This window comes from Dromaius novaehollandiae, chromosome Z (genome assembly GCF_036370855.1).
Source record: "Dromaius novaehollandiae isolate bDroNov1 chromosome Z, bDroNov1.hap1, whole genome shotgun sequence".
Lineage (NCBI taxonomy): Eukaryota > Metazoa > Chordata > Aves > Casuariiformes > Dromaiidae > Dromaius > Dromaius novaehollandiae.
In genome coordinates, this window is record NC_088132.1 from 67,060,334 (window position 1) to 67,132,422 (window position 72,089).

Genomic DNA, 72,089 nt, shown 5'->3' on the forward strand with positions numbered 1-72,089 from the left:
TTCCTCTAGCACACAGGAGGGCTTAATGAACCAATTCTGTTCCCAGTCCTTTGCCATTAATTATATTTCTTGGGATGTTTTATAATGGAAAATTTTAATCTGAAGGAGACTATTCTGGTATTGGAGGACATGGATGGCAGCATGAACATGTATGATGCTGAAAAATCAAAATGCAGGGCACCTGACTTATTCCTGCTCTGCATAAACCCCTAGAGCTCTGCCAGCAAGGGAGCACTAAGATGATTTAAAGGCTTAGTCACAGTGACCTTTTTGCATTATTGATGCAAACCTTATGCAGGAATCAACCCTTGCATCAGCTGAAGAAACTCTACCTTGACAAAAAGAAAGAAGCAGCAAATTCGACCCTCTTCGGGAGACTCTGTCAGAGAATGCCACTTTGCCAGATTTTGTACTGCAAAATCCAAGTTCAGCTATTTGTCAAGTATATATATAGATACTGTTACCATATATATGCACATGTGAGCGTGTGTATACACACACACGTAGAAATATTCTGAGTAATTGAGATGTGAAAGGCTCCACCTACTAGTTAAAGCCTTGAGAAATGTTTGTTAGAAATGGTGCTCCCTGGGCATTGCTGCCCATGCCAGATTTAGAAGAGAGAGCCGCAAAGCCCTAACTCTCATACCGTGTAACCCAGCCACCTTACAGCCGCTGACCCTCAGGGCTTGGCTTTCCAGATCATCAGACAAAGGGCAGAAAAAGACTATGTTTTTCCCTGGATAATCTTCTCTAAGGAAACCCCGTCAGACTCAAACGTCTCAGAAGTTTGCTCAGAGACAGTTCTGCAGCAACAGCCATTGTCAGCCAAAACCAGAAAACAAAAGAAGACAAAACCCTTTATGCACTTTGTCAGCCTCTGACTAGCTCCATCGAGGCTCTAACTGGAGCTCTGTTGCAAGGCGCCCTACCCGATGAACCACAGCGCTCACCTACTCACTTCCTTCCACTTCACAGCTTTCAGTAACGCTAGCACAGCAGCAGCAGGCACCTCGGAACCGCCAGCCCTGCCTCGCACCCCGCCCGCAGGGACTGCCCCACCGCGAGGGGGAGGACACGGCCCGGCGTGCCTGCCAGGCCCTCCCCGCCCGCCGCGGCCTGACACCGACACGCTCGGCCCCCGCCCCATTTTGACCCCTCCTGCGGGCAGCCCCCCGCGCCGCGCCGGCAGAGCCACAGCCGGGCCCGCGCCGGCCCCGTGAAGGCTCCCCGCCGGCTCTGCGGCGCCGCTGCCCGCAGTGCTGCCCTGCCGCGCCGGGTGCCTGCGCGCCGCGGGGCTGCGGCACGGCGCCGGGGCGGCCCCGGGGGCGCGGCTGGAGGCGGCGGGGCGCGGCCGGAGCGGAGCGCGGCTGCCCGCAGTGAGGCGGCGGCGGCGGCACCATGCCTGGCTTCTCCGGGGAGCGCTTCGTGCGGCTGCTGCTGCTCTCGCTGTGCCTCCCGGGCGGCAGCCCCGCAGGTAAAGCTTCTCGCAGGAGGGCTCCGCTCCCCCGGCCCGGGGGGCGCTGGGGGGGCAGCGCAGGGCCGGGCCGGGGCGGCGGCATGGCGCCGCGGTGCCCTCCGCGCTGGGCAGGGTGGGCCGGCGGGGCGGGGGGAGAGGGCCGGGCCTGGGGGCGCCGCCTGGGAGCTGCGGCTGAGCCAAGGTCCTCCCTGCCCCAGAGCGGCCCCCGGGGGCTTCGGGGTGGCTTCTCTCCACCCAGGACACAACTGGTTTTACCGCGAGACTGTCGACCCTGCTTATGCGAAGGAGTGAGGCGACCCCGACCCTCCCAGGCGGTGCAGCAGCCCGTGAAGCGCCCAAGCACTTCCTTCCCCTCTGTGCTGGCTTCTGCCCTGGTACCAAAATGCCGGCGCAGCACCTGCCGCCTCGCCTCGCCCCGTCTGCGGGAGCGCGGGGGATCTCCCGGGGCGGCTGGGCGGCGAGAGCCGCTCTCTGCGTTGGCCCCGATGAGCGGGACCTCGGTGCCTCTCAGCGCTTGGTAGCGTTGTCTCACGGCGCGTCGCAGTCGGCAGCCAACAGTCCCGCTCCGATGCTGGACTAGCTCTAGCGATACTGAAATCCTGCAATCTAGGAGTTCATGCCTTCCATCTCACAGATGGGAAGGTTTGTTAGTTCACAGGTGTAGGACTTGGAGGTCAAGGCACAGTATTCAATTGTTGCTTTATCAAATAATGTGTTATTAAGTCTTTAAAAAAAAATCCCCAATCCTGTAAGTTCTACTGATATTTTACTTAAGTAATTTATTAGTGTATGCCTAGTGCGTTTTGAAGAATGCTTTTTGGAGGATTTTATATTGCATTTTTAAGTTCAACAGTTCAAATATTCATGAAGGAAACTAGACTCAAGCGTTCTGGCCTGTATTCTGCCTCTAATGGTTTTCTGTAGTTTGAGAGCGGGCCAGCCACTTCTAAGGAGACATGAAGTAATTTATAAAATTAGTGGATTTCCATTGTTAATCATTGTTTTTGATGTGTGGTAACGGAAGGAATATCAGGTTGCCATGCAAGATGCAAGTAATGGAGCGTGTTTTGCTAACACCAGAAGTTCTGCCCACTATGTGTACGTGACCATTAATGTTGTGAGTTTAATTAACCATCAGTGACTTAGCTCCATTTTCAGTGTGCAGTATGCAGCTAGGCAGTTACACGTTTCTTGGTGCCTCTGTTCCCCTTCCCGAATACTGTTCCCTCCTTGATGATAACATAACTTCCATAAAACTTAGAGAAATTTTATATGAAAATGTGAAAAGGCAGAAAAACTGTTTTGCAGGTCTCAAGCTTGTTGAAACTACTATATCTATAATAATATATGTAGCGTGTATATATAAAATATATGTAGTATGTATGTGTGTATATGTACATGAGAGAGATTTACTTAGAAGTCCTTTCTAACAGTTTCTTCCATCAGTGAAAAAGTTTTGTTACTGTAAGTGGACTGATATTTGTAGGAACCTGTTAGTCACATCATGACAAGCAAGCCATAATGATTTTTTTTGCTGATGACTACTACTACCAAAAATTATACCCAATGGTCACGGAAGCAATTCTGAATTTCAGAGTGCACTTATGCAAAATCATCAGGGAAATTGTATCCTTTTCTGCCATAAAATTCCTGTTTGGGGAGTGATTTCCCCAAATCTACCATATTTCTAAAGTGATGGATATCATATCTAGTTTTGATCAGATATCAGTAACTGGGGTCACCTGTATTAGTACCCTTTACCTGTATAAAGTAAGGCTATTGGTTTTCATATTTACATTAAATGTTTTCATATTCATGTGAAATAGGTGCATTAAGTAGAAAGGCTTCATGCTGCAATTTTCATGCTGTCTTAAATGTGGGGAAGTGTATTTTATTCTTCCCTCAGTTAATAACTTACAAAAACTCGGTCAGGAATTAGCACAGGAACTAGGTGAACACCCCATCAAAGGGAAGCTAACATTACCTTGGAGGGAGATGTACTAAAACTGCCTTCTAGTGAAGTCCAGAAACAAGATGTATTCTGGAGGTGTGAGGATTCAAATTTAAGTGAACCTGCAAACCAGCATGTTTCTTCAAACGGAATTAATGTTTGCGGTTAAATGCAACCTAAGGAAGTACCATGTGCGAAAGGATGATACCACTGATAGGTGGGTTAGATATCCTGCAGCTGGTCCGGCAGATACCAAAAGAGAAAAGGCTTTCTAGTTTTCATTTGGGGATAAATAGCTTGCTTAGTTTTGTGTTCTATCAACTCTGTCCTTTAAATCTTCATAATTGTTTGCTGGATTTTTCAAAATAATTAAATAACCAATCACTTCTATTCTACATTGAGTTGAGGATAACTTCAGGTAAATATTAAATGCCAAGACACATTCTTCAGAGCTTGTTGCTTCCTTTAGTTGCCCAGTTCAGTTTTCTGGATTAGTTGTACTGTATGCTGCCAGATTCCTTTAACAAAAGCAAACCTACTACATCCAATCTTCTAACTTCTGCCTCTGAAAACTCACCGAGTTAGGCGAGCAGAGGAAATGCCTCGTTTCCTATAGACTTTGCTTCATTGTTGGCTTTCTCTGGTTTGTCCTGAAGGAAGGACTTTAATCGAGGTGTTTCAGGCTCCCTCATTTGGGTTCTCTGGTGCCTAATGAGAGCTCACGCTGCAGCTGTTCCCATAACAGGGGCACTATGAAGTTCTCCAGCCTGGCAGCCAGTTTCAGATGTTACTGAATGCTTTGTGCACTTGCAGAGAGTATAACTGATACTAAATTAATTGACATTAAATTAAACATTAATGATGTTAAATTAAACCGAGTTGTATCTCAGACTTCTCCTATTCAGCCACTTTTCTCCATTGCACTCTTGTGAAGATAGTAAAGTGGGCCAGGCTGTTTGTAGGACTCTAAAGCAAGAGCAAAAAAATTAAAAGCCTGAAATTGCTCCGATTATAAGTACAGCAGACCCCCTCTTTATCTCTAAAATATTGGCTGTAGTAGGGAGCAGAAGAAGGGCAGAAAAATAAATTAATGACTGCATGCTCTCATCTACTCCTTTCTCTGTAAAGATCAGGGCAACAAGAACCCAGCAATCCACCACTTAGATTAGATTTAATCAATAGGCTAAGGCATTCAGCCCTGAGCCAGTAGTTTCTGAGAAGTTACTGTACTTTACTTACATCACACTGTCTGGCTTGATGACACTGGGCATCCAGTGGTGGTTTGTCTTGATCTATGCTGTTCAGCAGGATGCATATGAGAGGACAGGACAGAGACGCAGTGTTACTTCTGTGCTACATAGGTCTACATATAGACAGGTATGAGCTAAGATATAGAAGCAACTCTGACTAGAAATGACATTACTTGACTGTTTTCAGTTGGTAAATTCAGTATGTGAATCAAGATGAGAACTCTATTAGTATGCAACCCATGTTGCAGGTTATCTGGCTTCTTTGCAGAGAGATAACAGAGCTGCTGCACAGCTTGGTACTGACACCTTCTAAATTTATCATCCTGGAAGATTTTTAATTACTATGCAGATGATGCATCTACTAAGCTGACACAAAGTCAGGTGATCCGTGCGAACCTTCGAATGTCTCAAGACACTGCACAGATGTAAAATTCATGGACTTTTCTTCAACCTTATCCTTAATATCAGAAGTATAATAGCCTTCCCTGCTCTAATCACCTCTGTCAAGCAGAGAATAAGACCTACTGTCCTAACCAACTGCATGACAAGCTAGCAGATATTCAGGCTAAGCAAATTTCATAAGTTCTTTGCTCGAGGGGAAAAAAACAAAATGGGGGAAAAAATTGACTATGGGACCAATGGACTGATTAACTGTGAGGAAAGAAAGTGCCTGTTGTTAAGAACCACTGATGCTTTTTTTTTTTTTTTTTTTTTAAATTTTGCTCCTTGGCATCTTATTTCACTCTTAATCCAAGTGCATGATGGGCAGTTTATGAGAGAGCATATGGTGCAAGTGAGACATGAATCTGACATGGTGTAGAGTACCTGCACACTGGAGACACCTATGGGAGATTCTGTGGATCGTCTATGCATACAGTGCTGAAATGGGATAGGAGTATGGTTAGTGTTGTTCACTTGAAGGAGCTGGCAGTGTGCTCACTACCTTCTGCTGAAGGAACATGGTTTCTCAGCATGTCTGAACGTACTCAAAAAAACCTGTGGTGTAGCTTTTCACTTTTCACCCTATGCTTGCTACTATTGAATATTTAGCAGAGCTTGCTGACCCCTTCCTGGTTTTAATTATGACTGCATATGTTTTAAAACTTTTTTCTTTTTTGGCTACACATACAGCTTTGTAAACATTGGTCAAATCATTTAAAAGTTACTGATGTGAGAGTGCTCTGCGTCTGAGGAACAGCACATCCCACTGCAAGTTCTAGAGCAGTAGACTATGTCCTGGAATATCTAAGCATATAGGGATATAACGTTTATTCTGAGCTAATTTTACCACCCAAATGTGGGAAGGGAAAGGAAGCCAAAAGAATCTTCATCTTCATAAATCACATAGGGACCAGGAATCCTTAGTGCAAGAGAGAGACAGCAGCATACTCAGAAACTAAACAAATCCTGTCCCTTTTCCCCTACTGTCCTTTCTGCAGTCAGGAACATAAAGCAAAACCCAGGAGCTTTGCCTGGCTGTTACAAAAATTGTTTTATAGGAACAAAATTAGATTTGTGATGATGGTAAGGAAGCTGGAGCCTGGTAACAGTGATTAGCATTGCTTGGTGAAATCCATGTTCCATGCCAGTTAGGCCTTTTGCTTTGTTCGTCAGAGTGATAATGGAAGGTAAGGAGGTTGTTCGTTACGTCAAAAAACAGGATAGGCAGGTGTCGTGCTGTAATGGAGTCCTTACGCTATTACTGAATCTGCCAGTCTATGTTTAAAAGTAATAAATTAGGGCTGATGTTAAGCTGTGATGGTCTAAGCCCACAGACAAGACAGGATTTGAGTAGATTGCAATTTTATTAGGCTACTGAAATAACCTGAAGAAGAGCATTGCCTAACAATAGACTTGCTACAGGAAAAGAGGGGCTTGTCTTTTTATAGAGCAGATCTGAACAAAGAAGCTCTCTTTCAGGTTATTACAGAGGTCAAATAAAAGATACTACCTCTGTTCTCAAATCTTCTGTTGCCTAAAATAAACTAAACTGGCTGATATTCAACTGGTGAAAAGTAATTCTTTAGTATTTTGGCTGTACATACTTAGAATTTAGGAGAAAAAAATACAGGTAGTAGGCTGAGGTGAGGGGTTTCTGTTAAAATTATTTTCAGGAACTAGATATTTCTAACTTGGCTCCACTGAGAAGGAATAAAGTTTCTTTAAACACTTCTTTTTTTCTTTCTTTTTCTCTTTAGATTTACCCATGACAACACAAGATGCCAGCCAAACTCAGGGGAACTTGTTGACTCAAATGCCAACTGGACTTAATGAATCATCTCCTGGTAATCATTTTATTTCAGTACACCTAAAGCGATAATATTTTTCCCAGTGCTCCTGAGTGGAGGATGGATACATCCTAAGTATCACCTGGAATTTACAATTTCATACTAATTAAATCTTTTGAATCTTCTTCAGAAGAAACAGAAGTAAATGCCTTTTAAAGCCTCTGCGACAGTTTGTGTCATAAGAATCTTCAGGCCTGTGGGAAAAAGCTATCGGACTGCCACTTGCATGGTCCGCTCCCGTTAGGCATACATGCCATCATAGCAGACAGTGATTCTAGAGAATGGACCGTTCCCAAACTAGAACAGGAGGTTCTGTTCTAGTGTATATTCCTGAAATTTATGTGAGGACTCCTTTTGCCTCTGTGTTAGTACAATGTGCAATGATGTCTTCATGTCACTGAGCCTGCTAGCTTCAGCTGTCTATTCCTTTTGAAAATTAGGGATGTGTCCCAACCTTCTGCTGTCCCTGCACTTTATTCACCATACTCCAGATAATTCTGGTTGAGATAGGGAGCAGGGAATAAGTTCCAGATAAGAGAAGAAATTGGTGATTGTTGATCCCACCTCTGTTTTCTTTGTAAAGATCAGGACTGCAGGAATTCAGCCATGCACTAAAGGTCATGCCGATTAATCCAAATCCAACATGGACTAAGTTACATATAAACATGTGGCAAGTTCTGACAAGTTACTCCAACCACACTGTCTTTGAAGATGCTATTTATCTCGTGTTCATCTTAATCTTCTGAGCTTTCTAGCACACTGTGTGTGAGAGAAACGGAGGGAGTACAATAGCTAATAGATGCAATAACCATATATATGTACATACACACACATTATATGTATGCATGACCTAAAATACACAAGGTATTTTGTATAATATGACCTCACCTAACTTTTTTCATTTGGTATGTGAATCGAGGAAGAAAGCCAATATGAGAATCATACTGGTGTGCAAGCCCCTCTACAGGTTGTTTAGGTTTTTTGCAGATAGATAACAGAACTACCATACAACCTGGCACTAGTGTCTTTTAAATTTACCATCTTGGGGAATTTCAGTTACTAACCAGGTGAGGCATGTACTAGGCTGACATAAACTCTGGTGATCCATTTGACAACCTTGTAATGCTCTCAAAGTGTTTGCACACACACACAGAGGAGCAATTCCAGACCTTCAGCAGCCTTCCCGTTTAATTTCAGGGGAAAACATTTGGGCCAGTTTGTTTCTCCATCAGATGGAAATAGAGGCTTACTCGCACTTCTGTCTAGAGAAACAGCATTTACTGTCTAGGACTGGGAGACAGTTTCATAATTTGGTTGCTTAAAAAAAGCCATGTGGGACCAGTGGGTGGGACTGACAATAATGCTCTACTATCAGAAACTACCAAATGCACTAGCCTGAAGCTCTGTTCTTCCACATCATCCACCTCAATATACAGGTTTACTGTTAGTTACACTGGCTGAAGCACAAGGCAAGGTATGAAAGCACAGATGGTACAAGCCAGGCATAATGCTGATTGCCTGTAGCATAGCATACCTAGTGTCATGCGCTGACATGTCGAGAAGGAAAAAACTTGCTTTACAGAACTGGCAGGCAGTTTGAGAGGCATGTGGCACCTCTGCTTAAGCTTGCTCAGAGATGCCTTTAATGCAGCCCCCTAGCAGGGACCTCCTTTAGCATAACTAGATTTTGGCAACAATTGTAGCTGGGAGGCACTTTTTTTTTTTAAGAACTTTGCGGTAAACTTCAGTATTTTATGCAAGAAAAGGGAAGAAGAAATATTTGGAGATTGTCTAGGCTTTCAGAGATACTGCTTCCACTGCGCAGTGATCAACTCTGTCACCAAGTGCTTAGAGAGGACTGAAGCCATAGCCCTGCTTTTCTCTATTTTTCTCTCCTGCTTTGGGACCTTTGCACTCCTTGGGCAGGAGTGATCAAGATCCCCTTTCCTTCTGCAAAAACTGGAATTATTTTCTCTGTCTTACTGCTTATATAATTTCTGAGATGTATTCTAAAATAACTGACAAAATTATTTTGCAAGCAGGTGAACCACATATGGTTGTGTGGTTTCTATTTCTGTCTCATCACTTTAGTTGAAAGAAAATTAAATTTGTTTAGAACAGCTTTATTTTTCACCTTTCAGAGCCCATGATGACTACACGAGTTGTCAACCGGCAAACTCGGGAGAGCGTTTCAGATCACTCACCAGTTGGACATAGTGTATCTACACCTGGTAAAAACAAGCATATGTCATCTTAAACTTGAATTGTTAAATTTTGTTTTTTATTCATCATGTGGTTATGAAAGATTTATTTTAGTTGACATTACCAGGACATATAGTTTGATAAAATCAAGGTCATTTAAGTCCTGCTTAAAGCTGTATAGAAAATAATCATAGAAAGTGGAAAAAGTGAAAATTGCTGTAATTGTACTGAATTGTCCTTTCCTTTAAGTATAGTTTCTACTGTCTTCTCATAGGGATGTGCTTCAGTTTACTTGTAACTTTTATACAGATAGTATAATACTAGTGAAACAGTTATTTGTGTAGATTTGGACAGATGATATTTTCTTAGCTGGCCTAAATGTTTTGTTAAAGCTGTAGTTTATTCATTTGCTTTCCTGCTCTATTTTTGAAATGCAGACAGCATGAGAGCAAGTCTAGTGGTAGGAACAAACTGTGTCTTATGCTCACTATTGGCTACCTGACAGCTGTATCAAGCTTTTTAGAGCTTTATAAAGGTAGTTTCTGAATAGTATGCTGTCCATAGTGCTACAGAAATGGGATTTCGCTGGCCATCCTAGTCCTTTTAAATGTCATTTCCTTTCCTGAAAGGAAGTGAGTATCTTTCAGTCAGGCATATGATGGTGTTTATCAATATTCTTTATGTAGGGAAGGAAATTCCCCTCAGTATAGAAGGAGTTTTGTGGAGCAGTGAGAAACTCTGACCAGGTTCCAGTGTAGCCCAGGGCATTCAGTGGAGCTGCCTCTGGAGTAGATAATCTACCTCTAGCTTTCTGGCTGTGTTAACTTGTAGTGGTTTTGAAAATAACCATGGTCTGTCCTCCCATTTTTTTCTCCTTGTATTTTTTTTTTCATTTTTATTTTTTATTTAATTTTCTGAGTCTTACTTAAACATTGATTTAGTCGCATACGGTTCAAGAGACGAACCAGTAGGCTTCAGGAAAAGAATATGTATAGGTGACTCTTTGAATCAGTCTGTAAAATAGGTAGCTATTCCTTTCCTACAGTATTTTTTGACATTCATAATTACTTTATTATATCAAAAAGCCAACAGCTATCTTCTTAAAATGGCAGGATTACTAGAACAGTGGCCACAAAACACTGCTACTTTTAAAATTCTGACTATTAACACATAAGGTGTATGTAAAGAGTCTCCATAGGAATCAGCCTTTGGAAAGGTCTCTGCTTTCAAAAAAAAAAAATTACCGTAAAAAAACAATAACAATATCATAGTGACACTCTACTTCATGATTACCACTATAGGATCATAATGTATCACTTCACTTCCCCTACAACCTTATTAGGTCCAGATCTGACCACACAAGACTTTAAGCAGGCAGTTGAGGAGAAGGCATCTAACTTCACTGATTTGGTGTATGAGGTACTCCTATCTGGTAAGTATGCTATTTTATTTTTCAGTTAAACCGAATGCCTACAGTTGCACACAATCTTTTGTTTTGAGTTGCCATGTAAGAAGTTATAACGAGCTTCCTGGACAACTAAAAGAGTGATCTCACTGGGAAGTACTTAAAATTCGTGGAGGTCAGTTGGAAGTCCTTTACAAAGTATTGGAATGATATTTTAAGGACATAATAGCACAGCGTTTGTCCTGTATTTTCTTCTGGTAGAAATAAACAAATAGTGAGGTAATGTCTGTTTCTTGTTCTGATACAGGTATTCTTGGTATATGGTTCTCTGCTTATAGAGATGCCGCAGATATCAGCCTTTCTAATGGCTAGTCTCTAACAACGTAGCAGTTTCATTTTTCATTCTTTTAGAGTGCAGTTTTTTTAAAAATGATGGATCTCAAATGGCACCCATTCTATTTTTTAGCCACTTTTTAATCTGACTGTAAAAACTTCCACTATTGTGAAACTAATTCCATTCGCAAAATCACTTTGATCAGAAACAACCAAAGTGAGTTACGTTTGGCTCAATTATTAGATCCATTTATTAAACTCAGTAAGTGAGTTGCCGTGATTACGACTTTGCTTTGCTGTGAAAGACCGAGGTGTTGTACCTCTAAGCTTAACTACAGGTCAATGGATTCTGTAATATTTCAGATAAGACTTGGAGTTCAAGGTGTGGTGTTCCATAAACTTCAAATGTCTCTGCCAGACCCAAATAAAGCTTAAAACATTTTAAATGAGTAGTTTGTGCTTTTTCACTTCAACCAGATTCTGCTTTTTTTTTTTTTTTTTGACATGAATTTCATTAGTAAGTCAGCAAGCTATACTTTAAAACTTCCTTTCCTCTTGGAAAGGATTTCAGCTGTGAAAAACAGCCTGGTTTTGTACCCATCAAGGATATGCCTGGGGTTGAGGTGGGGCCCAGAATAATTTCTTATAGAGTATTTAGGTGGACTAACCACAGTTGTATCTAGAAGGTATAAAAGGAAAGTCCAATTATGAAATAAAATGTTAGTGTCTGAGAGTACAAAGTAGGTTATTTTTGCTTCGTTTTGTTTTTTTTTCCATAAAAGTTCATAGAGATCAGAGAGCCTGACTGTTTGCTGTTGAAACCTACTATCCATTTATGCACATATTGTATACTCAAGCTGGTTAAAAGACATAAAAGGGTCAGTTTTCCTACTGTTTGGGAATCTTTTCACGTTGCTATATGTAATGCTATTGGTATGCTAATAAGAAGGCAAAGGCCTTATAAATAAGTGGGTTTGAAGATTATGGTTTCAAGATGACTATTTCACTGGCAACAAGGCAGTACCTGTAAGTTCAAGGTATCAGGAAAATTTGCAACTGGCTGAAAACTAGATGCTTACAGATATTTACAAGTCTACCTCTTTTTGATATTAGTAATTTTTTTTTATTTCATACTCATTCCATTACTGCTAAATTTTGCTTTTTAATAGCAGTGCAGTCAAAAAAGAGGTTTAGATAGTGAGCATAGTAAGAAGATACTGATTTTTCTGATGAGAACTATACTTAATATATTTTGGGTTGGATTAAATGACACAGAAGCATAGGCCTGTCTTGCTTTCAGTGAAATGGATATCTGTGTTTCTATATTTGAGCCCATTAGCAAGTTTATCTATAGAATAAAGTGACTACATCTGTTTTGGTAATGCATAAGTTTCCGTCTTTCACTTAGACATGTTTTATAAACCTATTGTGAAAGGCTGATGGTCTAGCATTGTAGTTTTGCTAACATCAGAAAGTATAAGAATCACAGATCGTAACCACCTGTAATCAAGCACATCTCAAACACAATCTTTCAAACTTTTCTTCCCCTAAAATGAAGAAATATGATGCTTCTTTCATATAATCACTTTTTTTTTCTTGTTAGGTGTTTCTGGTACTCCTGTGGAAAAAAATATCACTTTGGACAGTCCAGCTAAAGTTGAGCTTTCATGCAGCCTGGCCAATAAATATCCTCATTTGAAAATTGTTCAAGTGGCTTGGAAGAAGGGAAATGAAACAATCAAGCACATCAATAAAACTGAAAATAGCTGGAGCATCCAGTAAGTAGCATTCTTGGCAGTTTGACTTGCAGGTTCTGGTGAATTACATCACATGTATATACACAGCCCAAAACTAATGATGTTTTGTATATCAGAAAAGAGTACAAACCAAATGTATTTGATAAATTAATGGCTGTAATCAACATATTGAAACTGAAGGAAAAGAAAAAAGACTGCAGTTATCCTAAGCCTGGAGGAAGAGCTCCTGCTTTCTTCTAGTGCTGGAGAAAAAAGCATTCTTCCAGACAGGAGTATAGGATAAGAACCTGGTTCTTCCAGGTTGTAATTCTGTTCAGTAGTTGAAATAGTGATCTCGGTTTGCTGCGCTGCTAACTCCCCCATTTTCCACCATTCTCCCCGCCACCCCTCCCCAAGCTATGCCATTCAGAAGACAGTCTGAAAGGCATCAGTGGTCAGTTTTTCTTCGTAGTCAAAAAAATGAAAAGAGAAGAAGGAATCAGCTTTACAGAAAAGAATATTTAAATTGTTGTAAAGCTCTTCTTAACTCTTCTTGTATTTCACCACTCTGTGGAGACTCTAGGAATCTTCTTCGTCTAGAAAATCTTCTTCATTTATACATTTTACTATTGGCCTTTGAAAATCTATAAATGGGCTAGTTTTAACCAGGTAGTCTCATGTTGATTTCTGTGTATATTCAGTTTCTTAACCTCAGTAATGTCCATATAAAATTTCTGTGATAAAAAACATGATGAGAACATTCTAGCACTTTTCTACTATTCCATATGCACAACCACAATCTATGTAAATTTTCTTCAAAGTGCCTGTGAAGTAGATGGAGTCCAGCATTTTCTCTGCAGTCAAACTGTTAGGTGACAGTTCTTTTAAAATTCTTCTGTTTTGGAGCTACATTAACCCATTGACTGGCAGGCTTTAAGAAAGCACAGACTGTTTTAATTATCCGGTCCGATGTCCTGCATAGCTCATGCTATAAATTTCACATGGTAAACCCACTTCTAACTCAATAATTTTTTGTTCAATTGGATCATATTGCTTAAAAGACACTTCGCCTTTGCTGGGTACCTGTGAGCAATAAGGATGGAAATGGTGTTCACATTCCTTAGCAACCATGTGCTTTTCTTTCTTGTTTTCCTAAAAATGTCATGCTCTTTCTACATTGCACTAAACCTGAATCCTAGCGTTTCAACAATGTATGTTCTGTGCTCCACTGCTAATCTCTTCTGGCTTCTTTATAACTGCTACTGATGGCTAACTAACATTGTAAGACAACAAAGAAATATAAGCAAAAGAGCAAAACAGTGAAACTTTTTTTTATTTTAGATTGACAGTCACAGATGAAAATGAACTGGGAAGTTACAGTTGTACTCTTAAAGGGGAAGAAGAGTTCAAAGCTGTGTTCCATTTACAAGGCAAGTTCTGTTAAATTTTATTGCTTCACTTTACCATTGAAATCTTGCATTAGTAGGGTTTCTGGATAGTACAGAAACTGCAATTTAGTTTGATAAGCAGTGGCTAATGTAGTCAAGCTAAATGGGAATCTATCAGATGCCATTTCTATAACGTGGAGAGAGGGAGGAAAAACATCAAAAGAAAAACTCAAAAGCATTTTTTAAAAAATTTGGTAACAATCATAGGAGCAGGTAAGCCTACATTTTTCTAAAGGAATAACTGATTTCCCCTTCCTCCCCATCCCTCCAGCAGAAGTGAATACTCATCACTTTCTGGGGGCAAAGGAGGGCGAACAGCCAAGAACAAAAACCCTTTAATGGAGTCTCAAATCAGTTATTCAAAAAGCAGAGCCAATGACATGTAATTTCTGAAAATTTGGACTGAGAAGAAGTGGTGTTATGAGAAGATCAGTGATGACTGGTAGAATGGAGGCACATTTTTGGCAAAAAAATTCAGTTATTTCTGAATCAACGAATTATTGCTCAAGTGCATCTTTAAATAGCATGTAAGAACATCCCTTATATACAGTTAGAATGTGCTTTCCTGGGCAGTATGAGTGAAGGGCTGAGCACCTGGATCTTTCTTCTGTTTTATGTTCTCCACACCCCCCCCCCAACCCCTTTCTCCCCCACTAATTTCACCATGGATAGTAATAAGTGAAATCCAGTTGAATTAAAAAAAAAAAAAGGGAATGAAACAAATACATGCTTATGAGGACCTCTATCTCGCGCAGGAACTATTCCCTTTTGTTTTCTCACCATCCAGTTTTTGCAAAAAACAAGGCAGGCATTTGATCTGTGAAACTTCCACACGCTCTGAGCTGTACTGGGAAAGATTCTGCCTGAACACACGCTCCTAAGAACCATTGCTTTCATGTAACTACCTTAACCTCAGCTGAACTAACCAGCAGGGCTTTGTAATTCTCAGTGGAGCAAGGTGGCTTTGTTCAGCAGAGTATCTGGTCATACAGCTTCTGGAAACTTTCTCTCATGTATGTTCAAGTCTTAGAAAGCAACGCTGACATCTGCTTTCAAACCTTCAGCCAGGGAAGACAAGCTTGCAGTACGGAGGAAAGACAGAATTGTACTAACTTATTCAGACCTTTTCATCTCTAAAAATGATTCTGTATTTTTCTTGTCAATATGTGGGTAAGATTTAGCTGAATAGCTATGCAAGTCTGTATAGGTTTAAAAAAGAAAGTCAAAGGAAGCCGTATTCTTTTGAAAGCATAAAATAAACTATTTTAGTAAGGGTAAGAATTAATCGATAGGGAAGTCGCCTTTTCTAGAACACAGTGCATAGGATTAGCTGATTTATTACTACAGGATCGGAGAATTGCTTCACAGTGGTTGAATGCAGCCACGTCTGATGCCATACAAAGTAACGGCTTAACACTTTTCAAGATTAATGCAAGTGTGAAGGAAGTGGGAAAGGGAAAGCTTTGAGTCTTCCAGTCAATAATGCAGTGAGAATAGTTCTCAAACTGATGACTAGCATGTTGGTAAAGCTCTTTACTATACACAGTGGCTAAAATCATCACTACTGTTAACTAACTCTTTGCGAAGGTATTTCCACTAGGCATCAGCTAGGCGTTATTGGATATGTGTCACCTTTCTTCCTCTCCCTCCCCCACATCCTGGCCTAGCACAAACCTGCAGATTTTAAGGGGAGTCAAACTTTTACTCCTCCCTGAAGGAAGCCATAGCATTGTGAGAGAAGTTTTTAGGAGAAACCTACAGAAATCTATAGAAACCTATTAAACTTGGAGAATGTTTTTAGTATTTAGAAATAGTTTGACGTGTTATTATAATGGCTACTTTAAGAAAGAAACAGAATAGATTAATTCTTGTTTGTCCATTGTTCAGGGATCCTACTTACTGAGGCAGCTCTCCAGCTACACACGCTGTGGAACAACTCTGGTTTTTAAGCCAGTGTAGAGCTCTGACTGCTGTGAATGCTAGTGGGATCACCTGCCTCTTCATCTGTTCAAGTTTGGTTTTTGTTCGCAGCAGTAGTGTTTTGTCACCAAATTCTGGGTGATCGCTTTGCAAAATACCAGGGGCAAAGCATGTCACTTCCTTGCATGCATTCAGGGGTTAACTGCTCTGTTACAGAGCCAGGTCCAGGAAGACGTGATGAAATATGTTCATGTCCTTAATCATGACTAATATGTTTATACAAATTGCTGGTGTGTCTAGAGCTTTGCTTTGCCACTGACCAGCATGGCCAAATCTTTTTGAGTACTATAGAAATGTGCAGTGCTGAGTACAAGGGTTTTTATATTTGTTTTCACTTGTAATCTTTAATTTTTCAACCTGCTTTTGTGTTTTGTCTCTTCTGTAAGTTGCAAAGGAGGTGGCAGCAGTTATTAGTAAAGCTGTCCCTTGTATTAACAGCAGTGAAGATAGTCTGACATGACTTTCTAGAAGAATACGGTGTTTAATGATTAAATCATAAATACACACGGAGAGAGAAAACTCACTGGTAATAAGGCTGGATTGCTGCATGGTGCTAAAGTATAAATGACAACTAAGCTCTCTTGTGATGTTGATCTAGAGTTGAACAAGTGCCAAGAAAAAAAATCATGAATATACATTGCATGATGTTTAGCCATATTTTCTGAGATTGCAAGCAGTGTTCTTACTAAAAAAAAAAAAAAAAAAAAAAAAATTGGTATCATATATATTCCTGGAATGGGCATTTGTAAATTTGAACATTCTCTCTTGAAAAGTTCACTTCTTGAATAAGACTTGTGCTCAACCAGTCAATGAGGGGAGGGAGCACGAACAGTATTAGTTTATCTCAATCTGTTCCACCATAACTCTGCTGAAAGCAAACGTTTGTACTGTTTGGTTTGACGGTTTGTGACTGATACAGTTTAAAAGATGCACTAGATCTGTACTTATATGATAGAGCAATGAAACTGAGGAGATAAATGGATAAAATAAATGAATCTGAGGAAAACATGCTAGTAAGCATTACAAGAATGAGGGAAATGGGAGGAGGGGAAATAGATCCTCTATCATGATATATTTGTTCAATTCTAACTATATTTATGGAATGCCTCAATATATTTAACAACATTTTATGGGCTTCAGCTGTTGGAAGGCCATGGTGCATCTGCAGTTATAATAGCTGGAACAAGTTGCTCTCAAGTTAAAATCTTACGTATTGTTTCTTGTGGCCAAAGTCTTCATTTGGCAAGATCAGACCAAAAGTAACTTTTTACTGGCATACACCAAAAAGTCATTGCTTCAACTAAGAAAATGTATGCAGCTACAAAACTCTCTCATTCTGCAATTTGTTTTAGTTATTAATAAAAAAATACTCTGCACACGCAACTTGCCGATACTATTATTTGATAATATTACAGCTAGAATAGATGTCTGTCAGTTTTTGCAGATAGAAAGAAATTGCAAAAAGAAAAAAAAAGTTCATTTCAAGTGCAATAGAGTTGAGACATGTAGTTCACAGCTGTTGAGGAAGGCAAGGGGAAAAACTGCCACAGTCTGATTCTCACTTAGTTTTCAAGATTATATGGCAACTGAAAATAGGATTGCTGTGGCCTTTTGCAGAGATTCTGTATAAAGAACATTAGCCTGAAATGACTCTTCATTAAATCATGTGTCCCAAATGACATAACTATCTATGAGTTACTCAAGGAAAAGAAATGATTGGACTGCTATAAAGACATATCCAAATACATTTTATCTTTTTTTAATATTGTAGTTAAAACCTGTAGCTCTAATATGCCATATTTTTTCCTGCTTGTTCTTAGTACCAAAAATTGAAGGAAAAGAAAAACCTATAATCAGTTATGAAGGAGATACAGTTGTAATGATATGTAAAAGTTCCAATTATACTCCCATCACTTGGACCTGGTACCTGACTAATGGAAGCGAACAGGTAAGGTTTCCATCTGTTGGGCAAACAGAATAATATTGCAAAAAACAAGTACAAACACTTTGTAAAGTATAATGGCTTCTTGCTGTAGGTTCTACAAATTGCATTTCCTTCAATGTTAGTATAAATCTCTGAACGTGGAAAAAAAATGTCATCTATGTCATTTAGAAGTACTGGTTATAGATGTGGAGGGTTGGTGTGTTCTAGTTTGTATTTGGAAATGTGTTTTTTTTCCCTCTTCTAAAGTGCCTTCCCTAAGAAAATTAGAGACAGATAAGAATAAAACAAATCAGATGAGTCTTGAGGTAATTGTTTTCCATATAATAATGATAGCTATATTTCTTAATCTCACTCACTGATACCAAACAATCTCATAGCAGAACACCTTTTAGACAAGATGTTAGTAAGGTTTTGGAGGCTTAAGGGGGGGGGGAACATGAGCATGTACCTCCTCTTCCTCATTTTCCTAACTAACTTTGTGTTTCCCAGCCAGTGTGACCTCTTTGAGGCACTGGACCTGAAAGAAGTCATCCTGTGGTGGAGACCACTGTGTAACCTCCTCAGCTCCTGCCTTGAAGGCTGGGGAAAGCTCTAGCCTGGCAGAGTTTCACTCCTTTACATGCTCACCTTTCAGGATCCCCCTTAGCCTTGGGCAGCACAGTCCTCTACTGGGAGAAGCAGTATCAGTGGAGAGGAGGTAAATAGATGAGGTCTCCTCTATGCTGTTGCAGAGAAGAGGATGTACTGCGCTAGCAGCGTTGACTCTTGAGACTATATCGAATCATTTCCCAGTGCAGGGTTGTTCCCAGCTCCACTTCATTTAAGCATGTTCTTTGTGCTGTGGTAGAACCTGGACATCAGATCCTGATGTTCAAGGCTGCCTTTGTTAGTGGAGAGTCAATAGAGTCAAGGGTACCTTTCATCTCATCCCAAATTAATTGACTAAAGTAGGATAGATGATTTGCTCCCTAAAATGGCATTTTCCTCCACTGATTATAAAGAGAAGACGAGGTGAGTAGCTAAGATAAATCCTTCCCTTGGAGGTGGACTAAATGTGCTTTACAAATGCCACTTGTTCTTAATTCATTTTACATCTTTCTAGATAGAATTCTATATAAAATTAGAAATGTTGATAATATAAATAATTTGATTAAACACTTTGTCATTGCATTAGTAAGACTTAATGTATTTTTCTATTTTTAGATTGCCATTAATGATTCTCTGCTGTCAGACAAATATGTAATTGATCGAGTACCTGCCAACACAACCCATCTCAAGATACTGAAGCTCACCAAGAAAGATGATGGTGCATACTGGTGTGAAGCTGTTTTTAAACTAGGAAAAAGTAAAGGAAAGCTGAAGCTTAAAGTTCTCACCTTCCTGGTGCCACTCAAACCATTTCTAGCAATACTGGCTGAAGTTATTATTTTAGTAGCTATTGTTTTCCTTTATGAGGTGTATTCCAAAAAGAAAGAGAAGCATGCAGGTAGGCTTTTTACTATTTTTAATACTGTTATTTTAATCTTAATAATAATATATTTTAATATTATTTTAATAATATTTTTATCCAGATGGATAGAGGAACAGAATAATTTGAATGATAAATTTAATACAAATAAACTAATAATGTCAAACTAGGATTTTGTTTTGCTTCACTTATTTTATGCACATAATAATCATTCTTTTATTGAATTATTTAATGTGTATATTAAACTAAGACCTTTATGTAATCCTTTTTCTGTTTTGCAGAATATGAAAAGGAATTTGAACAAGTGGAGCAACTGTGAGTAATGAACTTACATTCTATATTTAAATATTTGCTCTTTTGCATACTGCAGTGTACATTACAAAGTTATAACTTATTGTTAACAATTGGTGAGGGTTACCTATGAATGCCCAAGTACAGTTTATTCCCATCCTTAAGCCTTCATAATTCCAGAAGGTGCAGAATGCTGGTTTTAGCCTGGCACTTAATTTTATTGTTTGGAAGTTGTTTTCACTTTATTGTCAGAGCACCAGGTGACCTCACTCTAAACTCATTCTAAAAGGCTGTAACTATGAGGAAAATCATTTTCAGGTGGAAACTTTTCAGAAGAGATTTTTGAAAATGTTTCACTTATGGTTTGTCCATGTTAACCTACATCTATCTCTCACTAATATGTGGTCAGAAACCTAATTTTTCAGATGTAGTTGCTGGAGATTTGGGATCTGGCATTATTTTGCTGTGCTGGGCATAAATATAACCTCTTTGTGAAAGGTTTGCTAACCTTCCCTTTTTGAGATAAACTGTACTTTCTTCCCCTTCCCCCCGCCCTCGAAGCCCAGTCATTTCCTCTGGCCTCTTTTATTTCCTTTTAAGATGCAGTTCAGTAGTTCCTTTTCTCTTTAGGTATATTCCAACTCACTCCAATTTTCTTTCCCTCCCTCAAGCCCTTCTTCCTTCCTATGCTGATCCTGTTTTGTCCCTCTGAGTGGTACCAATCTTCTCCTTTTGAATTTCTTGCTGCAGTGCCCTTCTCTGTTTCCCTGTGCTGTATTCATTTCCCCATTCTTTTCTCCAACACTAGCTGAAAATTATAATATATTTTTCTTTCTTTTCTTTTCTTCTCTAAACATCTTTAAAACTGTAATTCAGTTCAACTATACAGGGGGGATATGTCTTGGGAATATAGTATGCTATTATACCCTAAGATGTTTGGGGATATGTCTTATGTTGAGAATTCAATAACTGCTCTTGCCATATAGCCCTGCTTCTTATAAACATACTGAAACTGTATTAAAATAGGATTTTTAGACAGTATAGTGCACTAAAGTAATGATATGTTTTCATGCCTTATGAGATGTGGGATGTTTGTGATGCCATGGTTTTGATCAGTTGCTTGATCTTTATGAAGTACTACCTTGTTAGATAAATACCTATGAGAAAAATCTATTAAACCATGTACTTTTTGCCTGATTTCAATAACTGAAAGTTATTTCAACCACTGGCTACTTAGAACACAGATTGGTGTACCAGAGGGAATGGCTCCAAAGGAACACTTCTGGTCTATTATGTCAAGTGATGCCGTATAATACAGCTGAGTTTGAGGTATAATTAAAATGTCGCATCCAACAAGGTAGTAGGTAGGAGAACGGTGATTTGGAAGTATATTGTGGTAGCAAGAGAACTGTTAATACAGATCTAACTGAAGTCTTGATTGTGACCAATACCATGTTAGTGAATTGTCAGTACTTCAAAAGAAGCAATGATCTGAAGTGACAGTTTCAGCCCATGTTCTGTGGACACTGAGCTGTATATTGTTTGTTGTATATTATTCATCTGGGCATATACTTCATAAACAAATTTAAACACTGAATGAAATAATACCATAGCAGTATACTAATGGGAATATTGTAACTGTTCTTACAACTTTTCCGAAAACTTTGGGGCCTTTTTTCTCCCTTTTTGTGTTGAGCTTTTTGTTATTTGGTTGAAATTTTTTTGTTTTTTCTTTTTTAAGTCAGTATATTTTTTTTAATTCTCTTTTCTCTTACTTTTACATATCAAAAGAGAAAAATTTAAATACATTCTGGATATGCGCACTCTGATTTGATTGTGGGACTGGAATGACTGTGCTGATCCTGCATTCTGAAAGATGTTTAGGAATTTAATTTCTTTCTTACAGTAAATCAGAAGAAAGCAATGGTGTGGAAAGCAGTAGCACTAGGCACAGGAAAGTATAAATCTCTTCCTGAAAGAAGGTAAGTAAAGGATGAAACAGCCTGAAGTTTTCTTTTCCTTTAAGCAGTCTAATAAAAGGACAATAAAAAATCCATTATGCTATTCTGATCGGCTTTTTTATGTGGGAGCCACGCAGTGGTAGAAACACTGTTTATATAAAACAGTATATAGTCATTCATGACTTAATGGCAGTAAGACAGTAAGTCCAGTACCTTTTAATTGAATGCTATCATCATTATCACCACTGCAGTTTAATAGTTCAGTACACCCATTCAGCTCTTAAAATAGGGCCCATATTAACCTAATTAATCACTTGATTGCTAATCATGAAACATTTCTGTGAATGCCAATGTAGATGCTGAGATGCATAAGGATTGCTGATGTATCTGCAGTCCTGCTATCTCAAGCTGTAATTTTGGATGCTGAGTTAGGTTATGCAGGAAGGATGCAAGTGCAATAGCAAGAGGAGAAACCAAAATGGGGAAAATGGCATTACCAGACATGTAAAACAAGGAATTAAAGGACCCTAGAAAAGAAGGCAGAGCTTAATAGACAAAGGGATTAGTGGCAGAAGAAAGCAGAAGATACTAACACTGTGGAAACTGTACAGTGAACTTCCCTGATTCTCTACCCTCTTTGCAGTCTAATCAAAGCCTCCTTCAACTTCTGCCAGCTGGAAATGCTTGTCAGAGGATGGTCTGTCAGTTGAGGACCAATCCTGCTCTCTAGCCACTTCCCCTTGTCATTTCCTCTCTGCATCTGGCACCCCAATCTATCATGTGAAGGTGACAGATCCGAGTGACTCCGCATTCATGTCACTGCTGGTGTTGTGCTTCCTTCTTCTCACAAGCCATCCACTTGAAGGAAAATTGTTTCCATACCCTTTGTGTTTTAAAGACTGGGAAGAGAATAATGTCAGGTAAAGCTCATATGAAGAGAATAACAAATCAGAAAACAATCAAGCATAATACTTTTCAAGAGTGTGTTTTCTCCTATGTTTCTCACATGTTACTGTGCTTTCAGTTGGTTGCTGTGACAGGCTAGCAAGGACTTATCCCATTTTGGATTCAAGCTCCCATTTTTATAAAGTCATCTTGGCATATGATTCTTACTGAATTACTAAGGATTCACTGAGTTGCAAATCGTGTTTCAGTAGGTACCTAAACACCTCACAAACTGGACCATTTGAAAATTTTGCCAAGTATAAATGTGCAAATGGAATAAAGTTTAGTTTCAAACAAATAAGGGGAAGGATAAAGCAGAGAAATAATAGAATTCATGTCATAAATAATATGTTTGTTCTTCTTTAATTCAGGAGATTTAAACCAACAGAAGTGGAACACTGTGTAACCATTACAAAGCTACAGAAGACATATGCAGCTGTGCATTTTAAACATCCACTATGCGTCTACATAAACTTCTCTACACTTACTTGTGAGAAATAAGATGCTTTTAAAATAGCTGTGAAACTAGTCATTTTATACAGACAATATTCGGATATACTGCATTTAGACATTTGCTGTCTGTAATATCGATGTTTGGCCTTTTACTACTAAAAGGCAATCTTTATGCAACCACGCTTCCAGTTATTTTATGACTGATCTGTTTGATTTTTGTGCCCTAAATTGGGACTAATTTTGCATTCACCAAATGGACAGGTAAATGCAGAATGGGCCCATTATCTAAAGGTGAATACTGAAGACTTGTTATAAAGCTGGACTCTTAAGAACAAAAAATTATTTCCACCAAAGAAAATGCCTTTTACTGGCAGATTAGGCAAATGTGACGCACAGCCATTTTTACCAAAGAAATGGTCAAGGGGAAATCTTTATCATGATTTAAATGAAGGATTAACAATTCCACAGTTTGCTGTGAACAGTAAAATAAAATGTCTTTGTTCTAACTTTTGCTTAGACTCATTTAAATCAGGAAGAAATACAGGTATATTCTGAATATTTAAGCTATGAATTTCCTTAAAATGCCCTTCCATATGGCTCTGCTACTATACTGTAATTCTAAACAGCCTAAGCATTTAAATACTGTGCAGGTAAAATACTACAGCAATATTTCAGAATAACTGAAAGAAAACAAGCAAAAAGGACACAGTATCGTATAGCAGTATAACTGAATTAATTCCCAACTCTTGCACAAATTACCCCAGAATCTGCAGGTTACACAGATGAGCAGTTTTAGGATTGTAATTTGTACAGAAGACAGAACTTTCGGAAGTATGGCTATATGGTTCATACGACTGCGACTTCTGGCTCAATACACAGCAAAACAGTCTGTGGTCTAATTGGCATTCCTGCTTACCGGAGCATACTCTACTGTTCTTTAACAAATTCTCATCCAAACACAGAGAAGGTCTTGAGCAGCTAAAATTTTTAGGGTACTAGAATAAAGCAGCAGAGCATTAGCTCCATCATATATACAATTGTAATATTGCTGTTATGAATCACCATATTGCCATAGAAGAGCTAGTTGCTGTAATTGGAAATGTACCAATTAATTGCATGATATATATGCAGCAAACAAAAATGTACAGCTAATGGAAAACCAATTGATTACATTAGTAGCCTTTCTAAGAAAGGGAAAAGTAAACTCCTCAAAAACATTCCTCCTCTCAGCAACAATATAAGAAAAACCAGGCAGCATTTGCAAACTCCCTAGTCAAGAGAAAAGAAGAACCATCTCCTAAACTGCACAACCTCAAGTGGCCATTTCTCTTTAAAGAGAAAAGTATACATAAAATAAAAGATTAAAAAAAAAAAAAGCAGAAGAGAGATGGAGTTAAATTCAATTTTCAGCTTCTGTGGGCTTGAAAATATCAGAAAGGCTATCACTGGATGTTTTGTTGGAAGTGGGGGAAAATCCAGTCTGATTTGCACTTTTTGTTTGTTTTCAATTAACACTTTATTTTGTAGCTTTAATTTGTACAATTTTAAAGTCCAAATAAAAAGCAATGGGCAGTATGGAAGCATAAAATGATTGACTTTAAGGGCTGAACACTGATAAAGATTTCCCTTATAAGATACTGTTTATTGTATTTGGCTTTGGAGTTTCTATGCACTATACAAACCAAAATGCATTTACATTTTTTTAATACGAATTTTTATCATTGATATGACAGCCTTTTTGTTATAGCAAGTAAATCTTTGCACAGTTTAAAAAAATACTTCTGTATATTGATTGTTTGAAACATACCATTCCAAGATTATCGCTTTTTTTGTAGAAAATGGATGTTTTTTGTTGGAAACTCAGTAATAAAAACTGTAAGTTTACTTACAGATCTATGAATTAAATCCTGCGTAAAACAGAATAATATATTTTTGCAACAAGAAGGATGTATAGGTATAATATGAAAGGCATACTATCGGAAAAAAAAACTTTTATCAGAAATGGAAACAACTTATTTCTACCTTTACTGAGCATTCCTACCTGATCTTGAAATTGCAATATGAAGTCTTGGCCACCATAGGTGAGTTACATGAATAGAATATTCTGCCTTATCAAATAAGGGCTGCACTAAAGGCAGGCAAGAACCTAGCCTAAGCATGTGTATTAGATGTATGATGTGTTCCTCCTGTCATTACTGTATTAGTGACAGTTTCTTCAAATTGGCTCCTGAAACTCTAGTTTGATCTTGACCTGCCTCCAGCAGGTTCTGCTAGTCATGTCTCCAGGGGACTCAGTGTTTACATTTGGGTTGGCAAGTAGTTTCAGTCCTCATATCCTGGCTGCCTAGGCTCAAACCTTCTTGGGTTCCCCTGCAGGAGGAATAATAACTATTAAATAATAAATATTAAATAATTGGCATGGTTAACTGGCATAACTCCAAAGGCAAAAAAAAGCGCATTTTTTTAGTCCAAATACCAAGTAGAAAGCTCTAGAGATGTATAAATTCATATTTCATTAGAAATAATTATATATTTTATATGTTCAAAATATTTCTATTGCAGTTGCTTTGTGTATGTTTTAGTATGCGTAGATAGCCTTTAATCTAAAAGAACAAAAACTTGACAATTTACAAAAATTCAAGGCAATGACTTTTTTCATCTGCTTCAAGCCAAGAGAATACCAAATGAGAGCCAAAACAATCCTTAAAATACTTTCCCTTCAAACACAGCACTTACATCTGTGTGTCAGGATCCACAAAATTAGTTTGAGTAGCAGCCTGTTTGGCATATCCTCTCTTCCGCGATCAAATCCTGCTTTTTTGCAAGAAATGACATTATAGTCTACCATAGCAGCAAAAACCTCCTTTATTTCTTGGAAGGAAAGACTGAAATCCACGAACAAAGCCTGAACGGTCCTGTTTCCTAATGCTTTAAACTGGTCACTGGAAATTCAGCAATTCTCCCTATGTCCAAAGTGGACACAGGCAACTGTGAGACCAGATTCCTAATGAGGCATGATAGACTTTAGTTTCCAAATTTGGAAGCACATATACAACCATATGAATATTTCCTTAGGATTGAGAAATAAGAATTTGTCAATTTGTAATTAATCAGAGTAATTGCCAGAGTAAATAATCAATTAGCTATAGGTCATTTGATACAAAATCCTGAGGAAGAGTGAAAAAGCCCACAGTATTGAACTGATACTAAAATATATGTCCATGTGCATTAATAATTACTTTCAGCCAAAGAAGGAGATTTATTTTCTGCCTTTAAATTTGCCCTCAAAACTTTCCAACTATTGTCAGACACATTAAAATTAGAGGAAAACTCCTATTGGTGTCTTCAGTGTAGGAAAAAATATTTTAACTGGGTGTTCTTTAACTCATTGTGGTTTGGAGCTACCATTGAGTGCCCAATATGTACAGGCTGACCATGACTAGCTATAGCATGCTGTAATTCCTGTTGGGAGCCCCCAGCTGGAATAAAACAGGAGGAGCCAAGGGCTGAGGGGGAAACCAGCTGGGAATGACTGTAGGAACATGAAGAGGACCTGCTGCTATTCCACTGGGGTCCTAAGGGGCAGCAGGAGCTGAGAGGATTTGCTGTTAAGGGTGTACAAGGAAGATGGACTGCAAATCAGTAGGAAACCAAGCTTTGTTCTTTCTGCCATTTGTATTCTTTGTGTGGGAAGTTCTGCACAGTGGCTGAAAACGGGCTCCCATTGCTGAGGGCTGGCACAGGTGAAAACATGAACAAAGCTAACACATTTTATAAGCGAATCAAAAGTTATATCCTTGGAAACTTTTCTCCGCTAGTTTTAATTAGTTTTACAGACTTACTGTTTTCTTATGCCTTAACATCCATATAAGAAAATACATTAAACTAGTCTTCATGAAAAAAGATAATCCAAGTTCCAAGCTTTACAACTTTTTTTTTTACTAAAACTGTCTTTGATTTCTTTAAATTTACTGTTGATAATTGATTGCACTCATTTTTGTAGCTGAGTTTTATAAGACTTCAAACTTGTACTTTTTGTTCTATCTTACCTAAAATAATGATTTTTGCTTCCACATAGAAACATTACCCTAATAAAGAAAAAAAGAGGACAATCTTTTTGTTAAAAGGTTGAAGGGAAAACCAAATCAGATGAAATTCCTATCAGCCGACTTACTTACTTTCTGAACTATTCTGGAATTGACATTAAAAGTTCTGCAACAGTGCCTTGAAGGAAGGAATTCATTTGTCATATTTTTAGGTTCATCTTTATCTTTTGCAAGATGTTTGTTAAAGAGTTTCAGAGGAAACTTGACAGCAAAAGCTGTTTTTCTAGTGAAAAATTACTGAGCCTAATGCTTTTATCACGCTTATCTTATTTTACATTCTGATTTTATAGTCTGTGCTCACTCAGCTATGTTTTATGGTTCTGCTTATGCAGTAAGATGTGTACTGAAAATGGAATATCTTCTCCTGTATGTTTACTGTGTATGCAATATTAAGGAGAATAGTCATATGAGTAGAGGGAATTGGCAAGATTGTACTTACAAATAATTCCAATAAATTTAATCACAAAGATTCCATAAAGTGGAGAGTGAACTTGGGCCTCTCATTTTGGAGAAGAATCAGACACTGACTCTCCTTTCCTCTTTTCTTTGTCTGTATAAATAACCTTTCACAAGGAACACCCACAGATCTTACTCTAGTCCTAATCCCCTCATCTGCTTGAGCACCAAACTGTTATTCACACACAAAGATTTGTGTGCTTCTAGGTAAAATCAACAAAGATAGTGATGTCTGAGTAATTCCTTTCTAAAAGCTCCTATTGCATCTGGCCTTAACTCGTCCCCTCTAATTGAGACATCTAAGTTAGGCATCTGTTCCCTCCACATTTCCTATATGCCAGTGGAAAAAAATAGATATCTTACAGTAGAGAATAACAGCCTACATGGAGCCTAAAGTTAGCCAGGGTGCATATCAGGCTCTGGGACAGTGTTAATTTTTTTAAAACACAGAAGTTGTCAAAACATACTTAAAACAGCATCAGTCTTTCCACAAAGAGAAATTTCTCCATTTGGCTTTAAAATGGATATGTGTTATTAATCAAGCATCTCAGTTATAATTTTAAAGCAGACCTAAGGATAGTTCATTAAGTTGCTTTCTACTATGCTCACAAACAGATGTAATTATCATATTTTCATAATTCATATTGATGCTTTGTCTCGCCAATGTTAAAATAACACATCTCAGCCACTGAAATCCTCAGTGCCAAATGCTGATAGCCCAATTTACCCACATAGTTCCACTGAGATGAAATAATTAAAATAAACGGCACAGCTGCAAGTGCACCTGCAGCCCCCCTTTTGTCAGTTGTTTTTATCTGCCTAAACATCTTATCCCCTAGCACCGGAGAGCAAGATAGGCAGAGAGACATCTGGAAGGACACACAATTCTATGGACAAATGCACCTCTAACATCCGGTCAATTGTTGGTTCTCCTTTGTACCGAAAGGAAAAGGGAGCTCAAACCTGACTAGGTATTTTCTGCCTTTTTTGGTGTAAATGCCAATTTATCAAAACTGAACCCTTCATCATAGAAGATTAGCTTCTGAAACGACTAGAGCATTTACAGATAGAATATTCTAGTGGAGGGGATTTGAGATTACACCAAGACAATGGAGGGCTAACTTCAGCCTACCTGTTAAAGAAAATGGAAAAACTCATCTAATTTTTACCAATTATATACAAATAGCTCTATTTTCTAAATATCAGAGTCTTTTTTTCTCCTCTAAGTTATATAAGACAATGCTATGTATATCATAACAGGCTCCTCAAGTTGTGCTGACTACAACTGAAAGCCTAGATTTTTATTTGATGTGGGTTTACAACTATGGAGGAAGTATAGTTAATTTCCATCTTAGAAGTATATTTTTATGTACTCAAGTGAAAGAGGAAATAAGGAGTATAATACTTGGAAGCTGAAAAAATTTGAAGTGAGGCATAATGGAAACTTTCCCTCAGATAGCTATATAATAGTAAAATCTAACTAGGGCAATTCAGCTGATATGGCCTGTACTCTGACAGCTTTAGTGTTAGACATTTTTGCGTAGTCTAGTACTTCTGTGTAAGAAATTCCAGGTGGCATAAATATAGCTAACTGCTACCAATAAACAGTCACATCCTGAGCAGCTGTAGGATGTGCAGCCAAGGTACTCAGAGAACATCTGAGAAAACAACTTACTGTTGCAGCACGAAAGAAAGAGTGAGGCTGTATTTGTGACACCAAATGCTTTTCTATTGCCTTTTTAAAAATCTGCAGTAGGAATTTAAAGGGCAGTAAGTAGAAGGGACATACAGTAATAACAGAGGGAGGCAAAGCCTGGAGTTCTTCCAAAAGAGAAGAATAATAGGATTTGTCTCCTTTACAGTCATTTTATTACTGTTGATGGTCATAGAGTCTTCTAAATGTGCATATAGTTCTGAAAAGCATAAGGGAAATATATCAAACAATGCTATGTAACAAAAAGTTGACAGCTCAAACACATGCCATGAATTTGAAAGTAAATCATTTCCATAGTGCAAATAAAATAGCAATAGCAACAGATTTTCCATGCTGTTTAACAACTTCAGTTTAAGCCCTTTAATTCTACTGTTTGTGTGGATAAAGAGCTGTTAATCATGGCCAACATTTTAAAATATGTTAGCATTTATATTACTTGACAGGTGGGCACCTACACAATTGTCCTCCGCTCCCACTAAGATCATCCAAAGGATTGAGGCAATGCATGTACTTCTTGAAGCTTGGGGAGGTTCCCCCCCCCCCCCCCCCCCTTTTTATTTAATGGTGATAGGTTTCCCTTCAGGAGCTAATCTCAATTTGTTACATAGCTCAGCCATTACATGCAGGTGCACAGTCAGGGCTTTTTAGGATCGTTTTGGGCTCAGGTGCTGTGCTTCTGTTTACCACAGGACCATGCAAATACCTGCCTCCATTAACGTTTATGACACAGAAGTGAAGGAAAGAAGTGGCAAGAAAGAATCAAGGAAATGCTTCAAAGAAAGGAATCCCAGGAGATATATCCACTAACTCAGAAAAATAAAGTACATAAAAGTTCTTCCTGGCCTCTTTCCATCCAAATATGTATATCTATTATTTATGAAGACTGATGCAATCTGACATTGTGTGCTTTAGGAGAAGTAAATAGAAACATTTCTGTCAAATCAGTTAACCCAGGGATACTAGCTTCCTGATCCATATTCATTATGTCAGACTAGACAGAATGAGCTACAAGTGTCTACAGCACCCTCAAATGCCATCATAATGAAATAAGATGCTATAGTTGAAAATAGTTCAGATGATGCCTTTCACTTCTACTAAACCACAATTATTGATGGGGGAAATGTATGAATGAATTAATATTCTGAATTGCTTCCTATAACTTCCTTTGGATTTCCACCTCATTTGGAAGAGCTTTTTACTGTTTGGCTGTTTGGTTTCGATAGTAAGTAACCCAGTGTATGCAGAGAAGGGAGAGCAAACTTTCAGCAAACTAACATTTTAGAAAGAATGGCATCAGCTGCTATTTGAGCTTATATGGATAATGGCATGCATCGGACCTAATAAAGATTCCCAACAGGAATATAGGCAATATGTCAAGTTATCTGTGGGCTACTTAAAGGCACTATACCTTACTGTACATTTTACTATACATTTTTAAAAGGTATAGTTAAAATAAAGCAAGGGAAAGATAAGGGTGAAATGTAAAATACTGTTTTAAATTTTAATAAAACACAAAATTTTCTTTTGTGTGAGGGCAATTTTATTGACAGTATGCAAGATACAGTCAATATTTTTTCAAAAAAAAGAGAATGATAATTCAGCTATATTACCTGATATCTCTTAAAACATGAATGCAAAGCAGAAAAAACGTACTCAAAGAGAGACTGCTTTAAAATAAAGATAGCAAACAAGACCACCATCTTTGCACCAGAACTGCATTTATCAAGCCACTAGTATCTAGAGAAACATGGCCATAGTACATGGCCTTATCAGCTATGATAAGAGCTGGCATGTATACTAGCATTGGGTGGCTAGGGCAGTGGCTAAATGGTAGAGCTTGGCCCTTGTACAAAAGTAGCCCCTGCTCAGCAACTACCAGAGCTCGTTCGCCTGGTCTTTCTCGCCCAGCAGGTTTGGGGACTTTTGGAAGCTGAGCACTGGTGCAGTTGAATCATCTGCCACCTCAGGTAGCTTTAGTTTTGCTCACTGTCCTAGGCTCACAGCAGTATTCCAAGAAACTAAGCCAGGATACAAAAGGTCAAGACCAAATGTTGCAATGATGACAAAAGTATTGCTTAGTATGCAGGTGGTTGCATCTTGTGGTGGGTTTAGTTTCTAAGGGGTTCCACTCCAGGAAGAAGATACTGAAAAGAAATGATCACAAAGCATGAATACTAGTAGTAAAGTCTGCACACAAAGTAAAAGGTCACAGAAAATGGGAAGGAAGGGAACGAGTTGTGTCTGTATAGAGAAGAAAAAGGAAAGTTTGCAAACTAATAGCTGCTATGCAGTAATTGTCTCTGTGCAAAAATTTGACCCCAGAAGACATACAACTTTGTTTACTAGCCAAAGAAATAGATACCAAACTTAGTCAATGTGGCTAATAACTTTTCTGCCATATCCTACAGTGATAGTACATTAAGAGAAGCTATCTCAGCCTTTCCTAATTTCCTTTTCTAAGATGCTTGGTTTTAATATGCATGTTGAGTGACAGGAAAACAAACAAAATAACAGTGGATGATTTGACCTTTCCTTTGAATGCAGAGATTTTATGTATGGTTTTGCAAGATCACAGATATGCTCTGTGAAAGCTGGATACTATGGCCTTTGATCTTGTCCTCTCTGTGATTGTTCTCCCCAAAAAAACGTAAGTGGAAAGTATACTCTGAAAGGAGACATAAACTATGCTGTGGCTGAACCCTGCTTCTGGCCATCTTCTCAGCAAACAGGTAAGGCAAGCAGGAGAGCATAACCTGCAGGAAGAAAGAGGAAAACAAATGCAAGCCCCTAGGGGACATAAGGGGACAGAGAAACAGAGGTGACAAGATGGTAAGTGGGAGAGGCTGTGAGAACAGGCATGAGCAAAAATATATGCCAAAGAAATGAAAAGTGTTTGCTAAGTGTCTAGAGAGATGAATGGCAAAAGTAGTCCTTGGTGGTAAATTCAAACACACTTCCCTTACAAAGGTTCTCTCTCCTGATCCTAGACAAGCTCAGAATGAAATGCAAGAATGAATAAACCAGATAAGACATCTGGTCAACGTGCCTGTTTCTGAGAGAAGTATAGGAAGAGATATGGGAAAATCTGTCCTTCAGGTCAGAGTCTACCCTGATTATTATTAACTAAGGTTCAGACAGCATCTGGAAAGAAATTTTCCAGGTTATAGACATATCTACGCAAATCTGAATTTGTTTTAAGTTAAGAATGATTGAAGAATTATTCTGAAGCAAAGCAAACATGATAACAACCACATTGTTAGCTGTAGTTACCTATACATTAGTCATTCTCTTCAGTTGCTGAGGTTAAACAAGTTAAGCCTATAAGCTTGGCTCTGCAAGCTTTACATAGTGGGGCTTTACATGGGAGAGCTGAGAGGGCATGGAGCAAAACAGGGTCATTCTGAGTGAATAGCCAGGTCTGAGCTAGTCTCCACTGCCCCTTCTAGCTCTATTCCCTCACCGTCAGGTAACTGTACTGCCAGCAGCTTTTGGACAGCCCAGTCCTGCTGCTAGTCGGGTGGTGTCATCCCAACACAAAAGCTGCATACAGCTCTAGGACCAGATACTGACTACCTATTTCTTTAATTCTTTTCATCACTCTGTACTAGCCATATAGAAGTGAACAGCCAAAACAAGATATCCACAGCCATGATTGATTTCTAAAAGGGAAACTAAGTAGAATGACAATTGCTAAAAAGAAATAAGAAGCAGCAACCTTAATAATAAGATGCTTGCAGGCAGCCCAGAGGCTGTTTAAAAATGCTGTAACGAAAGCAAAAAGCAACTTGTGCTACTATCAAAGAAATTTAAGAAAATGAAGGACAGGCCAGCATGATTAAAGAGCAAAAGAAAGATGGGATCATCCTGCAGGAAAAAGCTCATTATTCAAAAAGTGAAAGGTAATAACCAAACATGGAAAGCACCTGCGGCAGGTAACTTGCCAGATAAAGCAGTGATAATTCTTTTGGAAGGGTTCCAGAATTCCTCCTGGAGCCACCGACCAGTAAATCTGATGTCTCCATGAGTAAACTGGTAGATACTTCAATAAAGAGTAAAATCAGCAGACATAAGTGTATATGATACAATGACAAAGAATCAGCAAGAGGAGGAGCACCACTTCACAAACCTATTGCAGTTATTTGAAGCTGTCGACAAACAGCGGAAAGAGTGAAATGGTGTACTCAAGACTTTCAAAGAACTTGAGACAAGGTCCAATACAAAAAAAATCCTGAAAAGACTAAGAAAATGGTCCTATTATAAACAAATAGTTGCTTTAGCAAGAAACAAAGACCAGGAAGAATAGTCAGCTTTCAGAGTGTAAAAAGGGATCAATGCTAAGATATATGTTGTTCAACATACAAATGAAAAAGGGTGCCTAGTGAGATGAGAAATTTTGTTATCTCACAATGAGCTCTCAGAATTGTAGAAGAAGAATATTTTAAACAAGTTTAAGTGGCAGGTGACAAAAGTTGATAAAGGCAAAATTATAGCTAGTTTATGTACATATTGTTAGGTGTAATTTTCCTATATTATGTAATTAAACTGAGAACTAATTGCTGCAGCATATTGTGAATGTCAAAGTTTAGACAAGTTTAAAAAGCAATTATGTAAATTCACTAAGGAAAACACTACCAATATCATCAAGTATGGATTAGAGCCTTTGTTTCAAAGAAAGTCTAATCCAAGGATGATTCAAACCATGGTGGGTATCCCTGGAGCATATCAGTGTGGGCCTGCCATGTTCTCATGCCCTTCCCTGGTGATCTGTTAAGGCTGCTATCAGATACAAGCTGGATTTTTGGTTATTCTTTTATTCTTATGGGTTATTACTGTAATAATTATAGTACAACCTCATAATAATGATATGTTTGTATCAAGATGATGTCATCAGAAAGGACTGAAAGACTTTGCTCTTGGGAGCAACTGTAGCACTCGGAAGGAAGGGTCCAACTGGGAGATGGATCTCTGGTCCATCTTGTGATATAATTATTTCTTTAGTATCATCAGTCTACACAAAAAAAGAGGTAAATTATTATCTGTATGTGTGGGAGGGAATGAAGCAAAAGAAAATTCTTATAATTTTGTGCTCCACAGATTATAATATCCTTCAATAAAATTATCCATAAGAATAAATTACCTTGTGTTGAACATTGAACATTGCTAGACGACATATCTTGTAAGCGGATTTTTCTATCCGATTATAATTATGCCACAAACATGGCAATTGAGACAATGATACAGCACAAGCTTAGTAATGCTTACTAGATCTTGGACATCAAAAGACAGATTCAGGCGTGGTGTGGGGTGGTGTAACTCTCTTGACTTCATTTGTCATTCCAATGATTTCACCTAGCTAATGTGCCCTGTATTTACATATGTTTTCATTCAGGGAAAATATTTTATTGCTGTTGTTCTGGTTAAATTGGAGAACTATTTCTACAAAAGGCAAAAAGACACAAAAAGTCACTTGCAAGGAACATCTTCTTCTCATTGCTATTCATGTAGAGTAGTAAGTGAGTCCCAGGAAATTCACAAAGCACAGTCCTGAATGCTGCAAAACTGTGCACGGCTAATTGTGCATTCCCAAGCAAAAGGGAAAGAGCATGCCCTAATTTCTGAGCCAGCTGACAAATTATTTTGATGAGGTGAAGCCAGTCAGGAAACATGATATGGCACTTGATGTGAAGTTTCTCAGGAAACTGTTTAAACTACTGGACAATTAAACAAAGAATATCATTGAAGGAAATCCTACACCCCACTTATCAACAAGAGTTGATAACCCAAGTCAAAACACTGCTTGCTTGTTCCACCTTCACTAATGACGGTGAAGAAAAAGCTCATGAGACTTCACTTGTATATGTCCACTTATGTGTGTTATAGACTCTGTAGGAAGCCGGTGAGAAAGGTAACCACATTCACAAGCCACATCCACCTCTCCTGTATCCCTGAAACCAGGATCTTAACTTTTACAAAATATTCCATAATACAGAGAGAAAACAGCAGCGGCAGAGGTAGACTATATGACAGCCAAGGATACCAAACATTTTCATTATCAAACTCAGCAATGTCATTCAAAACCAACCCACTGTTTTCTGGGCTCATATTATTGTGGTATTATCTTTGTACATCATTCAATTATTGAGGTCCCAATTTCTGACTGAAGCCATCCAGTACCACAAGATTATAAAGATTTACTTATCCTAATCATCATTGTATGGAAGGAATTACAGAAAGGCAGTCCAAAGACAAACAGGCTGCCTGAGATGAGATGTGGTGCAGCAGTGTTGCTGCATTTTGTTTGTTGCTGATTGTTGCTGAGAAGAATACAACAGAAAAGATTTCTGGAAGAAGTCAATATTAACATAGCATTTGAAAGAAATCCTATAAGCAGAAGTGAGATTTCCACGGCACTGGTGAGTAACTGAAGACTCGTGAGGGGAAACATATATAGGTACCTTGGTGAAATTAAGGGCGATGACAAAGAAGCAACTGACTTACTCATGAGCATGATCAAGGCCTCGTATTTTGTCATCAACACACTTCTAAAATTATTGGTTTTATTTTTCTTTTGGGGAGATTTTTTTTCTCACTCTTATCGCTGACATCCGCAGCCACCCTACTTGTGAAAAATAGAGATGGCAGTCTATTTAATTTTTCTTGTTTCTGGTGTCACACCTTAAGGTCAAATGCTCTAAAGAGAATCACCAATCTGCTTGAGTTATTAAGTGTCAGGCCACCTTTAAGAGAGATTTTTTTTTTCCGTTACAGCTGTTCATAAAGTTTCAGTTGACCTAAAGGTACAAAACTGACACATCAGCTGAGTCAACCAACAAAAAAACCCTGCTATTCAATTCCCTCCGCTGTCACCACCAATGCTATTCATCAGTTACTGATAGGTAACACTTCAATCAAGAAGATTTTATGGTGACTTTCTAAAGACTTCCATCAAATCCAGTATGTTGAGAGAATAATATAAAGGTTATCTGAACTAAATTATCCCAGAGCATTTCAGACACTCAGCACCCCTGAGCTGTCCATCAATTTTCAGACATTGAAAGAACCTGAGTGTTGCAATTTGCCATCTGTGTCATAATATATGAAGCCCTACTTAGCATGATAAGTTTAGTCTTTCTGTCATGCTGAGTACTTATTTGCATGCCACATAACATTAGGACAAGGTAATGAAGATACTATTAACATACATCACTGCAGATGTATTTTTCTCTCTGTTCCTTTAGGTAATGAATATTCATTAAATGTTTTACTAAAAGCAGAAATGGTTGAAAAATAGTGTTTTTCACTTTTCAAGAGTTATTTACTGCAGCCCAGCTCTAAAACAAAAAATTTGGTTAAATAAAATATCAGCAGCAGAGCATGAAAATTTGCAGCCACAGGACATTCTATGATGACAGTGGAAAGCAATTAGATGTCAAGAACATTATTTATTAAAAAAAAAAGAGATGGCAGCAGTCATCATAATAATGACTTTTTGCATTTTTTGCTCTGAAACCTCTCCCCTGCACTCCCGAGGGCACTGCAGCTAAAGCGTCTGGAAGCTGTGCAAATCTGTTCTTTGGCCAGAAGGTGTCACTTTCCTACTATTGTTTGCAACCCTTCGATTTAAAGATGAGCTGCTATGGTTCTGATAAAGATAATAGTGTTCTGAGACCAATGACTCATGAGGAAACCGTCTCTACAAAAGCCAATGTCGGATTATCCCTAAACAAAAGGACTGCAGACATCTGCATGTGATGCACAGTCATGCCTCCAACCAGTAAAGATGAACCGACATTCACAGTTGAAGTGACATGCAACTTATTAGAAAAAACACATCATTTCTGGCAGCTTCTGGATGAACTATGGCATGATTTCCAGTACAATAAATTTCACTGGAGCATGACACTGTTTCCCTGGGACTTTGGTGAGTGGGTTTTTGAGATCATGATAAGCATCAAATGCTCCCATTTGCTTCACTCTTGATATGCTTCAGCCTCTGCCTTTCCAAATCCCCCTTGTTGATGTTTCCTTGTTTAATTTAAACAGGAAAGAATATATTGGAGCTGCATGAGGAAAAAAAAGGGGTTCTCACCTTGGAGAACAAAGGCAGAAATAGATAAAACTCGTCCAGCTTTTCAGTACCTACAGACCAATCATACCCTATCCCTCCCCTCAATGCAGGGTACACAAATGACCGTTTTATATTCAGAACAAACTAGCCAGATCCTGGACTACGTCTGGTGGGTTAAAATAGAACTTCTCTAGTTCTTAAATGCTTCAGCAGTGAAATACTTAGTGGTGCATTTCCAGTATAGCAAAGCCAAGTATCTCTCAGATGGCCTTCAGCAGCTTCTGGAGCTCATATAACCTCTATGGGGCAACAGCCACAGAAGCAACAGGAAACTGAAAATTATTGTAGGATTATTTAATGATTATTACTATTTTAAGGAGACCATCATTGTAGTTTATGGTGCTTTTTAGAGACATTGTCACTTTCTGATATGAGAATTATGTAACACTCCCGAATTTCTATTCTCATTCTGGGTACTTAGTTTTCTTTCTACAAGCATCTGGAGACTGCTAATGACTTTGCATAAATATATGCACATCGTATTGGATAGGACTCCTCCTTTCCATACAAAGAATTGTTACTTAAGTTTCTGAGTCATTTTATGTTGTAAATTGCAAGAGATATTGTTGCTGTTTACAGATAACAGATCATAGGGAAGTGTGTGACTAAAAAGAGAAATGTCATTGAAAAGCAGTCTGTTAGAGAAGTATGACAGTAACAGTAGATTCACAGACCAGAATGTTTCTCTCCTAACTTTAGGCACTCAGCCTTCTAGCTTAGACATCTATTATTTATCTTAGGTTCCCTCTGCACTTCATGGAGAGACAGAGAGAAACTTTTGGTGGCGATTCAGATTTAAGATGGTCTAAGTTGCCTTCTGTCTATAGGGGAGCCTAAGATAAAGGATTGCTCTAAATTAGGCATCATGATAAGGTGCTGGAAGTTAGCACCAGGATAAATGTGGACCACCTTTTTCCATTGGCTCTCTTGAACAAGGAAGGCCTGAAACATCAACTTTTATCAGTCATAATAAGTGTAGATTTATTTTTGCCTGGCCAGGCTCCACTTGCTTCCACAACAACTAATTGCCAATGCCACAGATTTTTACCTTAAAAGAAAACAAGTATTCAGCAGGAAACTACAAGTGCTAGATCTGTACAAAGTCACTTGGAAGTGTTCTGCTGAGTAAGTTTTTAGATAATCACCTTTGGCATAGCCTTAAAATACTTTCAGAGTCAGATCTGATTAGGATCAACGTAAGCAGTGTTATTCTAACATTACAATACATTGTCACTAACCATGCTAGTTCATGATACGCTATGCTAACACTAAAGGCATAATCTTCCAGAATGAAGTTAACAAAGTATTAGGCAAGAGTAATAGTTCAATAAAAGCAGAAATATGCAACATGTACTGTTTTAACTAACAGTATATGCAGAAAAACTACTACTTAGTAGGTTTGCATTCTCTATGATAAATAACAAAATGGCTTCCATATTTCAGTTTAGGAAAAATAATGAAGTTCTCTGGGTATGTTTATCATCTTTCTGATGTGATAATGAAGATGGGAAAAAATAGAAGAAAAGCACTGCATTCATCATGCAGTATATTAATATCAGATTCTCACTATCATTCCAGAGAGAATTATGTAATACGTGGAGCTTAGTTTAGGTTAACTATTACTTCAGGTACAATAGGCCAAATCCGAAAAATATTGGCATAATCAAAATGGATTTTGACCACACAGCCTCCCAGAGGGGAGACTGCATAATGAAAAAGTCACACACTCCTGAGAAACTCTTACAAGTTTCTTCCTTCCCAAGAAAAACAGCAGCTCCAAAGGGCTACCAAAGTATGCTCACTTCACTGCTGTCAGTAAGTTCACTGAAAAACAGATGGTCTCACTGTATGCATAGAGTGTGGTATCATGGCATAATTTGCTGAGAACTAGTGTAACATCACTTTACCAATGTATGCCATGTGAACTATATAGATTTTCCACTGTATTGGCTAAGAATGAGTTATTATTTGATGTGATGGGTTTTTTGAGCATATCTTTCAAATCATTTTGGACAAACTGATTTGTCCAGCCTAAAGGTCAAAAATACCATTTTCTGGCAAAGAATCTAAAGTCTCAGATCTTGTTCTCTCTTTCCTCCCGTTACATGCTCTCTTTTAGCAATCTAAATGGACAAAACAGATAAAGGGTAAAAGAAAAGAGTTTTGTCGTCCTCATTTAACATAAAGAAATCTCTCCCTTGTGATTAATATTGTTGGACAGTGAAAAATTAAGAAAGAAATTAAAACACATAGGGAATCTGTGTTTTAAATGAGAAATACATATTGTTAGAACGTGAATATCATAGGACCATACTTCATTCTCAGGTACTGAATATATTCATATTTTACTTCTGATTCCAATAAAAACTGGTTTTGCTCCTCTGAAGTCTTACCTAGCTGAATATGTTGTTTACAGAGTATACTCAGTCACCTCGTGTTGGCCTCCCAAATATAATCAGATATTACTGCCTTTTTATCAGATGTCTCCATTGGGATTTTCTTTTTCACTGGTGATTAGTCCAGGCGGAGGTTAATGAGGAATATAGTGTTCACAGAATGTGACCTTGCAAAGCTGTTTTATCCCCAGCAGCTCACACAAAACAGTCCTTTCTAGTTTGCAGCAAGTCATTAATTTTAGCTGACAGACCTGAAGGCAGCGTAGACATTATCGTGCAGCCTGCAAGCCACCTCTCTCTGCTGACTTAACCAATGAAATCACTCTAATTTCTACTGTCTTCTCCAATTTGCCAGCAGTTCTGAAAAACTTATCTAAGTCCCCAGAGATATCTTTTCAAAATGACCTGCAACTCACAGTAGCATGCTTGTAAGGGGCTCCCCAGCTGTCCAGCTTAATATGTAAGAACAGTAATTAATATTTTATATGTTGCATCAGCAATTAGAAGGGGAAATATCAAACTGGTAATAATTTATTGACGAGAAGCTGAAGTTACTCATGGGCTTGAGGCTTTTTTTGGTGCCATTGTTTCTTCATGAGGGACCAGAAATTGGACAATGATTAAAGGACTTTCACCGTCCTTCCATACACCATTCTCATTTATTATCCTGATGTCTTGTGTTCTCTTTTTCAGTGTCCCACCAGGTATCATATGATTTGTTAAAAAGCTTCAATAAATTACAACATTAATATGCATGAGACTCACTGGCTATCACTGACAGCTGCGAAGAGCAGCATTGATTAAGCTGCATGATTGATAGCTTTCTCAATCCAAACATAAAATGCATTTAGAAAGGACAAACTGAGATAGGAAATTGAAATATCAGTAAAAGGACATTATTTTCTGACTGCAGAACTGAAGGAAGATCAGCTAAGAAGCATTAATTTCATAAAAAGGGTTCAGATAGGAAGTTTCTAAGGTTTAGAGATCAAACTATCTGCCTCTTCTTCAGCCTTCTGCTTCCATTTTGCCATCGTCTTTTCCAGTCCCTCAAAACAGGAGTTTTGCCTATACAGGAAAATTTTGCTTACATTATTTCAGTACAGTTGGGGCAGGAAGAACTGATATGTCTTCTAACAGGTCAGGAAGCAGAATTAAGCTGTGGATGGTATCATTTTCCAAACCCAGAGGTTACTCTTTCCTAATTTCCTTCTGCCAAAATAGGACAGAATAGCTTAAACATTTTAAATGGATGTCTGAGCTCATATCACTGATTATTCTTGCAGTCATGAATTTTGAAAATGATGGCGGCAAGTTTTAAAATACCACTATCTTCAGTACTTCCTAGTAGTTTAATATGTCCAGTGAGGCACAGGTCGTTCCTTCCTCAGCAAGATGAATTTTCTTTTTGGGGCACATAACTCCTTTCCAGAATTGTATAGGAAACCACCGTGTTTCTCTCAGCGCTGTGATTCTGCTGGGGGACATCAGTACCAAAAAAAGAGACATTGCAACACTGAGTGCTGCAGTTACCAAGCCTTTCTGTAGGTCTCAGCCTCCAGGCAGGCTCACACCCCTGAATGCATGTTTGCAATAAAGCCATCAGAAGTAGTGACACCTAGATACACCTTTGTGCATCAGAGATACACTGAGACATGACTGAAATGCTAATTAAGCAACTTTAAGGAGAAGCCCAATCCTGCTCATTAGCATGTGATGTCTCAGTGCCTAACCACTGTGCTTAGATAGAAGGCTGTTAAAAGTGCAGGGAGAAAGAAAAGTGGAGTTCAAGTTTGGATGATGAAATACATAGCACGCTGCTTCTCTGTGCAGGGAGATGCAAAGAGAGTACAAACAAATCTAAGGACTCTCCAGGACATTCTGGCCCTTTAATGAGCAATGAATGGTGTTCTTAACCCTGACCTTGATAGAAAAAGTAAACTTTACTTTAAACTTTTAAATCTTGTCAGTAATACACAGCTTTGTTTCTTAGGGACCTCTGAACATAAAGACGTACTGTATCATTCTTAATATGAATCCCTGTCTCGGAAGTGCTGAAAACCCACAGTACATGCTTCTGCCAAGCTTTAAGGGCCAAGACTGCAATACAGGGCACCTATGGCAACATAGGGTGCCATTCTTTTGGAGATAAATTTGGAAGTAAATTTGTCCTGAGAAGGGTTAACTAGAGCCTATTTGAAAATAACAAGAACATGGGAAGAGAGCCTAAAACTCTGGGGTCACAGAGTGCCTGCGGTTAGGCAGGGCACAGGCTGACACTCTGTCACTGATAATCTAGCAACTAGCTGCCACGAATGGGATGGTCACACCTCCCTGTTTCTGCAGCTACCCTTCCTATTTCATTGGCACCTTTGTGAGCTCCCCATGAGCTGTTCACAGCTTGTTCATCCAGTGAAAAATAATCACTTTCTTTCATAGAATTAGTTTTCTCAAAGTTTATCTCCATGAACTGACTTAATCAGACAGCTGACAAAAAACAGGGGAATGAGGGTGCAGCCCACACTAGGGGTTGGCCCTGCTTTTGACAATAGCTAGCTGCTAGGTCAGCTTAGCTGCACTGTTAAATCAGTCCTTAGGCCCAACAGTTATCCACCACCTCTTATTTTCATTAGTGAGATTAATACATCAAGAAAATAAGAAGAAAGGAAAATAGACTTTATCATACAGTCAAGTCAAGTCTAGAATCTGTTACGCCCTATTAAATGGCCAAGAACAAAATGAAGAGTCATCTGTGGCCTTGCTTTCTTAAATTAACAGACTTCTCAGAGGCAATAATCTCTTAGAGAGTAGTTTGATGGACAGGTGGAAATCGCAGTCTCTTAAACTGCTGCAGCATAAATTGCCAGAACTAGTGAGTCAAAGATTTTTATAGCATTTATGTAAATAAGTTTTAAAATGTACCCTTATTTTTAAACTAGTGATGTTTGTTTTGCTTCAAGCATCCACACATTGAATTACATGTGTCTATTTGGACATTATGATTCTTTCCTCTCTGGCTTGGATCTACTAAACCCAGAGTGCAAATTATGGATTGATATACGATCAGATATCTATTTTAAAATGCATGACAAAACAACAGTTAGCACTGTTAGCCTCCTAAGTCATATTTAATACCTGAACTGGAAGAATCCCCAACCAAATAGCAGTTTTAAGAAGACATGATACATTAAAATCTACTTGATGGCTTCACAGTATTTTATGAATGTCATTTCATATCTCAACAACTCGACTGGAATTGAAAACATTAGGCAAATAACTTTGTAGAATGATAAAACTGAAAAAAGATGCATACCTACTTCATTATCTAATACAACCTAGGAAATAATCCAGTTAGGTATGTAGAAAGAAAAGAGATTTTTCTGTATATCCAGAAATCAGCATCTATATTTTGATTTACAGAAGTTGTAATTCTTCGTAGATGCATATATAAGTTAAAATGCATCCTATTAACTTTTAAATCTTGGAAGAAATAATCACTAGCAGCAAGCTGTATTTGCCAGATGCGACTTTCCCTCATGGAAAATTTTCATGATAAGAAACAGCAATGTTTGCTGCAGTAATTCCGAAGGGCAGTTCCATTTCAGAAATATTACTGTCAGCATCCTCGCTTCACAGGCAAGTGACCTGGCAGAGAGAGGAGCACATGTTGCTAAAGGGATTTTTCAGTTAGAAGACCTCAAATTAACTGTGCTGCCAGCTCTCACATCAAGAAGGAGAGTTTGCCCACTTTACGGGTCAATAGACCAAAACAATTCTGCAACCTTTAGAAGCAAATCTTCCCAGATATGCATGATTAAAGACTATGATTTTAATATGAGTTCTCATGTTTTCTTATTTACACAAAGTAAAGCCAGAAGAAACTAAAATGATGCCAAAGTAAAAATCACAGGTGTTCCGGTCCCCTGTCTCTTGCAATATAAAAACTAGGGTCATCAAGTGAAACCAGCAATTAGTAGGTTTAAGGAAAGGAAGCAATAAGCTATAGTTGAGCTTTCAAACTAGCTGATACAAGATGCTGCAGATGCTAAAAGCATCTACAGGGTTCGTAACAGCTGAACAAGTTCATGAAAGAAAAAAGCATCAAGATATTATGTCTGAATCAGAGACCTCGTTAGTCATGAAACACTGGGGGAGTATCCTGGCTAAGTATTACCCAGTCTTCATGCCGTTTCATCTATGCTTCCCTTGGCATTTCTTATCAAAATAGGAGGACCTTTGGTCAGACTTAGTACTTCCTCAAGGGAAAAAGCTATACATGTTGTATCTTCTCTGGTTATTTGTCTGTCTGCTTCTCTCAAATACCGATGATCTTTTGAGAAAGAAATACCTTTTGATTCCCAGTGTTTACAGGCTCCTTAGGGCCTAAAATCATTTTTGAATGACTCATATGAGTTTACTGAATAGTGATTTACGTTGACCATTTTCTCTCGCTAAACTAAAATATGCTAAACTAAGGCATGCATGGAGTAAAAATACTAATAACTATATCAGTAGCAATAAAGAGCAGGATCTAATACATCATAATCTTCTTGGTCATTTGTAAGAACAGCAGGCAAAACAATAGTAAACAGGCTGAAGAGCATTTTCAACCTGTGCTCTATGTTTTCTCTCACACAGTTTCTCTCTTCTGTAGGGAGGTCTTACTTCCCTATAAAATGTCAGAGCTCTATCTTTATGTTTGGCGAGCAAGTCATCAGAAGACCATCCAGTTCTGGCTCTGATTGAAAATTAGTAGAGTAGGAATATAATAGGGAATATAAACATAATCCTTTATTCTTCTTTTTTTCCTCTTTTTTTTTCAAATTTTTATTTGATATATCTATTCATTATTCATGAAGGTTAGCATAAGATGCTGTATGGGAGAGTTAATGCTTTGATGCTCTTTTGCTCTGTTTCTTTGCAGAAACTAAAAACAAGGGTTAATTTTCACTTCTCTGTCCTTACGGTTCTGAAACCTGCACCATAAATTGTTTAGACATTTATATTCTTTATCTCTTTTATAACTACTGGGACACTCAAGTTCAAAGGCAGAAATAGCTACTTCAAATTAAGGGCAAATTGAAAAGCTGTTTGGGTTATAGAAACTGACTCATTTTTCATCTGTTTTCTGAAAAGAAGTTATAATCTGTACTAGGAACATGTCTGGTAGTTCTGCCAAACTAAATTCTTTAGCTGATTTGAGCTAAACTCAGAGAAGCCTCCTTAGTAAATTTTTTAATAGGACTCTACTATTATATACTATTTTGTTAGGAAGCGTCACAAGACGAGGTAAAAAACTTCAGAGGAAGATTACTGATGCTTAAACGTCCTTGAAAAGACACCAGAATTATAAGCTTACCATGAACAAATGAAATGAGAAAACTACTTCAGAAAGAAGCTTAGCTAAATCACAAGCAAGTATATTGTTTCATAACAAGCAAAGAATTCCCTTCCCATAGTTTCTCCACTATAGGAAACAGCTGAATAGTCTAGGTATGAGCCATGCATCTATTTATTCAGATACAAAATTGTGGCATGCAGTGTAATTTGTATAGAAAGAGATTGTCTGATAGGAGACATGACACAATTACTTTGGAATTAATCACATTAATAGCCTATGATAAGAAGAACGTGATGTATACTGGATAGGTTAATGCTCAAATGCAAACAGGCTGAAGTTTCTTCTAAAAGCCACAGTACTGAAATACACTGTAAAGATGGAAGGTTTTCTCTGGAACGATAGACTAACTACAAATATCTGTGAAATTTATAAGAATTTGGGTGATCTTTAGAAGTGAAATAATATAAATGTTATAATACAAAGTGAGGGCATGCACATAGGGACTAAATAAAAAGATGTGGGATCTCAGTGATTGGAAATAAGAGGGGGAGGAAATATTTCAGACTAGGTGGCTAGGAAGCCATAGGAAAGTTAAATATCAGATTTAAATAAACCAGGGAAGATATATTCAAGTGAGATAAAGAAGTATGACTGTTATAAAAAAAAGCTTCATGTATTCTCATGAATATTCTGAGATAGCCAAAATATTAATAGAGCTTTGGTCACTGATATGTTTGAAAAGGAAGTGATACAGAGAATAGCTACTGGGAAGATCAGGAAAGGGACTGCCCATCTTGAAATTCCTCTTGACTAGAGGAACAAGTCACTTTGGATAGCTCTAAATAACAGCGTTCCTTCCACTTTCTTAGGAGACTGTTTCACAATTGACCAATATTTCAGGGAATAAAAAATACTTTAGGAAACATTTTTCCTCCAACATTGTTGGTTAAAATCTTCAGCTATCGACATAACAGAAAACATAATAAAGTCAGCTGCACTGAGTTACATTAGTGGCCCACCTGGCCACGGTATCCAGCATGGCAGCAGCAGACACTACAGCAAGAGTATAGGAAACAGAACAATCAGCTGGTTAGGGGCTTAACAGATCATATCTACGCTGAACAGATTTTGATGGATACCAGAGGATGATACCTGCAGCATCCAGGCCTCTCAGGACCCGGACTTTAGCTAGAAGATGGCATTCGTACATACTAAAAAAACCCAAATCCAAACTGAAAACAAACAAACAAAAACTCCCAAACCCTCCACTCACGTAGTTACAAATTCACATAGTTTCTAAATGATATTTCCCTTCATCTCATAATCATGCAGGGGGTTACTGAAGATAGTGAAATTTTTAAGTTGATTTAAAGCAAGTGGAAAAAAGTCTAAATTATGCCATAAAAATATTGCATATTGTAACAAGCAATTAGTAGTGGTGGCAAACTCCATACAAGAAGTATTTATTGTGAAATAACTTAGCTAGACAAAAAATAATCAAGTCCAATAAACAGTGTATTTCACAAGCATATAAACGCTCTTACACGCACACTGATCTGTTACTTTTCTAATTCCCTTTTTACTGGCTGAATAATCTCTTCATTTACACACAAAGTACAAACTGATATACATATGTATTTAAAACTATCTCTATATTCTGTCTGTATCAGTGAAATTAGCATTTATAAATCCACTCAGCCATCTTGCTAATGACAAGGCTGTCTTTTAAACTGCTTCAACAAAACATCAGTAGATTGCATAATTCTGAGTTCAAGTTTGCACAAGATTTCAAACTGATTACCAGAAAACAGAGAATAAACTTTAATTTTTGCATGTACAGGTACTGGACTCTTCACATGCACCCACAGACAAATCACCAGCAGATCTCTAGTTCAGTCAACAAAACCATGTTGATTTACTCCTAGAAGATGTAGTCCAATGCATGCAAAATGCAAAAATTCATTGCCTCTGTACAGAAGTGCAAAAAAAATGCATGCGGGACACTTTACAAAATTCCTGGTGGAAAGGTAGGGAGGACTAAACAGCTTAATTTCATTCATTAAATACTGTGATGACTTTAATGCCTATTCCTAATGGTGTCTCAGAAGTACAATATTCTGAAAATGTATGGTATACAGATATAAAAAGAGAAAACATAAGGAGTGGGAGATTGCCTTAGCCTGCCAATGTGGTTCCTTCTATACAACAGAATAACACAGGAATTTGTGAGAATCACAAATCTTTCTGCAAGCACATTATCATATTTTCAGTGTCTATATTCAATCACAGAGACAGTTGTCACAGAACGTAGAGTCACCAAACTGGGGAGCCTGTTGTAGAGTGGACACAGGTAACAGCCGGCCAATGTCCTGTCAGGAGGTCCCTTCATCGACCTTCATCCCTCAAAACTGTCACCGCCTTCTGCGAGGTCAGCAAAAGGAGGCTGATCTGCTATTCCCCACCAGCATCCAGATGGAAAGCACCTACTGTGTTTAACATACCATGTTCCAAAACATCTGTTCCTGTGTATAATCAGAACATGTCTGCTTGCAATTATGTCTTAAGCAATACTGAAATCCTTAAAAGCAAGCCTGTATTGGAACTTTATTTATCTAGTAAGGCAACGTTGCAAGACAAATAACTGGGGGTTTCCTTTCTAGTAAATGTTTATTCTTGTGCTAGCACTAGCTTTGTGCCAGCTGGATGTGTTGCGTATAGTTGTGACTATCTATTAGGGACTATGTTTTCTGTTTTCAGTACAACTTCTCCAGATTTAAGTTAGGGCAGAATTTAGCCATTGCATGCAAGTTTTATATTTGCGCCTCAGGCACAATCTGGTCTTTAGATGATTATTTAAACCACTCATTTATAAAAGTGACATGTAGGATCTGTTAGGTTCTGTTTTAATGGTAGAGGTTTACTTCTGTACACTTAATAAGAGCTACAGAAGCTCTGAATTGCATGATGGAAGTAGGTGAATAAGTGATGGCAAACAGAGGCACCATAGCTCTAAAACTGTATTTAGTCAATATAGAGTTTCTCTTTGTTTCACTCCTTTAAAAAATTTAAAGGTAGGGATTTACCCTGCACTAACCTTGCTGCCTTCACTATTCTAATGTAATATTAAATATGTATGTATCATTTCTTATTTAGATTTAGAGATAGTCAGTAATAAAGTCTTCAGCTTAGGCAGTCCTTTCAGCTCAGGGAAAACACAGATTAGCTCTTTACAAGATAAATTTCAATATTCCTTAAGTGGAAATACCTCTAAAATGAATATAGCACTGCTTTTTAAAGAACTATATTAAATGGTTTAGTTCAATAATTAGGTAAGACTATTGTACCATTTGAAACTGCCAACAAATTGATAAATAGAATGTAAACACTCCATGTGTAATTCATTCAGGTCACTGACAAATACTGAAAACACTGCAGAAAGGATCACAGTCAGAGTAACGTGTTCTGGTAGGTCTGGCAACATGATTTAATAGTTACCCGACCGTAAAATCTCTAAATCTTCAGTAACCACAAGTGTTAAGGAGCATGGATTAAGCTGTTATCTGAAAAACAGCAAATCATGTACTGGTCTCTGTCATACGCTGGTGAATGTAATTAGGTTTTGTATATCTCAAGGGAAGAATGCCACCTGACACATCGCAGGTTCCTGCAATTGATGCCTTTCTATTCGAGTACTGTTTCAGCTGGGCTAAATTTATCTTGCAAGCATCACTAAGAGCACCTCCTAAGTAACACCGTTATTCATGTATGCTTTTGTTATCATAAATATATATACCTATTTATTGACTTAGGGAAATGCTACAGTGCTGGGATGGCCTTTGGCAAGACTGGACTGTTAGGGACCTCGACACCTCCCGGCACATACCTCTCCTACAAGCAAGCAGTGGGCTCTGCGACTGCAAGCCGTACTCCTACATCCTGCAGGGTACGTACAGACGAAGGCGCTAGGCTGACTCGCCCGCGAGACACCGCACGGTCCTGTGGGACAGGCTGCTGCCGCAACGGGTCTGTGTGGCAGAGGTGCCTCCAGGTGACAGGGAAAGGGTCCTGAGCTAGCGAAGGGCAGTTCCCATTAAAATCCACCTTTCCTAGTGCCCCCACAGAGCCCAGGACCCAGCAGAAGCCCACTTTCTCCAGTCATACAGTAGCACTTACCTGCTCAGGGACACATGAAATGCAGAAAGTGTCATGTTCAGAGAATTAGTTCAATGGAAAAGCAGGAGGAGGAACACAGCATCAGCTCTCCAGGGGCTCTACTGTAAAAAGACAGATATAAATAGTTGCTATTACTCCTCAGGCCTCTAAAGAATCAAATACGAATACCTTCTTTTCCAAGATTTGCATTTTATTTTTTTATTATGGTGTTTCTGGGTTTGTAAATCATGCTTCCTCTGACCGTTAACCCCAGTTTTGTTCTTTAAGTGACTATAAGTGAGCTGGGTGAGATCTGGTTTCATTTGTTCAAACCCATTAGCTGTATGAAGGTTACATATTCAAAGTTTGTCCATTCCCAATTTAAAAAGCCTGCTTCTTGAGTAAAACTCCATTTAGGTTTTTGGTCAGAGCCTGAGACATGATCTGAATTACTCCTCTCACAGTGATATCCTTTATATACTGTATATTCTAAAGCAAAGCAAAAGGCTTTAGATACCTTAGATAAAAGTGCAGAGTCTGATTTCTTTGATAGGAAAAAGGATGTATTCTTGAGGGAACTGCTGCCTCAGGCAAGTCAAAGAGGAATGATCCTCCTTATCAAATAAATCCTTATACAGACACCTGGGGGCAGTAAGTCTTCACTATCTACAACTCTAATTCATGCTTCTAACTCTCTCAAGGAAAAAAGAAGGAAAAAAAAAAGACTCCAAAAGGAAGCTATCTGTAGGCATTTTGCATATAGGATGCACAGTGCCACAGGCTATATATTATTGCTAAATCATGCACACTGGTCCCATTATTTGTAATAATTCTATATTCAGTGTATATTTGAAACACATATGCGTGTTCTTATTCGCACTGGAATGGTTTCAAGTGCTAACATTTATTAGGGTACCTCACAGGATTCACAGTAAGTTATTTCATGTAACTTTATATGTTATATGACCTATTTTTAATTTTATCTTTCCTGACTGATATATATGCTCTACTATGCTTTAATCATCAACTTTCCTTTTAAGAACACTGAAGTTAGCCAGGTGTGAGCAGGGGTTGGACTACATGACTATGAAAGGTCCCTTCCAGTCCCAGTTTTCCTAACTTTCTATTCTAAAGATCACAGATTCAGAAGAACCTGCAAAACTTTCAGTACCCAAGGTTTACTCTGGTCCAAGCTTCACAAAAAGACATTTACAAAAAGACAATGTTTGAAACATTGCTGAAAATACTGCCAAGTCTTGAAGCAATCCTTCAAAGACTTCAACTGCATAGTTACAAAGGTTGTCCCTGTGCAAGAGTCCAGGCTGGGCACGGACTGCCTGGGCAGCAGCTCCGCAGAAACGGCTGGAGGGCCCCAGGGGACAGCGAGTGAGCGACAAGAACCAGCCGGGGCCCCGACAGCCATGAAATCCAACAGCCTCCTGGGCTGTATGAACACAGGCACAGCCAGGAGAGGGAGGGAAGTGATCCCTCACCTACACTCAGCCCCTCTGAGACCACGTCTGGAGAAATGAGACACGTTTTGGACTCCCTGGTACAAGGCATGCACAATACTAGAGTGAGTCCAGCAAAAGGCCAACATGGTTTGAGAGCTGGAGCACACGATGCACAAGGAGAGGCTGAGGGACCAGGGCTTTGTTCAGCCTTAAAAGAAGGCTTAGGGAGGATCCTATTGCTGTCAACAGCTGCCTAATGGGAGCGTACAGAAAAGACGCAGGCAGACTCTTCTCAGAGGTGCACAGTGGAAGGATGAGAGGCAACAGACACAAGCTAGAGCCCAGAAAATTCTGAATAGATACCAGGATTATTATTTTTTTAAACCATTAGGATGATTGAATATTGGAACAGGGATCCAGAGACTTTGTGGAATCTCCAGCTCTGGAGATAAACAAAACCTAAATGGAGAAGGCCCTGAGCAACCTAATCTATCTGTACCTGCTTTGAGCAGGAAAATGGACTAGATGGCCTCCAGAGGTCCCTTTCAACCTACATGATCCTATGATTCTACCCTGTGGCTGTACAATAAAAGTGAATTATTTTCTGGCAGCGAGAGCCATTAATCCATTTACAGTTTTGCTATACCCAGGCTATGCTGAGTAATTATTATGAGCTTGGCTGCAACGGTCTTACTCCTATTAAAGAGTCAGTGAAACTACATGAACAGAATACCGCTACACTAAGTGTATCGTTTTTTTTGATTTATATGATTTTTCAGTAAGCATGACTTATACCATCATTTGGGACTTGTAAGTGGTATTTCTTTGTACTGTTATTTTAAGAAGTACTTCTATCAATGTCACAGCAACCTTTTCCTATTGTTTTATTTGTTTCAGTTTGTTCATAGCTACACAATCTTGTGCAGCTTGACGGACCATATTTCAACTTGTTCACCTTCAGTAGTGCAGCGTGTCTCTTTAGGAAGGGTACCTAGGCCAAATGGATCCCATAAAGGAGAGGAGAAAACACGTCTTTTCTGGGGAGAGACAGAACAGGAGCAGAGGAGCAAGAGAATCAGCAGAGAACTATGAATCTGAAGCTCATGAGACCCCACAAATACTGAGCAGGATGCAGACAGCCAGGCTGCAGAGGAAGAAGCTTCCTAGAAACAGAGAAAACAGTGCAGAGCTTGGAAGAAGACAGAAAGCCACTGAGTTGTTTGAAACCTTGCCTGAAAGCAAGAACTTGTCCTGCAAGGACACAGTGGGCAGAAGGAAAGTTATTTATAACTTCTTTTGATTTCTGTTCTCATTTACTCACTTAAAGTTTTCTTTATGCGTTCTCTATAACAAAAGCTAAGGAATTTAATTTATGATCTAATAAAAACTGGCTTTGAGTTTATAAGCCCTTTCATTTTTTAGGGGGAGGTTATTAGAAGAATATAGAGAGGCAGATTCACCTCAAAGCTCTGCACAATATGGAAGTTTGCACACAACATGCAAATATATTTAGGCCAGATTTTTCAGATGTAGTTATCTGAGCTCAAGCACTTGGCAATTTCTAGAAAAAACAACCAGCATCTCTAAAGCCAGTCACATGAGGATCTAAAGGCATTTTCGTGGGAAATTTCAGATTACTTTTAAAAAGCAAAAATGCCCTTTTTGCCTTTTTTTCAATTCTCAAAATAGAAATTCCCAATATAGAAAAGGGACTTTTCAAAACATTTGAATTTGTTGATTGTAGACTCTGCAGTAATTTGTCAGAGCTGTACTAGAAGAGGTAGCAAATAAGGCATTGCTGAGATTCAGCAGATCTAGATTTGTCTGTTAATTCCCAGAAATGTATTCTGTGACAAGATCATGGGCAATTCACTTTATTCCTTGGTTCTCCATCTATAAAATGGAAATAAATGATATTTCCCAATCACTCTGATTAGGAGGAAAAATCCATTAGTTCTTCTTCAAAGAAAAGTAGTTATTTACTATGCAATTTGGAAGGTGCAAAATAATTAAGACCTGAAGCTACATATCAAACAATGAAATATTGACCAGTTGCCTCATTCAGTGAGTACAACTGCTGTTTGTAGTATCATGAGTTAGGATTGCTTTAAAAAAATAACACCTGCCAAAAATATAATTAAGTATTTCTCAATACATACAAACACAATGGGTAAAAGTTAGAGATAAAAATGTTCAAATGAAAAGGAGTATAAAAATCCTTTGACTATTAAAAGGAATCATAGGGTACAGGTATACCTGCACGTGGTAAGAAAGATGCCATCAAGGAGCTGACTCTCTTGACTCAGAATCCCACACTGGATTCCTCCAACACACAAACACCAACTATATGGAAGAACTCTAAAAGAAGTTCGCAGATTGAAGGTGGCAATAAAGTTTTGAACTAGCATGTTATATGTGTGTCTCAAACCACAAGGAGGAAGCAAGACCAACCTTTCCAGCTGGCATCTGTATTCCTTCACACTCTCAACCAGACAAACTCGTAGAGGAGTACTGGGTAGCAATACCTCTCTCACCCACGACCAAATCATCTTATGTGAGATATTTATCTTAATGAACCTCTTTAATTATTGGGAGAAAGTACAGAATGAAGGTCCCATTTATGTCATTACATTACCATTTTATTATATAGCTTTTGGGAAAATGTTGTTCTTTAATGAGGCATTAATGCTAGCCTTCATAAACATAGTACTTAAAGATTTTCATGCACCAACCCTCTATAAATAGCAAGTAATTAATGCTCACTCTATTTGCATATTCTACAGGATATTCATTATAAGCATACTATGATAGAAAGCCTGAGAAGAAAATACTGTTTGTTTTCCTGGTTCTATCAATTCTGTGAATATTACATTCAATATTTCACAGCTTTTTAATGGCTACATGCAAAACATTCACAGCGAACATATGCTATTGCAAATAAACAGATTAAATTCTACAAAAAGTTTACTTATATACACATCCAGATAAACAGGCTTTTTATTAAGTGTTTGACATCTGTGAGGCTTGACACTACAACCAAAATGTTTGTAAATTTCCAGAGCAAGTACAGTTATCATAAATAATGCTGAAATCTAATAAGAAACTTCAGCATATACGCTTTTTTTAATATGTTTGCTCAGAGCAACTTTAAATTGTTTTGATACTGTCTTCCACAATAACCCATACCTTATGTATTTGCTGTTTTAGAAAGAAAATAGGTTTAAAAACGGGTGAGCTTAGCTGAGGCAACAGGTAACTGTATATGTGTTCTAAAGCCAGTGGTCCACACAGACTGAAATTACTCCAGTTCACTGCTCTTGAAGAGGAGGATTGGATCTCAAGTTTTGCAGCTCTAGGCAATACGTATTCAATCATAACATTAACAGAACATTAACTTCAGCCTACCTTTCTATTTCCATAAACTCAATGACTCTAGAATTTTCCTGAAAGGAGTTCTATATCCTAAACCTAGATCATTTTAGACAAAAACAATTGTTTTTAATCTTTCTTATGCTTTGCTGGGATGGACAAACCAAATCTGGCAAAAGGAGCAAATCAGTCAGCTTCCCTCTGCTGGCTTTTAACACATACTAATAGAATGGATCAAGGAAAAACAAAAAGTTCCCACTAGTATATTCACACCAAATAACTGTTTCAAAGTTGAGGTTTTATAAAAATATACATCATTACTACTAACTGCAAGGATGACTTCTGCTGACCTCTTCCCACAGAGCACTACCATTCTTACCTGACCCTCCCCTGTTCCCCGAGTGGTTCAGCAGAATTTCTGTTCTTAAATGAGTCCCTGGTAAGTGTATACGATGAGGATCCTCTACAAATGCTACTGAAACGCAATGCTGTACTGACAAGATATAATATTCAACCCATGGATTTGACTTGTCGACATAAATATCTCACAACCTCATAATAGTTCAGTTCCAAAAAGTCATTGTTTCTCCCTTTTGTTACTAGCTTTGAAGTTGATTGGAAAAATCTGCACATCTCATTTTCAAGCTCTTCAGTTTAGCAAGAGGGGTAAACAAACAACCCCCCCCCAAATTTAAAATACCATCTTTGGTGGAGCCTATTCCAGCTCTGCATTATGTATTTAAACCCTCGTTTGAGTATTTCTAACACACAAGAAATCCTTTGATACACATTTCTGCCCTAAATATTTAAGTTATTAATACCTGGTTCTGCCACACAAATGTCATTTTTACATACAATGCAGAATGACAGCTAGTACAGATGGCTGAACATTCAATTGGATTTCATGTCTGTGAGGTAACAATTTTGTTCAAACTCAAACCCAAAGGTTTCAAACTGATCTCATCATCATCTTCCCACAGAAGCCTTTTTCCTTTTTGCTGACACAGTCCTGGATTTCTAGGCATCATTCTTGTAATGTCTTCGGGGAACAATGCCATTTCTGGAGGTTTTATCTGCTGCCCTCTCCCCTCTCCAGCAGGTTACGCGACCCAACGCGACCCAACTGGCAAACTCTAACGACAGACAAAAGGTCCTGGTACACTAACCTCCTTTGGCAGGAGTGGGGAAGCTACATCTCAGTAACATGTCACTAGTATACCTTCTCTGTCTTTAACAGTACTGTTTTTCAGGGACAGACCTGACATATTTTTGATAGTGGGTTTTTTTTGGTTTTTTTTTGGCACAGGGGAAAGCCTTCACAAGGGCATATCACTTTTTAAGCAAAATCTTCTACAATTCTCTATTTTACCTGTTTTAGTCTGCTCTTCTTTTGTTACAGCACTGAGATACGATTAATTCCAGCAATGTCCAGAATCCCTGATCATTCAATTCTAGGCTGTATTTAAGTAGCTTATACATATTTGATTAAAGCCCAAACATTTCTTCCTTCCAGTACATTTAATGCAACACGTACAGCCAGAGTCGGAGTCATTTCACTAACTGCCTGAAGAATTCTCTTACCACCACGTAAAGGTATTTTTATGCTGTCTCTCACACTTCTCTGGCATTTTCTGGAACAGTCTACTGCAATGTTCAGAGAGATAATATCATTAAAATTGGGTCTTGGCTGAGGCTCACCAGCTGTTACTGACCCAGAGCAGGAAGAATTATCAAACTAAATGTTTGAACTAAACATCAAAGAAATAGCACAGCTTTCACAAGCGCCTGAGGTACGGGGCCCTTTTAGAAGGCACCAAACATTTCAGCAGCAAGCATAGGTCCGGTCTAATGCGAGGGCCTCATGAGACCTTTGGTTTCCATCACACCTTTGGGAAATATATCCTAGCATTCCTCTGCGAATATCGCGCTACCTTACAACACAAATACACCCAGAAAGAGGCCATCTGCTCATACCACATCATGGAGATACCAGAGTACATGAATGACGTCAATTTATGTCGGAATATTGAACCAGAATAATAAATAGATGTTGAAATCTTTGTTGTTCCTGAAGTGACAGATCATTGCCAGAGCAAGATTCACATCAAATTAAAACTGTTGATAATATAGATGAAATCATTTAAAACATTACTGAAGTTCCTGGTGTAGTCATTTATTTGTATTACCTGTTCACCCACAGGAAAATAAAACCTGTAACTAATTTAAAGCTTTCATGCTTTCTGCATCAAAAAAACACTCCTTGAAAACAGGCAGGCCAGACAACATAAACAGAGGACACTGAACTTAAGCATTCCTATGAGGAAAAACAGTTCAAGAGAGCGCTGACAGTTAGAAAGCAGAAACTTGTCATTCAGAAGTGTCAGGTCAGACGTGGAAGAGCTTAGGGGCTGGGGAATAGGTTATTTGCACATGAATAAATGTGAGCAACCGCTATCATACCTTTTCATGGCATTTTATCAACATTTCAGTTCTATCTAAGATGAACAGGATAGTTGTTAATCTGGAAAAGAATAGATAAGTAGGGTGTCAAAGCCTAACAAATTAAAAACCAGAAATTAAATTTTCTTCAGATCCATGATTTCCTGACGTATTTTCTTCTCGCAAGCACACCTTAGAGGTAGATTAGATTTAAATGAAATCTTCGAGCTAAGATCAGATTCAATTGCAAACTTATTCTAAAGAAATCTGTTGCTCTGTGAATTCAGAATATTACTCAGAGCCATTTCACTTGGAAAACACCACCTCTTTGCACTGCCTTTGTGAGACTGTTTCTGTAATTGCACTGCTATAGATCCAGACAAGATTCTCTCAGAACTGCAGTTTAAGCAAAGAGTATCAAATCAACCTGGTATATTTTCTGATCAAACTTGTTTGCTATCTGACAACAAAATGAGTAATTTCTCCTCTTGCTAGAAAGGCCTGCAAGCACCTTGTTAGCTGGTGCAAAGTGATCACTGTGACATCCTAGGTAAGCTCACTGTCAAGTACCTTATGGCTCGAGATGGAAGAGAATGCACCAGGATATACTAGAGCAACTCTTCACTGTCTAATGAAGAGGAACAAGACATCTGAGTTGGCTTTCTGGAATATTTCAGTACCATCAGGGCAGTGATCAGTGTCTTGTCCAATATACAATTCTCTTTTTGTTTGTTTTTAGATGAATAAACACTTTTATCTGTGGATATTATGTTTCTGAGTAGGCATGAAATTCAAACTATATTAGCTTCCTGCACTAATAGGCCGAAACAAAACACACACACACACAAAAACAGCTACCAGCTGATCCAGGCTATTGGAGGGAGACCAGGTAAATAAGAACATTAGAATGAGAAGATGATATTAGAACAAGCCATCTGTATTGTAAACATTGTTTAGAAAAGCAAAAACAAACTAGTGCTGTTAATTGTATGTCCAAAAGATTCAGTAGTGCTGCTTGATTATCTGTACCATAAAGCCATCAAAAGTACATGGTTGAAAACCCCTCAGATATTTTATAAGCAAAAAAAAACAAAAACAAAAACAAAAAAACATCTTGGAAAGATGAGCAGTGTTTCTCATATCTGCAATTTATAAACTATACTTTATAGTCTGTGAAGGCCTGCATGACTGAAGAACAAAATATTTACATTTTTTTTTTCTGCAAATGAGAATTACATAAAACAGAACTTTGAAAAATAAATGTTTCACTTCTGATTTTCAGCACAATTAGCTGCAGTTAGTGGCAGGGCAAAATTTAATTAAATAATTTTGCAAAAGCCTACAGAGTTTTGCTAATTTGTTTCTTATCCCTGGCCAAAAAAAAAAAGAAAAAAAAAAAAAAGAAAAAAAGAAAAAAGAAAAAAAAAGTCAGTCCTCAGCCAGTGCCACTGTGAAGAGTTATATAAATCTCAATAAGGTAAATCATCACAGGTAGAAACAGAACTAAGGACAAGGACTGGGTTAAAGTTTTCTGGTTGAAACACAGTGTTTTGCAAATACAGTGTTCCCATCTCACTGAGAACTTATGGTAAAAGAAAGCATGAAAGGAGGAAAAAAGTCACTTCAGTGAAGTTGGAATTTCCTGGTGTGATATTCAAATTTCTGTTTCTGTTTTAATTCCAGGCATTCTTTCAAAAGAAATTTCATTCTGTATAATACAAAAAGTAAAGATGAAAAAAAATTAGCATTTAATTTCCTCAGAAATGTTTTAACACAAGATGACTTTTTAAAAATTCTGTTTTATGAGAAATGTCAAGAACTAAGTAACAGATTCTCCACAAAACCAAAAGCTCAATATTATGTGCAGACAACAGGGTTTCTGGTGTCTAATATTCAGTTCTTTCAGGCAGAGGTTGAATTTATTTCCACTTATTACCTAGAAAAAATGTTTGGTTTTCTTAGTCTCCTACCTTCCAGGGGTCCTGCTACCACCTTGCAATGAATAAGTTATTATCTTAATTTGCAACAGCTATTATTTCATCAGGTAAAAAGCCCTAGTATAAGCCCTATAATAAAATTAGGTTAGGCAACCCTTTCCAAAAGTTTTATTTACACATTGGGTCAGAGTAGTGGTCCCATTAGCAATGATTACAGGAGAGCTCAGTACAATATTGGTAATCACCTTTGAGTAGTTGTTTCTTGAATAATCAGAATAAATAAGCTCATCGGACATTAAGGAAAAGCACATCGTACTTTATACAGGGCCAGTGAGAGGGCTTAGCTAAGGTCCCAAGTACATGCTACTGCACTATTAGTTGCTGCCTCAATTTTTTTTTTTTTAAATTGAAAGCTAATCTGGCAGGGATCCAGTTTCCAAAGCACTAACTTTTCTATAGAAGTCATTCTGACCCTGAACGTGGAAACACGCCCACGCATATTCAGAAAGAGCCAGAGAGACTCGCTTATACAAAGGTTCCTGCAAAAATATTGCTGATGTTCAGATACACAGCCTCCTAGAGCCTGTTCATTTTATTAGTAATCTTCTCTCTCAACATTTTGAAGGCTGAAAATAGAATAAAAGGGAGACATTTCATCATTATTTTAAGCCTATTTCTCTAGTTCTTTTAGACAGCTAGAAAAAAATCAAAAATGATGAAGTATACAGCAAAAATCATTAAGGAGACCACTTATATTGAAATGCCCTGCTAATTACATCATGCCAACTGCAAATAAATTTTCAGTTTTGGATTCCTGCCAGCAGCAGTTTCTGGTAGGCCCAAAATAATATCTTGTTGAATTATGTTTCAAGTTAAGTTTTTCCACATTTAAAGCCACAAAGACATCTTCGGCCATATTTTTAAAGTCAAAAAACCCCCCACAACCCACCAATGGTTCAGATTATCAGTTCAAATAAGCATGCAGCAACTGGTTTAAATAACGGTACCAATGTAAATTAAGCTGGAATCACTCTGGCATGCAGATAAAGCCCAGTTCCACCTCCCCACCCTCCTCTTTAGTCTCATCGCCCAGGAGTGCTGTAGTAAGTACACAAGGCTATTTAGTCTTCTAAGTCACTACTCTGGTTTCCAAAGAAAATGAATTCTATGGGAATGTGTGCCCATGATCCTGTCATAACCTTTGAACACTCTGGCAAAGGTCAGCCATAGCTGATTGATAGAAAAATAATGAAGTCACAAATAGTCGGTGAAAACCAGTCTTCCTGTGCTCCTGCTGTGGGAAAACTGCTCAGCTCATCGCCCACTTAATATCAGGGAACCCAGGTGGGAGGAAGAGCTTATAAATGCCCCAGCCATAAAAAAAGCTTTGACCAGAGCTCACACCTTTGACCTGTTAACCTTTGATACATAAGAAACAGGGCTTACTTCAGACCACTATTTATGGCACGATTTTATTCCTTTTCCCTTCTGTAGACAACAGAAGAAAGCTTTATTTACTTACTTGCTTTCTTCTTACAAAAGAGACAGGGTAAAAGAACAAGAGATCAATGAAGTCTGCTTCGAGCATACACTAATCCTGCAATTCTTTATATATTTACCCTACCACATTGACAATCGAAATCTTCCCACATTACTGTATCTGTCAAGTTCTCAGGTATTTGACCCCTTTGGCTGAAAGGTTCAAAATTATCTTATTTTCATTCACTGCCTGGATTTTTTTTTTTTTTTAATTTCCAAAGATACCTTTTCCACAGGCCTTGATATTAGAGATTTTTCTCAGACATTAGGCATTTTTGTCTTCTTAGGTAAACCTCAGACCAGTCAGCCATTGGAAGTGTTGCACAATACATTCATCTATTTGACAGTGCTCATCAAGCCTTTTTAAATTTACCACAGACAGTTATGTTTGCACCTTAGAGTGATTTGGGGTGCTTTTCCCCCACCAAATTATCTAATTTCTCTTGCAGTCACCAAAGGCTTGAAAAAACATGTGTATTTAAACCTCTGTCCTAACTAAGAAAAAAAGAAAAAATGTGCTGTGCATAAAGGTGGAAGTTCATGTGAGAGCTGCTATTTGGTTAGCAAACTCTCGTATTTTAGGATTTTCTCAGCTGCTCCATATAATCTCTTATTTCATACTGCTACTGATAACCTTAACTTCAATGGGAGATATGAAGCTACACAGTTTTTAAGAACAGTTTCTCTAATCCTTTCCTCTACGATGGGGATTTTCGCTTTCTATCAGAGGTCTTCTTTCTTACGTACCAGGACTTTGGTGATTTTCAAAATGTGAGAGTTCAAAAAATCAGACTGTTTCTACCTGATACATCCTCCCAGAGAACACATTCAGTGCTGTAGGCCTTTTCTTTCCTCTCAGTTCTGTTCACTCTTTTCATTTTATTTTTTATGTTCCTATTTTCATAATGGAATAATCATATCTATGTTAAACTTGCAAGCTTAACTAGATTTCTGAATGAATTACAGGAATACTAGCCTCAGGTTCAGCAAACCCACTTTACAAAGCTGCTTTTGTTCAAAGTAAAAGAGTTAAGATCTTTCACCTTCTCATTTTTTAAGCGGACTATTAAAAGGAGGGCGATCTATTCAAATATCTCAAAGAAATACACAGAAATAACCTTTACACAGAAAACAGAAGTCCTTACTAATTAGGACAAAAATCACTTCCAGTGTACCTTCAGCAAAGGGCAGATCTTGGTTAAGCATATCTTTGTTCTGTAAAAGAGAAGGAAGTAGGGTAATTAAGGACTTGATAGGTTCTGCTTAACTCTTCAGTCATATCTGTTACTCTCCAGAGGTCCCTAAATTCTCAGCTCATTAGTCAGCCTCTAACCTCTCACACCTCGGGCTTCACAGCTGAGGAGCCGGAATTCACTATAACACTGAGCTTTGTCATAAAATGAATTAGGCTATTACCGTTACCATTACTGAGTTACAGATGAACAGTTATTTACATATATGTGCACACAGAGGGAAACTCATTCATGTGACATCCGTAACTCATTCCTACGCACCCCACCAGCACAACCTCCACGACTCATTCCTACGCACCCCACCGACAGGACATGCTGGAATACTACGAAGGATCATACAAGCAATAAACGCTGCAAAATCGCACTAAGTTTTAGAGAGCAGCTGGCTATAAATGTTAAAAGAGCCTATAAGTGATAGCAAGTTGGAACCATTGCTGTATATAATAACGGATTTTTAATCAATTGACCAAATTATCCAAAGAGTTGAAAAGCTAGGTTATAAAACTTAAGAAAAAGGGAGAAAAGTGCTGAACAAACTCTCCTCAGTTAAGCTGCTACGATCCCATACAGGGCAATAGGATTGTGAAAGAAAAAAGAAAGAACAGAACTGTACTATGCCACTGTGTTCCATATCCGCCATTCATTGCGATAAAATATTGTTCATCTTTCAAAGAAAAACAAAAACCCTTCAAGCTTCATCGACTATTTGAAAATTTCTAGTGCCTTATACATTACCTAACTTTAAAATTCAGAATCCAACAAGAGAAAAATACTAACAATAGTCATTCTTGAATATATCTGAGACGTTATGACAAATAACTGTCTTCAGAGACCTGGGTGATTAAACTGTATTTGCTTTTTCCTGCTAAGCTGTACTAAGACAGCTACAAATATAGCCATTGCTTTTTCACATAGGCAACTGCTGGATTTTTCAGTGATGCCACGCACAAGCAAAGATAGCCTATGTAATCATAAACAGGAGAGAAAATTGATCCATAAGATGTTTTAACAGTTAAGACAGGAACAGTACAATGAAGCACATTTAAAAACCCTTTCCTACCAATATTCAACACATCGTTGCAGACAGCAATATCAGGAACCTGAGAAGCCTCAGCAAAAGAGAGCAGAAAGGCTATCATGTGGCTAAGTGCCCTTGTTTATGCCAAGAGATACAAGAAATACAAAGGGTAATATCAGATGGCCAGGATCACTTTTATTTACTTCGTGTATGAGCCCTAACAACCTGAGACTGGTTTCAAATTAACCTCAAATAGGCACTTGAACTGGTGTTTTCTATACGCAGCAGTACACCAAAGCATAAGCTTAAGCGAAGGAATTAAAATATATTATCAAGGTTAATATTGGTACTGTTATTCATAAATAACAGTATAGAATTTACATTGTTCAGTTTAGCATGATTCAAAAAAAGATTTACCTGTGCTCAAAATGAAAGCCATCTGATGAACGTATGCAAAATGCAAATCAAACTGAAATCAAATGCAAAACATGCTGAGATCATTAACAAATGGCTCGTTCTCACTTCATCCTTTTGACAAGATTCTGGTTCCACTAGAGATGCAATAATTTAAAGTCCGATTTATTTATTTAGGAGACAAAAAAAGGGAGTCGCAACCTGAGCAACTTACATTGACCCTGCTTTGAGCAGGGAGGTTGGACTAGATGACCTCCAGAGGTCCCATTCCACTTCAGCTATTCTATGATACCTATAGCAGCATTACAAATACAAATATATTTGCAGATACATGGATAAAAAAAATATTTTTTTAATTTTAAGAATATCCATTAAATCTAATAAACATTTGAAAGAGTCTGAAGTCATTCACACTGCTGAAAGTTTCCAGCAATTTCAGACTGTTACTCAGAGTTTTACATTTCAAACTCTTTTTCCATCTATATCTCCTGTTAGCTTTATTTCAAACCAAGTGACCTTCTTGGTGCTTCATAAAGAAGACCAGAAACTTACTGGCTCCCCAAAGACAAATTGAGACTTTTGCAAAATCCAGGGTGTAGTTTTGTGTAAGCCAGGGACCCTGTCTATTGGGACTGACTCTACATCAACTCCTTTCCAATAAGTAAAATTGCTAACAAAAGAGTAGTATTCCATTGGCTTATATCAGAAAAGCATTTAGTCAAAGTTTTTGATTTGGTCTTGTTATGGTAAGATATATTTCTTTCTGCATGAACAAATAAATAAGGAGAGTACAAATAAAACAGAATGCTTACAGAGAAAGAAGAGACAGTATTTGTTCCCTTTTCTATATAACTTTATAGCTGTAAGGGCTTGGAAATAAGATTTGCTTTCATACTTTTTCCACCCTGCACAGCACTGAGAATGAGACCTTTTAGGACAAAACATGTCTCAAATCACATAAAGAAATAGCATCAGTAGTTTTTTTATTGCTAAAAATAGGATAAAGGTAATTTAGTCAAAGACTGGAGATCATTATTTAGGCTAGGCAAATTAGAACGAGTTTCTGCACCAGCATCAGCCCCCCCGAAAAATGAATAGCGCCTTTAAGCTGTTATTTGGATCACTTCTTTAGATGAAGGACAAAATCCACACTTTATAAACTCTTTAGGGCCTAAAAGTAGGATTTGGTCCCCAGCACATTTACGTGCTTGGGGAATCCTTAGAGTCTTTGGGGTGCAGACAGTTTTGTTGAATGCTCTCTCCAACACAGGCAGAATTTGGGTAGCCTCCACCTTGCTCAAACAAAAGGAACTGAAGCAGAAAGTGGCAAGTCCTTCTTTTTCAGTTTTGTTAGAGAAAGCAACAGCATTTTGCAGTCTGAGACACCGTAGGGCTGTTCAAACCTTCAGAAGAAACCTACCTACATACAGTGTGATCCTACAAAGTCAGTATTCAATACAGGCTCATTTTGTGCTAGACTCACTGTATCTGTGCAGCAGGGAAATCAGCTCCCCCTTGATTTCTAAGATTAGGAGAGTTAATAGATTTACTTGAAAGGCAGAACTTTAAATAAAAGGTTAGATCCAGCCTAGGGCTCTTCCTCAGAAGCTGCTGAAGGAGCATGAGTGATTCTTTCAAACAAATTTAAGTAGTTAATAAAGCTAAGCATGAGTGTAGTATTGCTGATGATGTTTGCAGTAGGATCAACCCAACTTCCAACAAGTAAACAAACTTTAGTGACCACAGCTGATATCATTGGTAGGACATCACACTTACTGAGTACTTCTAACACATTGGTCTAACTCACATGAAGACCAGGGAGACTCATACATCACACAAACTGAAATAATAGATTGTAACTGTGTATCTAATTTGCATGTGGAAACTACATGTTTGCATGTGAACTACAGGACAGGAGGCTTGAAGAGTTATCACAAAATTTCAGTATTCCTCATGAATACATCATAATTCCTTAAGAAAACTGCATTTTTGTGCCTTTTAATCAGTATATAAAGAAGTCCTGCCCTGTTACCCACGAGGTCCTGATTAAATAAGATGCTTTTGAAGTTCTGCACACACACACTGCAGAGTATTTCTAGATTCTCACAAGGAAAGGACAAGGCTTTATTAGTGATGTAAATACTCATCATTACTCAGCAGTCTGCAGACTTTCTATAAAGTTTACTCCTATACATACAATTTTTTGAATTCATGCTTTCAGAAGAATTTATAGACTGTAATGGTAAAATATTTTTGATACCTAAATATATATAAATCAGTGGCATAAAGTCCTGTTTTTGTAGTGGCACATGTTTGCATTTTTATGTGGGGAAGAAGCCTACATAAGCAGGCTACTGCAGTAATTTCTAAGCATTGCAATTTAGGCATTTAGGCTATTCAAGTGAATTACAGCATCTGGTCAGTTAAAATATAAAGACTCTTCTACCAGCCACTCCAATACTGAACAACTGGAAGCTGCAGGCAAGCTTGGTAGGGCTCCAGGCCCAGCAAAAACTTAACATCTCTAAGAGGTTTCACACCTTGGTGTTATATGAACACTGCAGGGGAGAGGAGAATGCCACATCCTTTGGATCACGGTCAGCACCTTGTAAGGTCACATCCGAGGTAATCTTCTAATGGACCTTGAACCGTTTTCTGTTAAATCATTCCGTAGCAGTTACTTTTCAATGTTTTGCAGATATCTAGAGGGTTCTGATACAGCAGTGCTGAAAAATGCTCTCTGGGCTCAAAGCATGCTATGACAGAAGGCCTCTTTTCATTTCCTATCACCATTTGTGAGGGTCACAGGAGGGCATAGGGTCCTAGGCTCCCTAAAGAGGGCAGCTCCTCTTCCCCCCTCCATTTCCAGAAGCAGGAATAACACCCTCTGCTCTAAAGAAACACTTACGAAGGCAGGGCGCTCCCATCCCTGTGCTGTGGCATTCACTTGTCTGCTGCATCTGCATGAGCAGCTATGCACGTACAAAGCTCTCGCCTAAGGGAAGCTCACGGGATACGCAGAACAGGACAGGTCTGGTGCTTACTGTCCTATTCAGAGGCCTGAGGAGGCAGAGAAGGAAGATTACGCTCGACCTTCCCCAAATGAAGTATTGAGGCTACATAAATTAATTATGCTGGAGTCGCATGTAAAAGCTTTTCTGCACAGCCAGGAGGATTTTGTTGTATTTGTTCTCTCTTAAGGGGTAAAGCTGAGATTGTAGTGTTTGAATATTACTCTAGGAACTAGATCTTTGAATAGGACCAGCTTAAAAGATGGACACATTTATGTTAGACTTGAGTAAGTACTTTATCCTGTATCCCATAAATCATGCAAAGACATCATAGATGATGATAGTTTTAGATTCCCTCACTATATGTAATGTCCCAGAAGTTAATGCTAGTTTTGTTCCTGATTAACAATACAGCTGATTCAAATTGCATTATTTTCCTCTTCCTTTTTATGACAGATGATGTACGAGTACATAGTGATTCCACAGTTCTGTGGTAACTAAGCAGTTTGTTGTACTGAAAAGGGAAAAATATATTTATGATGGAAAAAAGCTGATCGCATATTAAATCCCAGTCATATGAAATTACAGTTCTGCAGTACTCTGAAATGTAATATTGATGTAGACAACAAGCGCTAGTTAGCTTCTGAGACACAGATGACATGCATAAGGAAAAAAAATGAGTAAGAACTGTTCCTGCCACAGACAGTACCGGCACATAAAAGATTTTCACCAGACAGGAGTTCTGAAGCTGTCAACTTTTCTTTTTAGAAAACAAACAGGAGACAGACCCTCTGTTCTTTATGGGGCTTTTTTTGACAACAGAAAAAGATTTTGGAGCAGTAATTATTATCATGATCTAAGTGGTGAGGATCAATATTTGAAGAGTTCTCTCTACTTTAGTTCAAAAACTTTGAGTTTGGCAAAGTAAAAGTTATATAACTCCCAAGAATTTTACTTTGCATTTTGATTATGTCTTCATGCAAAAATCTATAATTAATTCACATATAAGCAAACATTTTCAAGATATCCACCATAATTTTTAGGCCTTAATTTGGGGAAGGGGTCTTTGCTTGTTTGTTTGAGAACACTCACTGCTGGAGTGGACTACCTGACTTCAGACAACATGACAGGAGAATTTAGACAAGCATATAACTATTAGTAAAATGAAAAACAAAATTACAGTTAAGCTTAAAGTTGAAGGAATTCTGTATGAAAAGACTACAGGAAATATTCCAACATTGGAAATATATTGAGGGCCCTGCCAACTTAACTAATGCTTTCCACATGTTGCTTTATGAATCCTCTGGACATAAGCAGATTGGTCCTATTTGCAGTGATAATTTCCATTTGGATAGAAATTACATACCGCCACGTACATTATGCTGTGGCTTCTTCCTGGAGAATCCGCAAATCAGAGAGAGTTGTTATAAAAAGTGCCAAAGATGGCACTATCTTTTAGGTACAAATAACACAAGTGCAAAAGGATAAGGCACGGTAGGTTAAGAGTATTTGCGTAAGACAGATAAGGACACATCTAACAGATCTACAAGGATCTATCCAGTATCAAATATGCAATTTCTTATTGCATCTCTACTGGAAGCATGTTATCAAGAAAATAGAAAATAAGAATCATTGAGCCTGTTTTACAATGCCCAGAAGTAATAATGAAAATCACAAAGTGAACTTTTCCCTGTAAGGTACAATGATTATAGAAAGAGAATCAGAAGCATCTTGCCATCCATGCAAAGACATAAGCGATTAGTCAAAAAACATATATATAAATACATACACATATATGGAACTAATTGCCAACAAAAAACCAATAACTTCTTAGCAATTATCCCTACTGAAGCTCTTTCAGTCTTTTTGCGCCAAACAGAATGCCTCTCTAGCAGTTGACATTGTACGAATTTTGTGCAGAGGCTACCCCCAAGGTGAAAATGGACTATCATCACAAGTCTATAGCTACTTTATTCATCAGGACCAATTAAATTAAATTAATATACCCACTCTTAAAACAAACCAGAAATGAAGATGACCCTATACCATCTAGGTAATAAAAACCCATCTAAGTTACTTAGATAGCTGTTCTTTTCAAGCTTGCAAACAATCCCCTTAAGAGTAAGAAAGTTTTTCTTATATGCAAACTGAATAGTGATTACACTCTTTCCTGGGCTTGTCTTAGAGTTAAAAACAAACAAATTTTTGCACTAGTTTTCATACCAAGAAGCCTCATTGTACTTTATGATATCCGCAAATTTAAGTTAACATAGAGCAAAAGTCTTAGAAGAAAAAGTGGAGGTGAGGAAGAAGAGTGAAGAATGAACTGATTCTTCCCCCCATCCCCTTTTCACTCAGCCCATACAATCCTGATTAATACATCTGTTCTTAAGTAGCCATAATTATGAAACTCCTGTGCTTGACTGAAAAGTACCAAATTGAAATGAAAGAAAAAGAGAGCAAAATATATTTTTTGCATACTTCCTAATTTATATTTTCATCTGTATTCATGAAATCATAAAAATTAGACATGGAAGAGACCAATTAAGTCATCCAGTCATTCCCCCCACTGACAGCTCTGAATAATTCCTTATATTTTCAGGTCCTGAAAATGCAGCATTTACATACAGATGACAAAATACATTTTAATGAGCCAGGTTCTTTTTCCTGTGCAATCTGAGCAGAACTGTTTGGATGAAGGCAGCTCTTTGTCACAGTAGAAGACTTCTAAGGGAATACGTACTTCATCTAAGAGGAGTGCATGTTACTGTATCAAGTAGTGTACCGGAACAGGTTATTATTATGCATTTCAGTACATCATAGGAAAAGGACAGATGGTAATTAAGATCAATCAGCACACCTTCTAAAGGCCAGTGTGGTGACAGAGAGGTTAAATAGTACCTTAGACCTTAGGCAAGATGTTCTAAGCATATAGGATAAGGTAACCTTAGGTAAACTCTATTCCCTGTCATTCAGTTAAAAATCAGTAATGATCCACCATTAGTTCAATACAGAGTCATTCTTTCATTAGTGAGTGTCTCAAACTACCAATGGGTCAGAATTGCAACCTGAGAATTTTTAGCTATTAATGAATAATTTGATCAAGATGAGTTTGTAGTACAGAAGAAAAACTGGCTCAGCCTCAGAATCAGCATAACACAAAAGGATAATATATTACAAATAAAAATATAAAATGTCATGATCTATTAGCAATTTGCCCCAAGCAATTACTAACAAAGCAGTCCTGGCAAATATGTACTGTTAGAAATCACAGACTAAGAATCAAGCACTTAAATATACTAAGTGTGTACCCGATCTATTAGGAACCACTTCCTCTTTTCAGATACACATAACAATGCTTTCAAATTTGTAAGATTGTGTATGCAAAACATGTTTTATAAGCTGTGATTTTATTAAGGATTTTGGAGTCTAAGTTTGTAAGACTTTTTTAAAGCCATACAGTTTTCTCCCACTATTCATTTATGTGGGGGAAGAGAGAGCACCTGATGGAAACTATGAAGCCATGGTGTATCATGAATGGTAGCTTTGTTAAAAAAAGATTAACTCCAGAAAATGAACGCACACATCCCCCTTCAAGACTCATCATCTTCTTTGTTTCACAGAGAATCACACATGCTGCAATTTGGCAGATGAATTACCTTAAATAACAGTTGACTATTTTAACATATTACAGAAAGTCATGAGAGTGGGCAGGATCTAAGTCTGCTCTCCAGTATAATTTGCTCCCCTCTGCATGCATAAAGAGGCATCAAGAATTTAAAGACAGCTTTATATTTCACACCTTTATCCTAGAAATCAGATTTATCATGCACCATGGAAGAGCACAGAAAGTAAAGTAATAGCAGAGCAAGTATCAGACACTGAAAATAAATGGGGATTTGGACAATCCCACCGGTTGCCTGTGCATATCTCACAGGGTCCCCATGGAACCACAGACACTGCTGTTAGTTCTAGTGCTGTGTTTATTTTGTATACCAAGCTCTTGTGTACTGACATACTGCTTCATTTATTCCAAAACACGGTAACACATATTCTCATTCTTTAAGATATCACTTCAGTGACCCCCTACCCTGTTCCCTCACAGAATGTGAAATTAAATGCTTCTTAGAGGCCCCTTCCAGATTTTCAAGGTTGCTTCTGGAACTGGTCCTCACAACAAAGCAAACCATTGTCACAGTGATGACATCCATTAGCAGCATGGTTTCCCTCGAGAAATTTCTCAGCCTGAAAGACCAAGTTTGTGACAGCAAGAGACAGCTTACGTCAAAATCAAATTGAAAGCATTGGAACACACTATTGGAAAAATTCAAACAACCACTAATCTCGACTTCTGGGAGCAAAATGAGTCTCCCTTTTCTGATTTTGCTATTTTACAACAGTAGAGAACAGAACAGATGGGCAGATGGAAAGCAAGAGGAAGTAAAAGTGAAAAGAAAGAGAAAGGAAGGGAAAATAACGCTCCTCAAAATCTTTGGATTCAGCAAAAATAGGAGGGAAAAAATTGGGTATTTGTGGCATTTGAGTGTAGCTGGAGAAATTACCACTTTTCCATAGTATTTTTCTGTCTGCTCACTGATTTACTACTTTGTGAGTTGCTCAATTACTACAGGAGCTATTATTCAAATCAAGACTGAACTGGCAGGATTCACACAGCTTTACTCCAGCCTATCTGAGGCAGATGGAGGAATCAGCTATTTTTGGCAACCATACAGTATTGATGCATCTTATTTTTTGCCCTTTTTTTTTTTTTTTTGAAGTTTATAAACCAGTGCTACAGAATGCATCTTTTATTCATGATACACTGAAGACATGAATAAAGCCTAATTTCATTGCTTCAGAGGCTGAAATACTCACTGTGTGTGCAAAACAGCTGTAAGATGCTGCTGTATTTTGACTGTGAAGTAACTGTCTCCTGGGGACTTCACTAACATCATAACCATGATCTATGCTCCTAGTCTTTCTTTTGACACAAAAAGATGAATTCTATGTTTGCATACTTAGTATAGAAATAGAAGATAAGCATTCCCGTGATCCATCTAAAAATTTATGTCATATAAGCTTGAATATAGTGTTTTCTTGTGTATTTTATCTTGTTCATAACAGGGCCCAGGAGAACTTAGTGAAAAATACGCAAGTGAAAAACTAGATTCCCAAAGGATATATACCACTGAAAAATAATTTTATCTATCCAAACTGTAACTAATGAATAAATGAATCATTGAATTACATTCCGTATTTCCATTCCCTGCCATCTGTTATTGGCAAGAAACTTTGTTTGTTCCCAGCTACAAGGCTCAAGCAAGCAGATAACCACCAATTTAAGAGAAAACAGTGAACACTGCATGGAAGAAGTATGACTGCATTTCACAGAAACATATATTTGCACTTCAATGGCTAGCAGAATTTAACATTTACCAAAAGAGTGTGTGCGTGCGGGGGTGAAGGGCAGCTGATAACTAAAAGATATTTAAAAAAATTCTAAGACATGCAAAGTTTTTTTTGTCATTAAAACAGGAATGCAGCACTCTGGGCTACATGTGGCTACCGAATAAGTCTTTTCCACTTGCTATCTAGACCCTCAATACCTGTCATTGGGAACCTATTCCATCTCACAGAGTAAAAATCAAACAGGAACAACACTCAGCACTCTCTGATTTTAGCGCTACAGCAAATGGTGCTGCTGACTCAGAAGATTGTATCCTTTCCTTTAAGGGATACTCAGCATGTTAAAATGAATCCTACATATACTTCCATGGGGGGCAGGGGGGAGGAGGTCTTGACTGGAGTTTGGCAATGACAGCAGGATTCTTTGTTGTGAATTTAGGAAGAGGGTTGTTCTTTTGTCAGTCTGTTTTATGCAATTGCATATCCTCCTTTCCGCAGAGATATTAAAGCTATTTACACTACTAAAGCTACAATACAGAGCCACCCCCAAAGCATAAGCTTTCAGACTTACAAAGTTTCATGAAGGAAGGGGAGAGAAAGATGTGATTCACAGTTCAAAAGATCTTCAGTTCTGTTTTAAAAACAGTAGCTCTCATTGCCTTAATATCATCATTGATAAAGGTGCTTTATAAATGTTATTTAACTACAGCAGGTACCGTGCTTTTCACCCAAACAGGAAAACTACATGGTCAAATGCAGACAGTCTTAAGCTAGTTCCATCCACGTGCTGAGCTGGTAGGGAGCAGGCCACCTCTACACA

The 72,089-nt window shown here is 38.1% G+C and overlaps 1 protein-coding gene across 1 annotated transcript; it reads left to right on the forward strand.

The window, feature by feature from the left end:
* Positions 1–1,043: 1,043 nt before the first annotated feature.
* On the forward strand, positions 1,044–27,359 carry LOC112984005 (embigin). The gene is made up of 11 exons (XM_026101497.2): positions 1,044–1,477; positions 6,880–6,966; positions 9,111–9,200; positions 10,514–10,603; positions 12,513–12,687; positions 13,987–14,075; positions 17,894–18,021; positions 19,222–19,504; positions 19,768–19,801; positions 21,684–21,759; positions 23,055–27,359. Exons 1-10 carry the CDS (start codon positions 1,402–1,404, stop codon positions 21,739–21,741), a joined length of 1,110 nt encoding a protein of 369 aa, XP_025957282.2. The 5' UTR covers positions 1,044–1,401; the 3' UTR covers positions 21,742–21,759; positions 23,055–27,359.
* The last annotated feature ends 44,730 nt before the right edge of the window (positions 27,360–72,089 follow it).

Excerpts from the sequence above, each read along its gene's own strand:
- LOC112984005 (XM_026101497.2), top strand. The coding sequence starts at position 1,402 with ATGCCTGGCTTCTCCGGGGAGCGCTTCGTGCGGCTGCTGCTGCTCTCG. Across the intron at positions 9,201-10,513 it reads ACATAGTGTATCTACACCTG|GTCCAGATCTGACCACACAA; the intron begins GTAAAAACAAGC and ends CAACCTTATTAG. Across the intron at positions 12,688-13,986 it reads GAAAATAGCTGGAGCATCCA|ATTGACAGTCACAGATGAAA; the intron begins GTAAGTAGCATT and ends TTTTTATTTTAG.